The sequence below is a fragment of the Triticum aestivum genome, chromosome 2B (genome assembly GCF_018294505.1).
Source record: "Triticum aestivum cultivar Chinese Spring chromosome 2B, IWGSC CS RefSeq v2.1, whole genome shotgun sequence".
Lineage (NCBI taxonomy): Eukaryota > Viridiplantae > Streptophyta > Magnoliopsida > Poales > Poaceae > Triticum > Triticum aestivum.
Genome location: NC_057798.1, coordinates 603826696 through 603898784, shown reverse-complemented (window position 1 = coordinate 603898784; position 72089 = coordinate 603826696). Strand labels below are relative to the sequence as shown.

The following is a 72089-nucleotide window of genomic DNA, read 5'->3' as shown; positions in this document are numbered from 1 at the left end:
GTACAACATCAAACGATCATCCTATTCTTCAGAATCAGGCTCCCCTCCTCTAGATCACGCAATGCACAAAAGCGCCCACCCAGTGTGGAACACACATGATCTACAGCGCCACCCCTCACGGGCTAGGCAACTGACAGATCTCTGCATCCGCCTCCACCATTCAGTGGTGCCTTCAGTCCATTGTCGGCTCGGGCGAGAGAAATAGTAACGGATCCACTGGCTCTGGCGGAGATGGAACTCTAGTGGGCATTAATCCCAGCATGCACTCCCACCTTGCACTATGATGTGGATCTTCTGACTTCACCTCTTGTTTCACCCAAGTTATAAAGGCCACCAACGCCGCGGATGGCAGCGGTATCCTCGTCCGCACCAACTCCGTACCCACAAAGTAAAATTTGCCAACTCCTGATCTGCCTGTCTCCTGCAGATCTCTACATACCTTTCCCATCAGGAACGTGAGATCTGCCTCCATGTCCTTCCCTGCATCCTTCCACACCTTCACGCACTGAGTCCATGACATGGCGTCGTCGCGGATACTCTCTGCCCTCTGCCTCCATCTCCTCGCCCTTGTGGCCTCCAACATCTCGACGATGCAGATCCAATCGGGCGCAGCATCTCAGGGAACTCCTGGTATATGAAAGGCAGAGGCATCTGAGGCAGCTCCATGTCCTGCCGCTATTGCGTTGGCGGTGACGCTTCTGTAGATCCACGCTGGTGGGGCGTGGCTGGGGGAGGATGTGGCGATGGCTATGGGGTGCGGGCGGGGGAGGTGGGTCATGGGAGAGGACAATATTCTCTCTCCTTGTCGCGTTCATTCTCGTTGAACTCTTGAGAATCCAAGGGCCATTCCATACATTTATATCGTCACCATCACAAGTGTTTTTGTTCCTGTGACCGTGTTACGTGTGGCAGGTGATGCCACACTCTTATAACCCATGGAATGTATCAGAAATGATGGTCCCTAACTTCATAATTTAGTGTGGGGTTTGTAATCAAGAGTCTTTCAAAAAAGCCAATCTATCGCTCACCGCAACATAGTAAATTATGGAGTTAGGGACCATCACTACCGATATGTTCTGTATATAGTGGGAGTGTTATCAATAGTATCACGCAAGATTGTCAGAATCGCGATTTTGTTGTACGATTCTACGATTTTACGATCCAAGCTAACCCCTCTGATTCTACGATTTTAGTTCATAGAATCTACGTTTATATGATCTGAATAGTGAAGATTCTATGATTTGCGATCCTACCATCGAAGCTCCAATCCGATTCAGAATCACGATTCTGACAACCTTGGTATCACGCATGGCAACTAAACAATTTTGATAAGATACATAGAATTATATGTCTTCCATGACAGTAAATATGATCATTTAAGATACTAATCTGTAATACTATGCGTTGTTGAGGTAGTGTTGTAGACTAATATCGTACATATAATACACACTTACTCCCTCAATTCCATAATTTAATGCGCTCACGTTTTTCAAGATTTAAATTTCATAATAAATTTAAGAGCGACTGCGACGAGAGTAAAAAATAATCTCAAAAAGCGTGAGCACACTTCGTATGAAATGAAGGGAGTATGATGGGCAGCCTCTGAAGCTAAAGGCGATCAATAATGAGCTAGTAAAGTGGACCATAAACCCCTGAGCAACGCACATGTTTGCATCATGCCGACAGATCACAGCTGCTCTGCTGTTCTTTTTTCTTGGAACAATGACTGCGCTGCTATAGATATTTCGGTTCGCGAGAAAAAAGAGGCGGTGGACTCACGCAGGGAAAGACAGGCATCGCAAAAACCACAAGTACTAGTGTATATCACATGGAGATTCACGCACCGAGCAAGCGCCGTGGAGCCCGTTCGCTGTTCTTATCCATGGGGCAAATCACGGACGCAGAAGGAAGCATTGCCCCGTTGACGACGTCACCAGGAGCAAACCCACTGCCACTGGATAAGAAGCCAGAAGAGCATCCGATGAATAACCTTTCTCGAGTACGTGTAGCACTGCGACACACGTACGCCGCTGGTAAAGCAACGGGCGCGCAGACGGCCATCGTGGTGTCTCGGAACCCGCGCTTTGGCTTTCCGCCTTGGTGTTTACCGCGCGTGGAGCGGTGTCGTCTTAGGTCAACTCCACCGCGCGACCCAAGCGGACGTTCGTTTTGTCCGGTTTCTGTCCGTTTGAATATGGATTTGGAGTCGTGTCCGCGAGTGTCCTGGGATGTGGTGGTCGTGGGCCCAGCGCGCGGCCGCATCCATTTGCCCCATCCTATCCGCGTACACTTAAAAAACTAAAAGCAACATTTTAAAGGCAAGCCCTAGTTCAGGCCAGCGGCGGCCCCGGTTCATCACGCCGGCAACAGAGCCAGCTGCCTACACATTCATCGCCGGCATCAGCCAGCGGCCGGCAACACAGCCAGCCTTCAAAATGAATAGTTGTCCTCGCCGGCAACACAGCCGGCCTCCAAAATGAATGTTTTCTCGCCAGCACACTACCAGCGGCCGGACTGGCGGCACCCATGCCAGCCTAAAAAAGAACGGCCACGCCGATCGGACGGCCTAGTTCAGGCCTTCGGCGTCGAGCATCTCCTTCTGCCTGGCCTCGAACCAGGCCCTCGTCTTGTCGCTCATCTTCGACAAGTCCACGCTCATGATCGCAAGGGCCACCTCCTTCGCTTTGGTACGGCATTGGTGGCCTCGATGTCGAGCTGCCTCTGCCTGGCTTTGACGTTGTTGGCCTCGATGTCGAGCTGCCTTTGCCGGGCCGCCTCCTCCATGTCGAGCTGCCTTTGCCGGGCCGCCTCCTCCATGTCGATCTTCCTCCTCTTGGCCGCCTCCTCTATCTCAAGCTTCTGTCTTTGAAGGTCTAGGTATTGCTTCATTTGCTCGTCCTTGCTTTACCGCTTCTTCTCGTCCCTCACATCCTTTTGAGACATCATGCCATGCAAAGTCTCATGCAAGGCCATGGATGAGGCGTCACGTATGTCTTCCACCTTGGAGTTGGTCTTGCCCCTCGGCCTCTTCAACGCCTCGCCATCTCCACATCCGGCAAACTGGGCCGTCTTCGGTCCTCTCTTCCTTTGTAGTTCACGGTATTGGTCCTTGAACTTAGGGCACATGTTGATGAGCGTCCAACAATGCGTAAGAGTGAATGGCTTGTCATTGTGCCGGGCCTTGAATGCCCACACCACATGATCAACAACAAGAGAACATGCAAATCATTACACAGCCGAAGTCTCATGGCCGTAGCAAGGAAAGGGCTAGAAAAGAGGAGATCATACCATGTCCCCAACACCGAGACCACTCACGGGCCGTGCTTCAACGCTCTCAAATGCGGCGCAATACTTGTTGCACTCTTGTTGGATGAACAACCATCTTTTTTGAATCGAGCCGATGCCACGGTTGCTTGTAATTTGGAAGGGTTCAAACATCTTCCTTTCATGAAATGTTTTGTGGACTCTAGTCCAAAAAACAATGCCCTTTTGTTGCGCGCCGGTCCTCGGATCTTGGCTAATCTCCATCCAAGCTTGGCAAATCAACTTGTCCTCATCTTGTGTATATGAACCCGTGTGGATGCTCTTCCTCTTTTTTTGTGCCTCCGCTCTTTGGGTGAACTCGTCGATGAACAATGGCGCACCACTAATATCAACGTAATTGCTTTCTTCTTGTTCTTCATCACCTTCGACATAGATGTCATCGTCTTCATGCCACGAGTCACCATGGTCGTAGTCAGCACGGTCGTGCCCACCTTCATCGGGGACGTACTCGGCGCGGCCATCCTGACTTTGGGTCTCATCGGGGTCATAGGCACGGCCATGCCCACCGTCGAAGATCACGTCTTCCATGTAGCGGTTGTAGAAGGGGTCGTCGACCGTTGGCATTGGGGTTGGCATTTCGTCAAACAAGACGCACGGGGCCGGCATGGTGCCCATGAACGGTGCCCGTGCCTGCTTTCTTAGCATCTCGACGGACGGCTGCCCGCCGCTGCAGGACCCAGGCGTGACGTTGAGGTCGATGACGGCCGCGGGGCGCGGTGTGGACTGCGCGAACACGTCCGGCGACCCCGAGAAACGGGTCTGGCCGTCGTGCCTTGGTGGAGGGAAGCAGGGCGACATGGGTGCGGTGCGCGACGTCGGCGACTGGCAGTGCGTAGGCCGGACGACCGACGAGCCTGTGCTCGCCGGGCCGACGGCCGCTGCAGGGAACCCGGCAGGACGGCCCATGCCAAGCATGAGGATGGCGTGCACTTTGTTGACGAGGTCCTCCTTCTCGTCGGCAGCGGCCTTGCGCCGCGCGGCCTCCAGCTCCTCGCGCTGGGCGGCGAACTTGGCCGCGGCGGCATTGACCTTGACGACCGCTCTCCGTTCTCTCCTCTTCGCCGATTCCGCGTCCAACTTGGCGATCTCCTCCGGCGTGCACTCCGACCGCGGCTTCCTTGGCGCCTTCTTCCTCACCTTTGCGGGCGGGTCGACAGCCAGGCCGCCGGAACTCGGCGGGGCGTCGGTCATGGAGGGGAGAGAGAGGGGACGGCGGGAGGGACGTGGGAGGGACGTGGGAGGTTTGGGGCAAATGGCGCCAAATGGGCGTGTGTGGGGGGGGGGGTTGGTTTCTCCCACCGACAGGCGGGCCAGGGGAGGACAAGCGTGCGCGTCCCGCCCGTCCGCGCGCTGTCCATTTCACCCTAAATCGAGCGCAAGTTTGGCCGGGATGGGTCGAAAACGGACCGAATCCGGACATTTGTCCGTTTGAGGCCGTGCGCTGGGCCGCCTCTTTTGTCCCTTTTACGCCAAACGGACGGGGGCGGACAGGATAGGGTCGTGCGGTAGAGTTGGCCTTACGGGCCGAGTGAGTGGAGGACACGGCAAAAGGTGAATTCAAAGGTCGCCTCTCGCGCAGGTGCAGCACATGAAAAAAATCTGGCTGGGTCATGGTTCGGGCCATGTATGTGCGCGTTTCAGCGTGGCAGCGTCCGCTCTGAGCACTCGTGGGGGTGCGCTCTTCTCCGGCGCAGGCTGCGTCACGGTGTTGCGTTCCGCGTTTCTCACCAGTACCACGTACCCTAGCCCGTAGTACAAACGGCACGTACGATACGAGCGCCTCCTATTATCGGTTTTGGCATGTCACGGTAGTACCACACGTACCCTGGTCCGTAGTACTATGAACGGCACGTTCGCGCGCCTATTATCTTGAGAGGAAATGTGAGAGAGACGCTAAAGCGGAGTAACGCTACACGTACAAAAGAGTTACAAGGTTTTACAAAAAGGGTTAATTTGATTGATCAATAGGTGAGGAACACGGCCCACCTCCTTGAAAATCAGGGGGGGCAAGTTTATGATTGATTACTAGATGAAAAGATCCTGTAAAATCATGTAATCTTTTGTACGTCTAGCATTTTTGCGCCAAAGCGGTAAGCAAGTCGACGTGACGGCTATTCGGCTCTGCCCAAACATGCAGCAGCGGAGCAGCCCCTTTGGGTGCGTTTCTGTCTCGTATTCTGTGGGAAAGGTCCAGGCCGACTTGACGGAGACTACAGATAACTGGTGCTACTGCCACGCTGATGCTGCCTAGTGAGGCTAAATTTCGTGTTTTGACCCTTTTCTGAAACCTATTCGAAATCTGACCCTGGTTCGTAAAAATTTCGGGATCTGACCCTTTTCTTACCGCCAAAGCCCCTGGCGGTAGGGTATAACAGCCTACCGCCAAGGCCTCTGGCGGTAGGGTATAACAACCTACCGCCAAGGCCTCTGGCGGTAGGGTTGTTTTTTTTCTAAGTATGGAACACAGTGCACGCTCGCACCTACCGCCGGACACCTTGGCGGTAGGGTTGTACAGCCTACCGCCAGCCTGTTTGGCGGTAGGGGTCTTTCTTACCGTCAGTGGCCTTGGCGGTAGGCTGTTATACCCTACCGCCAAGGGCTTTGGCGGTAAGAAAGGGTCAGATCCCGAAATTTTTACGAACCGGGGTCAGATCTTGAAATGGTTTCAGAAAAGGGTCAAAACACGAAATTTAGCCGCCCGGTGACCGTTAGGTTTCACTGCGGTGCGGCGGTCCTACAGTAGTAGTAGTACTACCTCTGTAGCTTTTAGCACTTTTTTACACCGGCAGCTCACCTCGGCTCTCCATAAAGTTCACCGGTCATTTGGAAAGGAAACGTAGGCTTAACTCGGTGCACCAAGTTACGTGCGGGGAGCTTAGTTTAAGCCGTCCTAGGTCAAGGATACGCAAGTTTCAGAGCTGAAGCCATTGTTGTCTCTGTTTCTCTTGTTGTACTGCCGCACCGCCATGCCATAAATCAACAAAACATCACCGCATAGGGGCGGGGGCATCATGCATGGGCTGCGCGTCCTCATGGAGTTGATTTACCTTCTTGTTATGAAATCCCGAAGATCCAACGGTGAAACGAGACCGATTTGTGAGAGATTTGAGGGGGGGTTAGGGTGATGGAGAGGGAGTGAGGGGGGCAGCAGCTCGTGAATGTGAGTGGAGATGAATGGAATGAAAGGGCTCGTTGTGGCGAAAAGTCCATTCTGCACCCGAGCTCATATGCTCCCGCATGAACAGTAAAATCAAAAAAAAAATTAGAAAAAAATTCCAAAAATTCCAATTTTTTTGTGAGAAACATTGACAAAACTTCTAAGTGCCTGCAAAAATTCATCATGAAATCACATTCCTGTAAGGCGTGGCAAAAAAAACAAATTCAGTGCTTCAAAATGCGTTTGAAAGTAGCTTTTTCAGAGTACTATTTTTGTTTTTTTGCCACGCCTTCTAGGAATGTGATTTCATGACGAATTTTTGCAGGCACTTAGAACTTTTGTCAATGTTTCTCACAAAAAAATTGGAATTTTTTGAATTTTTTTCGATTTTACTGTTCATGCGGGAGCATATGAGCTCGGGTGCAGATTAGCCGCGTCCTCGCTGTGGGCCCAAAGCATCTTATCCACATACGCTAAGTGAAACTGGGCAGCACCCAGACACCAGGCTCCTCGACGTCTGGTTGACGTGGCCCAAACAGCCAAATGCCAGGGGCCCTGGCGTCTGGTACCCCCCAAAATCAACAGAAGCGAAATGTAACTGTGCAGCATCCAGACGCCATGGTCTCTGACGTCTGGTTAACGTGGCCCAAATAGCCAAACGCCAGGCCCCCTGGCGTCTGGTACCCCCCCCCCCCAAATCAACAAAAACGAAATGCAACTGTGCAGCACCCAGACGCCACGGTACCTGGCGTCTGGTTGACGTGGCCCAAATGGCCAAATGCCAGGGACCCTGGCGTCTGGTACCCCCCCTCCAAATCAACAGAAGCGAAATGCAACTGTGCAGCACCCAGACGCCAAGGTACCTGGCGTCTGGTTGACGTGGCTCAAATGGCCAAACGCCAGGGACCCTGGCGTTTAGTCCTGGTGCACACAGTACTTCTTTCTTCCTTTGTAATATGAAGAAAGCATACTAGTCTCAACCCAAAATATGAATAAAGCATACTAGTCTCGAATGACAAACATAGTTTGCACATAATCTCGATGACAAGTTCATCACACACGATGTCTCGAATGACATAAATAGTTCATGACCACACAAGGTCTCGAATGACAAGTTCATGACCACACAAGGTCTCGAATGACAAGTTCATACATTAAACAAAGTCTCGAAAGTCCATCATCGATGCCGGTGCCTTTTCCATTTGCCTACTGAGTAGTACGAGGCCACTTTTCCTTCTTGTCACGTGCCTCGTCCTCCTCTCGTGCATCGCGAGCCCTTGCAAGTTTTCTTGCCCTCTCTTCTTGACAAGCCTCCTTCTCTTTGCGTGCCCTCTCTTCCTCACACTTCTTGCGCTCGTTCTTCTCCTTCTCACGACGCTCATGCTCCAATCCCCCGTGCAAAGGACTCCTCGAACAGGCGCTGCCTCCGTAAGTAATCTCGACGTTGGTCCTCTTGGACATCTTTTGGTACCTCGTGATCTATCCAAGTGAAGTACTTGCAAAGTGGAGGAGGCGACTACATAAAAATCATGTTTTTGTTAATAATATGAGTTCAAACTTGTTGAGGTTTTTTGTATGTACACCTAACATACCGGTGGTAGGTCATATGCGTTAGTTGGCCTTCGACGATCATGTGCATAGTTGGGACACATGAAAAACCTTCTACCTTCTGTCCATGACTTCTTGCGGTCAGTGGACACCTTCAGCTTGCAAACATCAACACACCAACATGGCGGTGTGGGCACATCCTTCTCCTTCTCCTTGTCCAACCTGGCCTCCATCCACGTCTTCGGAATGTCCTCTTGGTCCGCGCACACCGGCCTCATCCTGGAACCGGATGAAGCCATGCCTACAAAAAGAACAATTGTTAGCACAAGACACAAAGAGAGTAAATGTGTAAATACAGTAAATCAATAAATGCTAGGAATTGTATGAACAAATAATATACCATTATTATTAGATCAACCATCTAGATTAAGCAACTAACCGAAGGCCGATCCATTATCAACCATTCCACTACGACCACCACCACCTCTACCACTTGTGCTTCCTCTACGACCACCACCACCTCTAGCACTTGTGCTTCCTTTCTGACCACCACCACCTCTAGCACTTGTGCTTGCTCGACCACCACCTCTAGCACTTGTGCTTGCTCGACCACCACCTCTAGCACTTGTACTCCCTCTACGAACACTAGCACCTCTAGCACTTGTGCTCCCTCTACGACCACCACCACCTCTAGCACTTGTGCTTCCTCGACCACCACCATCGTCACCTCTTCCACCTCGTTCACCATCGGTGCCACCTCCACGACTTGTCTTTCCTCTACGGCTAGTGCTAGGAATGCCCCCCTTCGACGTTTTCCTTTTCTTGCATGTCCACGCATTGTGTCGCCCTTCACCACAGCCCCCACAGTTGATAGTGTCAGGAGCGTCCATGAAATGACCGCTACCAAATTGTTCCATGCCAGTGTATCCAGCCAGGTCATCCATATCACCCCTGAACCTCTTAGTTCTCCTTCTACCCTTGGTCTCCACCTTCAAGAGAGGGTCTGGCTTAATATGAGGGCCGTGGTACTCAGGCCACTGTGATTGGTCCAAGAAAGGGTGAAATCGAGATGCCCATGTCAACCTAGTAGCTTCCACATGGAACTCTTGCATCCACACGGTTTTTCCATCACAAACAGGTTGTTTCTCGCCTTCGCCGCCGTTATCAAATGCGAGCATGGCCAATGATACTTACTAGGCCTCTCGCACTGGCACCATCGAGTCTTGAGCCGCACCTCATATGCAGCACTACCATATTGTTTACCGTCTCGTGTTGTGCCACCTGGCTCATCAATTTGATAGATCATTTCAATTTTGTCAAATACGATAACTTGTTGTTGTGAAGACTTGCTTGCTTGTAACTGCAGCCATTCATCAACCTTTTCCGGATAATCCATTTTTTTACCTATCCAAGATGCAGTCTCTTCAGAATGCCTTTGAAAGTACTCATTAAGCTTAAAGAAGGTGTACTCCACTATTGCAGTCACCGACAATGAACGAGCACCCTTGAGCACATTATTTGAACATTCAACCAGATTTCTTGTCATGTCGCCATATCGCCTACCACCATCGTCATGAGTGTGTGCCCACTTGTGCTTCTCGCTGAAATTCCTAGTTAAGAACTCTTTTCCCCCTTCGTTCACTGCTGCAAAGAGCTTGTTGTACCGAGCATCGAAAGCATCGGTGGTGAAGGCCACACATACATGGGTAAGGTCTTTGCTGAGCTGCTTGCTCTTACATGCCCGGTAAAAGTTTTCCACAAAATGCCTCATGCACCATCTGTGGTGAAGCTTTGGAAATCCGGGAATAACAATGTCCATTGCCTTGAGTATGCCATGGTGCTGGTCCGATATGATGCATACCTCCCTAGCCCCAATCACCTTGTGCCTAACATGACCCATGAACCACTCCCAGTTGTCTTGGTGCTCCGAAGGCACCAAAGCAAATGCCACTGGCAACACGTTGTCGTTTGATGAGTGAGCCATTGCTACCATTAGTGTGCCCTTGTATCGACCGGTCAAGAATGTGCCATCTATAGACAAGACCGGACGAGAATGCTCAAATACCTCCACACATTGTCCATAACTCTAGAAGGCACGATGGAACACTCCCTCATGATCATCGACCACATGAAACATGCCCGGGTTCCTATGTGCAATCGCGCCCAACAACCTTGGGAGCTGGTTGTATGCTTCTTCGTAACCACCATACAACATCCTAATAGCATTTGCCTTTGCCTTCCATGCCTTCCCATATTTGACTTCATAACCAAATTGTTTTTTCACCGTCCCCATGAGAAACCCCACTTTCACAGTGGGATCAAAGCCTATGTCTTTCATCCATTTGTATCTGAGATACTCATATGTGAGTTGACGGTGTGTCTTTCGAAGTCGTTTAGATGGCGGTTTGCACCTATGAGTGGCAACGCAACTTCTTAACACCCATTCTTCGGTTTCTTTAAGCTTTCTTGCACGAACCTTCCATGGGCATCTTTCTTGCTCACACTTCACGGTGTAACGCAACTTCATGTCGGAGTGCTCAACATAAAATGGCCTATGGTTCCGAATGACATAGTCAGACAACCAAAACTTCAGCATAGGCAAGCTCAGAAACTTCACTCCTTTCTTCAAATAAGCATTCTCGTCCTCCTTCTCCTCCCTTGGTTCTCCTGGATCCGAGCATGGTGTTGGCTCAATCGCCGTCATTCTCATTCCACCCAACAACAGCTTTATGGGCAAGGCTAAGATCTTTAAACAAGTGAATTCTTTTTTCTAAGCCCGTCAACTCAAAGTGGATTTGGTTTTCCTCCTTTGTGAATCCATCCTCGTTCAACTGTTCAACTGGAACCTCGTCATCCGAGTCATAGGCATATTGACGCCTAAAAGGCAACTCATGATCCATGTCCTTTTGCGCTATGTACGCATCCAAGTCACCAACATCATTACCATGAAACCCTTCCTCTTTCTCTTCGTCGTCATCATAAGCATCTTCATCCTCTTGAATTACTTCGTCACTAGCAATCACCTCAACTTCATTTGCTTGGCTAGTTGGTGGTTGGCTAGAAGCATTGGGGGCATACAACTCAACCTCATTTGCTTCAATAGATGGTACACGGAGACATGGTTGGCGATAAGCAGTGGGGGCATCAACCACAACCCTATGCTCAACAAGTGGCACCATTGTCCTCTCGCTCATGTCATCCATTAGGGAAGAGACATGCCGGTTCAAATCAAGTGTAAACCGAGGAGATTCAACCTTCGTGGCATTCAAGTGACTTGTCTTCCGACTGGGAAACTTTTTCATTGTATACATCCCAATGCAAATCCGAGGTGATAGGCATACTTTTCAAGCGAGATTTGGCTCCAACGCCAGCATCATACCTTCCTATTAACTTAATATCAACATTGGTGTCCATCCACTTTAAGACTTGTCTCACTTTTGCAACAACATCCTCATAGCTAGGGCTTGTATCAAAAACCAATGGTTCCTCACCCGTGTCGGCATTGTTACTCAAGAATGCCTCCTTGTCCATGTAATGAACATTAACAAGTCTCTCCATCTAAAAACAACATGAATGCATTTAAGGCATCAATGAGAATTGGTGTTTATCCAAAAACATCTCATTATATCCAAATCATATCAACACTAAATTATTTGTGATGTCCACAAAAGTTTCACTAATTAACACACACTAAGCAAAGTTAACCCTAAACACTAACTAACCCTAACCCCCAATCTTTCTACTCAACAAGCAAATATTCCTACTACACACCATGCATATCACTATATTATCAAAGTTAACCAAGCCATTCACACTAACATAAGGGAGAAAACATGAACTAGGGTTCCACCAACATGTAAAAAATGCAACCAAAATAACAAGATTTAACCAAAAAAATTAGGGTGATTTGAGGGAGATTACCACAAGCAACAAAGTGATGGAAAGATCCACCTAAGGGAAGCACCTTTTGGAGAGGATTTGGGGGGGGGGGGGCTTAAGGGGTGAGAGAGAGGGGGGGGGGGCAGCAACTCTTCTTCAAGTTCGGGCTGGATTGGGGAAAGTGTGTGGGGTGGGACCCACACACTCTCCCGATGGGGTTATCCACTTACCAGGGCCAGACGCCAGGGTTCCTGGCTTCTGGCCCCTTTGCCACGTCAGCAGGTCAACGAGCTGACGGGTCGTGCGGGCCAGGGGGCAGACGCCAGGATCCTTGGCGTCTACTTTGCAACCCAGACGTCAGGAATGTTGGCGTCTCCGGCACGGTTGAGACATCCATCCAACACCCACTCTTCGTTTCAAAACCAGGACTTCAACGTGAGGACCAAAAACAACACAGCCCACCGGACAAGCCTGAATGGGCTCAGCGGGACTAACAATGCCACCTGTGACCACGGTTGAGAGTGTTTTTTTAGGTTGACTACTGAACAGGCGCTTGAATTCATGTTATAGCGAATTTTGGATTTTATCTCCTACTTTGACATCTTTAACGCTAATTACTTTATTTAATAATTTTCATTCAGATAACTCAATTTAGCACTTCGCAGGGTGGGAGGCCTGGAGTTCTTCGCATTTGTGGCTGATGAGCTCATTTTTTTTCAAAACGGAGGCAAAATTTTTGCCTCATCCATTAAATAAGGAGAGAATAGAGTTTTACAAGAGCCTACAAAAACGATATGACAATTACTCGCGTACAACAATAAGCCCTAGTTTCTTGGCACCGGCGGTAACCCATAGGTTGGCCTCCTCGCCGATGTTTTTGAGGAGAACTGCGGAGGGGCGCTCTTGTGACGAAACACCCTTGCGTTTTTTGGTTGCCTGCCTTTGATCTACTCTTTCCTCGGGTTCCTTCGCCGCGCTGCTGATGCTTGCTCAGCTTTGTATCTAGTCTCTTTGGTTTCCGTTAGAAACTTGGTGACAACTATGTCGTTCCTGAATATTGTTTGGGCCTGGATGCCCTTGTCTTGCAGGATCTTTCATGATCCTTTAAAATGTTGGGCAGTGGTTCATCGTAACCCAGTCATGTAAGATAGCTCAAAAAGTTGTTGAACTCATGGTAACTTGTGAACCTTGATTTCTTAAAATGAAAACGATGAGAAGGCCTCTCTTTTGATCAATAAAGAAAACTATATTTAACAAAAGTTTTGACAGGTTTTATCCCTTTTAATATTTTGACAACGAGACTAGGTGGGTTTGACCGCCATGTACATAATTCTTACACCTATACATTATTACTTACACCCAAATTCTTTCTCTACTTTGCCACTCCTGCCTCTTTGACGACCTCGCGTCTCCCCGCCGCTCGCCGTGTTATCCCCATCTCCGGCTATGACTCTGAGTAACTCAAGTGGGAGTCAAATACTAAAAGGCCCTCCATCAAGTCTCTGCCTTGTCTTCGCCTAAGAGCATCTCCAGCTGTTGTGCCCCCCACGAGGCATTTTTTTTAGCCTCTTGGGTTGGCCCGGCGAATTATTTGGAATGGGGGTGAGAATTTTCCTAGTCGTCCCCCCAATAGGTTGTCTCTTTATTTTATTTTATTGTGCATGTCATTACAACAGACACGTTTTGGGCACTGTCGGCCGCACGAGCTCGAGCTCGCCGGCGACGACCCCAGGCCACTCCTCCCGCCCCAATGGACACCGAGCTCGACCTCCGCCACGCGAGCTCGACCCCAGGCCACCTCCGCCACGTGAGCTCGACCCCAGGCCACCTCCGCCACGCGAGCTCGACCCTAGGCCGACCCACACGGCGAGCGTGACATCGTAGGCTGGGGCGCCGTCCTCGGCGTGCCCTTCCTGAGGCGCGAGCGCGATGTCCGGCGGCGACCGTTTGGGCACTTCCTGCAGGCCAAGAAGACGAAGCCGAGGTGGGCGTAGGCTCGGGTCCGCACGGCGTGCGCGCCGATGCAGAGTACAGCGGTTGCCGCCGTCCTAGTTCTTTTTGGCATGTGGTCCACCAGGTCGTAGGACGCGCTGCCGCCACCCGAGGAGGCGATGCTCCGCTCGACGGCGGTCTGGGGGAGGATCTCGAGGTCGCCGGTGACTCCGACCGTGGCCAGCTGCATCTTGGACGGCGAGGGCAGCGGGGCCTTGGACGGAGAAGGAGGCACAGGCGGGGATGCGGGGATGCGACGAGCACGGCGGCGAGCAGGTAGTGAGGCGGCGAGCAGGGAGGCAGGCGCGCGGTGAGGATGAGAGGAGAAGGCGGCGAGCGGGGGAGGCAGACGCGTTGTGTGGAGAGAAGGAAAAGAGAGAGTGCACGTGGGTGGGGCCCGGAGAAAAAGGGTGAAGAGAGGGAGTGAGAGGCTGATTGTGGGCCAAAAAACATGCAAAGCCTTCTCTCTCCTCCCCCAAGTGACCCTCGGTGGGCTGGGTTTGGCCTGGGAGCGCCGACTCTAATTTTGGCTACATCCGACGAAAAGTAAGCCTTTGGAGTGACGAGTGGGAGCAAATTTAATCGTCGGTGCCCAAAAAATGGTCCTGAGGGGCGTCCTGGGGTCCTGGCTGGAGATGCTCTAAGGCGTCGCGGTGAGCTGGGTCATCTTCGGCTCTTGCTTGTTTCGAGCTCAGCCTGAGAGCTCCACCGCTGCTTCTGAGAATATGAGTAACGCCTGCATTTTTTTAGGTGAACGTCCAATAGTATATGTGTTTTGTTGTTTTTAACACGGTACAAACACAGGCATTTATACATACATATACACACGCACCCATATGAACACACACATGCACACGCTATCTTATGAGCATTTTCGAAAGACTGACTTGGCACAATATCTTGAGATTGACGAAGTCGCCACAGACGTTTTCCTAGTTGATGGGACGGGAACATCTCCTCCCGCCAAACGCACATCGCCGAAAGGCCTGAAATAATTCTAGAAAAATGCGAGCACCAGTCTTGTGTATAAAGAAGAAAAAAAAGTCCAATGCAGCCGCACCGTTCCAAGTTCTTCCTAAACTTATTCGAGGCCGACAACTTGTTACAATGGACCGGCCCAGTTAAATTACACTACCGAAATAATGACATATGTTGTTTGTTTATTTTGCTGGCAAGGCCCATAGGTTAACAAGCAAAGCTCTCCATGAATGTCCGTCAACGCTATATCTCAGGCGCGTATATGTCTCGCTTGACACGAGATGAATGTTTCCTTGCGTGAAGGCGAGCGCCAGACTGGCACAGGCGTGCAAGGTCGCAGCCTCATTTCCTCCCTTTTTTCATGTTTTTTTCACTGTTTGTTTCTTTTTACTTTTGTTTATACTTCTAAATATTACACACACAGATAGAGACACACAAAACACACACATATTATGATAACACCCCTTAAGATCTTATTCTGATAACACCGAAGCGTTATTCTGATAACACCCCGACACACATCGAGCCAATCAACCCACCCCCACTGCTCCCACTCCCACGATTCCTCGTGCCCACCAACCTATCTCCTCCCACCTTCTTCCCCTTCCCCACCGCAGCACCTCCCTCCCTCCACCGCACCACCTCTTTCCCGGGCCGCCGCACCACCTTCCTCCACGCGCTGCCGAGGGGCCCGAGCCACCGAGCTTCCACAACCTGCTCCGGCTTCCTCCCCGAGCCACCGGCCCACCCCTCCACCTCCTTCCTTCGAACTAGAGCATACAAGCGCCCCTCCCCGTGATGCGCGGCCGTGCAGATCCCGTGCCCGTCGACGAGCCTCTGAACCCGCGCCGCCCAGCGTCGGGCCCTGGCTACCAACGCCCGCAGCTCTGCCCCCACCTCCCTCGCTGCCTCGGCCCCGCCCCTCTGTGGCCTACGAACCGCATGCTCCTCCCCTCCCTGCTCGCCCCCGGCGCCCTCATGGCCTTCCCTTCCTCCAGTCTCTCCCATTCCTCAGCGCAGATTCAACCGCCGGAGATGGGGCGCGCGACGGCTGCCGGATCCACACACACCCGCCCCGGCGACCTCCTTCGCGGGACCGACCTCATCCCCCGGGCTCCTCCCGTCGGCGTCCACCGCAGCACCGACCTCCTCCGCGTCCCCCTGCTGCAGTTCACTTGAGACTAAATCAGCCCCTTCTCCACTTGCAGCCCAGACGCCCCGGACTTGCAATGCGCGGGGCACGCGATGCGGTTCAGCGCGCCTGGCTGTGCACTTGATGGCTCCGACGACATTGTGCAGTACGGAAGGGCATCGCGTGGAGTTTTGGTTGTGCTCCGCTGTGCAGATGGGAACGCAAATCCGGGGCGCTTCTGCAGTTTGGGCTGTGCTCCGATGTGCAGATGGAACGAGCAGAGGAGGAGCCACGCGTGCTAGATGTTGATGGTGGTGGTGGGAACTCGCGTGGATCTCATCGGCGAACGGCGGCCACACGTGCACGGCGGCGGTGAGCAAAGGAAGAGGACTGGAGGCAGGGAGGAAGAAGGTCCTCTCGCGGGTCTGCAGCCAACGTCCATCCTTGCGAGGATCCCGTCTCCTCCCACCAGCATGCAGCCCGACGCCACGGGCTTCCCCGTGCATCCCTCGCGGCAGTCCTCCTCTCTTCTCGCCTTTACTGCGAGCAGTGCAGTGCAGTCCTCGGCGTCGGAAGAACGACGGCCTACTCCGGCGACATGGGATGCAATACTTGGGCACGCAATGTGCCGTCCGCAGTGTGAGCCAGTTCAGTCCGTCGGTGCTGCGTGTGTAGTGCCCTTTGGGCGTGTAGTGATTCCATTGCAGTGCCGATGACTCAACTTTGCTGTTGATTTTGGTGAATTTAGTGCAGTATAAAATCTCTAACGCAGTTTGATTAACTCCCAGTGCGGTTCGTCGGACGTTTGTGTGTGGCTCGCACTAACCAGCACGGTGATGAAGACTACCCTGGGTCAATGCTATTCTGCCTCTATCGCGTGCAGTTTGCCGCCTGCTGCACCGTCGGAGATTGCCTCGCAGTCCATATTTCAAGCCCGTGCAGCTTACAGACTACCTATGTGCGGTGCGGCTATGTGTGCTTGACTGCTTGCACATCAGTCTCTCTCTTATTTCTCCGACGCCCGTCCACTTTGTTGGTATGTAGGTGGTACAAAGGCCAGCGAGAAAAGCTCCAACGATGGACATAAATGCAATGGCCAGAGTATACCTGGCCAAACGGGCCGGCCCGGCACGGCACGGCCCGGCCCGCCGTAAATGTGCCTGGCACGGCACGGCCCGTCTCGGCACGAATAATAACCGGGCCGTGCTGTGCCGGCCCACGGGCGGGAGCTAGCAGCCCAGGCACGGCACGTAGTCTACATGGGCCGGCACGCCCAGGCACGCCGGCCCGTTGGAGGACGCTGGGCCGTCTGGCGCGATTTTTTTCTTTTTCTTCGCAATACCTCTGAAAACTGCAAAAAAAAGGCCAAAAAAATTAGAAAATTGCAAAATCTGGTAGACTATTATGTGAGATAAATCTAGAGTTTTATTAGCACATATACATCATTAAAACTCCCATCTAAAAGAATAAAAGAATACAAGACATACTCTATAATTACAAAAGGATAAAAAATACAAAGACTACACTATAACACTACTACTACTTAGATTCAAGCACTAATAAAATACGCATGCACTATGAAAATATTAAACATATTAGGGTATTCGGTATTTATATAGGACATATATATTTATATTTTTTTTAAAAACATAAACGGGCCGTGCCGTGCCGGCCCGCGTGCCTAGCCTCCAGGCCCAGGCACGGCCCATGGCGTGCCGCGTGCCGGGCCTGGCCCGTTTAGCCTGGGTTGTGCCGGGCCTGCGTGCTACCGGGCCGGCCCAGTTAGCACGGCCCGTTTGGCCAGCTATAGGCCAGAGCCACCTCGCAGTGACTTGAATCAATTTAGAAAACAAGCTGCGGTCAACTGTTTTGTCTTCTTTTAAAAAAATCTAAGTGCACTGTAGTCATTGTCTTGTGTCTCAGTTGAAAAGAAACCGTAACACATCAGCATGCGCTTTGGTGTTTTTTCTACACTACTCTCATTCGTGTCACTTTGGACTCTGTTTCTTTTTTGCTTTTTTGGATGGGAATCTTCGGTGCACTGAAGTTTCCTATCTGTTGTTCTTGCGGTCAGTTTACCAGGTTTTGCAGGAGATAGGGGATAACAAAAAGAGAGAAAAATGAATGTGACTCCGGGATGCCTCTGCTCGGACGGTATAATGCGGATGAATGTGGAATCAGCTACAGTACACTACATTCGACCAAATGGTCCAGATGCATTTATAAGAAGTTAAAACAATTAATGGAGTTCACTAAACTCGCCATGTAGTCTTGATGCATTTATAAAAAAAAGTTAGAAAAAGACAAAAATTATGAAATTCAAATTAACGGGGACAAAATATATTTTTTGGATTTTGGATGTGCAGTGCACCCAGATCCTGCGAGCAATGCGTTGCACGCCCAGGTGTGGTTCATCCACGGCCATTGCCGACAAATAAACTCATGAAGTACGCTTGGCCATCGGATGCAGTGCGGTTTTTCGTCTGAAGTAGTGCGGTTTTCTGTCTGATGTAGTTCACTCGTCGATTTTGATGTCGTAAAAAACAAAATGTGCGTGTTTCAATACTTTCAAAACTGCTCTTAAACCATGAAGACTCAAAATGAAGCTCGCTTATATATTAGATGTAGTTCATTCGCTCAGCCCATGTGGTCCACTCGCTTGGTCAACGCGCGTAAAAGAATAATAAGTATGAAAAAGACAACAAAAACTCGTGAGGTTCACTTTTGGTAGTGTTGCAATTCACTTTCGGGAGTGTTGCGGTCCACTCTCGTTAAAAAAAGTTGAAAAAAAGACAACAAAAACTTGTGCGAGAAAGTTTACGTCCGACAAAAAGAAATGATGCAGTGCACTTGACTGTCTGTTGCAGTGCAGTTTTCAGTTTGAAGCAGTGCGTTCTTCTGTCCAACGACGATTTTGATGTCGCGAAAAAACAAAGTGTCCGCTTTTCGCTAATTTTAAAACTGCTCTTAAACCGTAAGGAATTAGAGAGTGTGTTCTACATGAAAAAGTTCCGTCTCGTCGATATCTTTCCTACGGCATATTATTTGAATCATTTCGACAAGCGGTTTGTAAAAAATTCACGAAAAACGACCGCTGCCTCTCGTCATCCGCCGCACCATTTTCAAAATTAACTTAAACCCGTAAGAAATCTCAAAACCATTTCTACATATGAAAGTTGCGCCTTGTCCATAACTTTCCAACGACGTATTACACGCCTCTTTTCAACAAACGGTTCAAAAACTAGAGCGAAAACAATACAAAAAATTGCAAAAATTTCGAAAAAACGTAATTCCGCGATTTACTAAATTTGAAACTGCTCTTAAACCGTAAGGAATTAGAGAAAGTAATAAATACAGAAAAGATGCGCATCGACGATATCTTTCCAACGGCGTATCATTTGCTTTATTCCGATGAGCGGTTTAGAAAAAATCATGAAAATATGCTCGCTGCCACTCGTCATCTGCTGCACCGTTTTTAAAACTGCTCTTAAACCACGAGGAATCTCGAAAAGTGTTCAACATGGCGAAGTTGCGCCTAATCCATAGCTTTCTAACGATATATTATACGCGTTGTTCCGATAAGCGGTTAAAAAACTAGAGCCAAAACAATATCAAAAAACAACGCGTGCAGTTTTTTTCGACACAAAGTTCACTCGCTTGAGTTATGTAGCACACTTGGTTCAAAAAATGACGTGCACTTGCGTTGAGCGTGCAGTGCGGAAGTGTTATCAGAATAGTTTTTATACTAATATTAGCAGAATAGACGGGCTATATATATATATTAGCAGAATATATATATAACAACTTACATAAATACATTAAAAAATGTTGAGTCCGGTGGCTCTGCGTCCGGCCGGCCATTGGTGGATCTGGCATCTAGTATTGAGTTTAGCTGTCGGTGGTCTCCGCGAGGTGTGGCTGGCTAAGGCGGTTCGTCGTGCTTCTTCATCATTGGAGGATTCGACGGCGGTGGTGGTCGACTGCCGTATTGCTGTAGGGATGTGCTCAAACTCTGGGTGAGAACCCTGCATCGGCTGTGCTGATGTCGGGGGCAGCGGCTCTACGGACGTCGTTTTTCTCGTAGGAGGTGCCGTCGTGGAGCTACAGCACCTACAGTTCTTTGTTTGTGGTCTTCGGGTAAAAATTCAAGATCGGGCTTGCCGGATCGGATGACGGTGTTGTGTGCTCGACAACACTACCTTCTTGGGGGCATCGTCTTGGAGACCCAAACAACGACGTCTGTTGTTGTGTCTGGTTGTGGGTGGTGCGTTTGGTGGTGGTGATGCGGCCTGCTCAGGACCGAGGGTGGTGTTTCTTCTTCAGGTGTTTCTCTTCGACTGTCCTACGTGTGGTCTCCGGCCTGCTTCTATGCATGCTCATGACCTTGTTCCGTTGAGGCGAGCCTCGGGCTCTTGGTCTCGTCTTGGTTCACCTTTGCTCAATGACGAAGCAATGACGCCTCCCCGCCTTGCTAATCGTCTTGAACTTCTGTGGCGGAGCACTCAGTCAAGGTTCATGTAGCTTTGGCACAAGGTTCGTGTTAAGTTTTGGTACTCGTTGATTGTGGATGCTCCTCTGTTGTGCTGTGGGGTTTGATACGCACGCGGATGCGGCGCGTTAAGCTGTTTGTAGAGTCTTGGTATCGTGATCCCTCGACGCACCCCTCATCTACCTAGTGTGGTTAGTATGCCAGCTAGGTCTTGCCTTATGTTGGGCGTCTTGTTCCTCTCATTTCCTTGTAACACTTGTTAATTGTCTGGTTTTCGGCTCGGTTTTCCTCATAAACGGGGTCAATTTGTTAAGGTTTTCGATCTGATTTTCCTTATAAACTGGATCACTCTCCTGGCATTATGGCCACTTTGAGTAACAGGTGGAGGGACTCCTCCCCCGGTGATTCTAAAAAAACATTAAAAAATGTTGATCAAGTATTTGAAAAATATTAAATTTGTGTAGAAAAAGATGTTTTTCATGTGTATGAAAATTTATACAAAATAATATACAATGTGCGTGAAATTTTTTTTATCATGTATTTAAAAAAATGTTAATCGAGCATTTGAAAAATGATAAATATGCATATGAATGTTTTCCCATGTATACGAAAAATGTATACAAAAAATACACAATGTTTATAAAATAATGTTAACTGTGTATTTTAAAAATGTTAAGCGTGTATAAAAATGATGGCCATGTATTTAAAAAGTGTTAATCATGTATAAAAAATGTTGATCATGTGTTGAACAATTTGTTAATGGCAACAAACATTTTATCACACATAATGCATGTTTTTAAATACATCAAAAACATTTTTATATGCTTGTTTAACTCTTTTAATACAGAGTGTTTTTTTAATATATGGGTTTTGGTGTATACTTTTATTTAATGTATGCTGTATCTTTTTATATATATTATTATCATTGTTTTATACACATTTAACATTTAGAAAAATATCATCACTATTTTCTCGTATAAACAAAAGAAAAAGAAATGAAACTAATGAAAACCAAAAAAGAAACAATGAAAATCGAAAGAGAAAAATAGAAAAATAAAAATTACACCACAAAAAGAATGGAAACATCAAAAACCTGAGAAAGAAAGAAAGAAAAAAAACAAGAAAGATACCAAAAGTAACCCGAAGAAGAAAAGAAAGAAAAGAGAAAGTTTAAAGAAAACAGTGAAGAAACAAAGAAAAGTGAAGTATGCCGAAAAAACAAAGAAACTGGTGAAGAAGCAAAGAAAATGGAATTACAAAAAAATCGAAGGAAACTGGTGAAGAAACAAAGAAAATTGAAGTGCAACAAAGAAAAAGGGGAAACTGAAAAAGAGAGGGAAAAACAAAAAAAAATCTAGATAATACAGAAACAACCCCCCCCCCCCCACACACACACAAAATGAAAAACAGTGAACCAAACCATCTATGTGAGCGAGGGAACTAACAATAGAAAAGAGAGCAACTACCTCAGTGAGCGCTCATTCCCAGCCTCCTCAAGAGTCATTTGGGGTGGGCTGAGAGCACGTGGCACGCTTTGGACACTTCCTCCTTTTTTTCTTCGCACGTGTTTTCTGCTTTTTAGATAGTTCTTTTCTCGGATTTTTTCATGTTTTTGGTTTCTCACCGGTCTTCCTTAGCTTTTGGACCCAAAACAATGAAACAAGAAAATTGCACAGAAAAACATGGCTTCCGCGAGTGGCATGGCCGTGCCTCTTAAAAACGAAAAAACGCATTTTCTCTTTTTTTTTCTTTTGTGAGAGGCACATTTTTGCTTCCTCGAGAGGCACGACTATGCCTCTCGGAAACGGAAAATAAATGCATTTTTTCCTTCCGTGAGAGGAAGGGTTTTGCTTCCCCGAGAGGCACGGCTGTGCCTCTCGAAAACGAAAAAAACGAGTTTTTTTTCGTGAGAGACACGGTTTTGCTTCCGCGAGAGGCACGGCTGTGCCTCTCGGAAAAGAAAAAGAACACGTTTTCTCTTTTTCCCCTTCCATGAAAGGCATGGATTTACTTCCGCGAGAGGTATGACTGTGCCTCTTGGAAAACGGCTTTCGAAAAGGGGGGGAAACGTGCTCTCGATCCGGTTTTTTTGTCCAATTTTTTCGTGAAAAATGTTCATAAAAATCTATCAACATGGAATCTAGTTTTGAAGATCTCGACACGAGGAATCCAACAGTGAAGACAGTTTAAGATTTGAATGGACGGTTTAAAAGATAAATCGGTTTGAATAAACGAATCTACGAAAAAAAAGAAAAACTCCGAAGTTGCGAGAAATGCTGCACATGAAGCACGCCACTTGTGATAACCTCAGAAGAGGGAAGTGATCAGGAGTACCCTCAATTAGTAATTACAGTCCATTACTCTAGCGATCATGGAAAAGTTTCAGGCAAGGAAAACTTATATCTCACTATAATCAAGATATACTTCCTGCGCTATTTCTCAATAGTGACGAGATGTATCTCTGGGCGTGAGGGAGTGGGCTGTCAGTGCAGTATGCCTCTGTTTTAGTTTGTTTTTCTATTTTTTTTGTTTTTTACCGGTTTCCTTTTGTTTTCGTTGGTTTATATGTGTTTCTTTACTATTTTCTTTGTGTTTTTTCTTATTTCCTTTTTCTTTAATACATGTCTTTTTTTTTACATGTGTATAAATATTTTCGATGTGAATAACAACTTTTCCGAAATGAGCAGACATTTTCTGATTGTCATGATTTTTTTGAATGCAACCAATACTTTTTAAAACTTGTGTGGGCATTTATTTTACACTGGATGGACATCTTTTAATAAGTAATTACTTATTTTTAAATATTTGGATATAATATGTATCCATTTCATAAATTTGAGTAAAGCAATAAACAAAAAAAAAAGTAGAAGAACGTGCACTAGGAGCGAACCCTCCACCCGCGATGGGCCGGCCTATCTAGGGCAAAGACGGGGGTTTCCTTTATCTCGCTATAAGCAAGACAACGCCGCTTCGACGAATGTAAAAAAAAGACACAAAAGAAGCATATCTCTTATGTGGGTTGTTGATAATCCTATTCAATGAAAATCTGAAATTCCTACATGGGCCATCAGATTTATAGTGGATGCCACGGACCAAACAGTGGGAACCCTAAGCATCCACTTAAACACAATTAGCAAATAACCTCCTAACTTATCCATCATCAAGCAGTAAAAATCCTTTCGTGAGTATTCCTGGGATCTGTTCACACGTTCCAATCTACTCTCTCCTTTTCGGTTTACATGGCTCAAATCTGAAATGTCATCGACCAAGGCACATAGTGAGTGGAGGAATGTATTCCGTGCTTTACAAAAATACCCAAATTAAACTGATGCATTTATTTGGATTAATTACAGTGCATGCATGCTTGGCCATGATGAGTAGGAACGTTACATGCATTGCTGGGTTACTTTTTAATTCTTTCACGCAAAGATTTTAACGCGCCTCGGAATTTCAATTGAAGATGGAGATGAGCCCTTTAAATTGGAATATAAAAAATTGACATAAGCCCTCTGAACCAGAAAGGAAGGAGTATGTCGCAGTGGAGAACTGTGTTCCCGCGACCATTAGTCCTTGCCCTTTGCCGGCAGTAATAGGCCCTCCGTCGGCAGCGTCAGGTCCTCCTCCGATGGCGACTATCGAGCCATGTCGTTCCCTCTGCCGGCAGCAACTGGCCCTTCATCGGTGGTGACTCGAGCTATGCCCTTCCCTCCGTCGTCCGTGACGGGGCCTCTGCTGCTGCTCACCCTCCTCCGGGTGCGTCTCAACCTTCAAATTACTCAACACCAGCACTCATTCGCTTTATCTTTATAGAGACATGGCTAGTTGCTTATTTGGAACTGCAAGTTCATGGGGTCCGTGATTTATGAATGAACAGTGTGCCAATACTTTATTGAGCTGAAATTGTCCAAAACTTACAAAGATGTTAATTTATGGGCTTTGTGCCAACATTTAATCAAGCTGAAACTGCACAAGGATTTCGAAGTTGCGTATTCAGATTCTATGTCCTCCTACAAACACATATTTTTGCAACGATTCCACCACTAGATACATGTATTGAGAAACATGAGCCCAGTTTACAGTCTTTACGAGCAAGGTTACAAATGAACGGAGGGACAAGACCCAGCCAAACATTACAAAGCCCTGATGATCGAGCTAGCGCAGCTAACTCGTGCTTCAGGTTTTTCAATTTGTTCATCAGCACCAAACAATCATTGTGCTACAGCAAAATGCTTCAGGGTTTTCAATGTGTTCATCACCACCGAACAATCATTTTCAAAAACTACAGGAGACTTGCTCAGGTCTAGAACTAACAGATTAGCAAATATCAGTGTACAAGCTTAAGCATTTTCATGTTACAATTCTTCAGAGAACAGAGGCTGCCCTGAACGTTTCGTCGGAGAAATTGGAAAACTGGGGTATAATTATTCAGAAAAATATGTAGCATGGGGGCAGCCCGCGGCCGCCGTGTTTGGCCAACTCCACGCACGACCCCAAACGGACGTCCATTTTGTCTGGATTTTGTTCATTTGGATAGGGCAATCAGGCGGCTGGCCGGTTTGTCTGGATCATGCGTCCAATCGCGGACGCATATGGTCCGGTCGCCTTAAACTTTTTGCAAATGAACTTTTGTCACCAGCGGCCATAGTTCATGCCGGCAACAAAGCCAGCGGCCGGCAAACATATGCCAGCCTACAAAATGGCCGACCCCCAAGTTTTCATGCTGACGACAAAGCGAGCGACTGGCACACTAGCTAGCTTTCAAAATGAACAAGTTTTCTCACTAGCAACAAAGCGAGCGGCCGACACACTTGCCAGCCTTCAAAAAGAATGACCATAGTCCCCGGCCGAGGCCTCCCTAATTCATGCCGTCTTGGTCGAACATCTCGTTTTGTCGGTTCACGAACCAACTTTTTCTCTTCGGGGACATGTTGGTCAAGTTTATGCTCATGATTGCTAGCGCCACTTCTTTTACTTTGGTGTCGGCATTGGTGGCCTCGATCGCGAGCTTCTTTGATTGGGCGGCCTTCTCCTTGTCGAGCTTCCTCCTCTTGGCGGCCTCCTCCATGTCAAGCTTCCTCGTTTGGAGATCCAAGTATATCTTCATTTGCTCCTCCTTTTCTTGGCGCTTCCTCTCCTCCCTCACTTCATTTTGAGTTATCATGCCGTGCAAAGTTTCTTGCAAAGTGGTAGATGCCGCGTCACGCTTCTCTCAAGCTTCGAGTTGGTCTTGCCCCTCGGCCTCTTGAGCATATCTCCATTCCCAGCCACAGGCGCCAGCCCTCCTTTCTTCTTTAGAGCGGCAAATTGATCTTTGAACTTCGGACAATCTTTGATGAGCGACCAATAATGGGTGAGAGTGAATGGCTTGTTCTTATGTCGGGCTTTGAGGGCTTCCAAAGATTGGAATGCCTACACAATCAAAGAGATGGCCACAAATGTAATAGCAAATTATACAAGATGCAACAAACATGAACATGACATATCAATGAATAAAAGAGGTCATACCAAGTCACCCACGCCTAGGCCACTCACGGGACATGCTTCAACACTCTCAACCGCAGCATAATACTTGTTGCATTCTTGTCGAATGAACCCCCATCTCTCGAGTTGATGCCATGATTGCTCGCAAACTTATAGGGCGCAAACTTCCTCCGTTCATGAAAGGTTGTATGAACTCTCGTCCGAAAGACGAATCCTTTTTGCTCGACATCGGTCTTGGGATCTTGGCCTATTTCTATCCAACCCTCGCAAATCAACATGTCCTCTTCTTTGTTGTATGATCCCGTGCAAATGCTTTGCTTCCTCCTTTGTGCCTAGGCTCTTTGGGTGGGCTCATCGATAAACAATAGCTCCTCCGCAATGTCGACCTCTTCTTCCTCATCTCCACAATACATGTCCTCATCTTCATGCCATGACTTGCCATGGTCGTCGGCCTCTTCTTCTTCGTGGGCACTGTAGTGGTCGACACCATCTTGGCCGTGACTGTCTTGGCTTTGGGTCTTGTCTGGATCGAAGCCTTAGCCTTGGCCATCGGGGTGGAAGGCCTAGCCATGACCCTCCTAGATGATGTTCTCCATGAACACGGTGTAGTTAGGGTCGTCGACCACCGGCGTCGGGATGGGCATTTCGTGGAACAGGTTGCGGGCGTCGGGAAGGTTGGCCGTAGGAATCGACGGGGCTGCTTCCTTTGCATACCGCCGGACGACTAGCCAGCGCCACTGTACCCAGGCGTGGCATTGAGGTCGATGGAGGCCAGGTTGGCGAGGGTGGCCGACGTGATTAGGCTGCCGTCTGACGATGTGGAGAACCGGGTCTGGCCATGCAATAGCGGCGGATGAAAACCGAGCGTCTCCGGTGTTATGTAGGAGCTCGGCGATTGGTACTACGGAGGGCGAACGGGCGACGAGTCTATGCTCACCGCGGCCATGGCGACGACAGAGAGAATGGTCGGCCCGGGTCGGCACAACCCTAGCATGACGAGGGCCTACGTCGTCGCTGCCTATGTGGCCTTGGCGAGGATGTCTCGTTCTGGTCCAAAGCGGCCTTGTGGTATGTGGGCGCGGCCTTGGCGGCGAAGTCGGTAGCGAGATCTTCTCCGCCGCAACAGGTCCGCCAGGCCCTCCTCTTGGCTGATTCAATGTCTAGATGCACGACCTCCTCCAGCGTGAGCTCCAACCGCTCTTTATTCCTCTTCTTCGTCGTGGGGTGGGAGGTGGTGGCGGCCTCGTAGCCGGGTTTCTTCGCAGCACCGACCATGGAAGGAGGGAGGGAAGGGGAGCACGGGAGGGTTTTGGGAAATGGAGGGAAAGTGGGCACATTGTGTCTTCAACGGGAGAGCCAGGGGAGGACAAGGGCGCATGTCCCGCCCATCCATGCATTGTCCTTTTCGACGCAAATGCGGCCCAAATTTGGGCTGGGAATGGGTCACTGGTGGAAAAAAACGGACATTTGTTCGTTTGCTCCCACGCGTTGGGTCGCGATTTGTGTCAGTTAACCTCCAAATGGACGCGGCTGGACAATTTGGGGTCGCGCATTGGAGTTGGCCTTACCGCTCGAGGTCGATGCATCCGAACACTAATGTGATGGACGCGGCTACTCGTAGGTCACACCCGCCATCACTGGGCGCAACAACTTGGTGGAGCTGATAGCATGGCACCACTTTACTTCACCCCACGGCTGGTGCGGTCGGCGTGTGCGTAACCTATGCAATTCCACTCCCCTGCCACACGGTCTACGTCGCCGGTCAAGCTGCATGTTCGGCCGCCACGGATATCCTCGTCTTCCTCCCGACGATGTCTTCGCCCCGGCTTCTCGTGAGCCCTCCCCGCTGATGAGAGCGAACTCTGACGCGGTGCGCGCCCCCGTCTCCGCCGGTTGTGGCCGTCGCGCCTTGCGTCTCGCCACTGCGGGAAGTCTCGGCCTCGGAGTTGGGGAAGGAAATCCCCAAATGATTTGGCTAATCATTGCGTGAATAGGGATGCTTACGGATCCCGCCTTTAATTCGTGGCGTCTATTATAGATCTGATGGCTCGCGTGGGAATTTTCAAATTTTCATTGAAAAGTCATTTTTACTAGATACTTCACCTATTGTTTTATGTGGGCTTCTTTCTACAAAGTTTGCTGGGCGTATCATGTACTCTGTTTTATTGATTAACTAGCTAAATACGCATGCGTTGTAATAGGATGAAACAATACTTCAAGCATGGTTGTGTGTGACCGATTGTCCTTAGTTATAGCCCTCGACTTTCGGCGCGCGAGCGTCGTCGACTGTGGTCCTCACACACGAACGTTTTCGCAATCTCAGCATGTGGATATTGTGTAGATCACGGTTGTCATCCATCTTGGCCAACGCTTGGTCACACATGTCATGAGCGCATGGTGACCGTTGTTTATGTTAACAAAGGTTGGTCGACCATATAGTTATGAGCCTGCTAGCCATCGCCAACGTCAACGAGAGCCTGAGCGCATTCAAATTGATTTGATCATATTAAATATCTTTCTAATTAATTGATTGATTAATTACATGCATAAGTAATTGGTTGTCTAATTACTCACGAGCTTAATTAAGTGGTTGTCTAATTAATTAATTCCATGCCTAATTGAGAAAAAAATCTCTACATCACTCTAATTATATGCATTCTAAATTAACTGCATGCCTAATCAATTAATTGCATTAATGACTCGGTTTTCCATTAATTCGGCACCAAAAAATCTCTAGGTGGACCAAATTAATTGCACACGTAGTTAATTTTGCTAATTAATTACATTCATGTCTTGATTTTCAAATTAATCCGATGCTTGATTTTCAAATTGTTTTCTCAATGGAAGACGCTTGTGTTCGGCGCGCTGGCTACAACGAATCAAATCGCAAGGGGCCCACCATGTTATATCTTTCCCCACCCCGGCGTCCTTCTCCTTCCCTTTCCTGAGTCTTCTTTCTTTTTCCCGACCTCCCCAGTTGCCATGGAAGTTCGATCCGGCAATCTCCTCCAGCGAACCCCCCTCCTCTTCTCCGACGAGCACTCCCGAAGCCGACCCCCAAGCCAGTGTCCTCCCCTCAATTTTCCCTCTCTCAACTGCATCTCTTACTGCTCCGTGGCGACCGACAAAGGTAGATGTTGGAACAGCCAGGGAGAATTGCTACGGCGACATTGCAACCTGCCATGGAGTTTTGCTGGAACCGACTGCTTGGCGTGCTGGAAACAGCCATGCGGCGAGCTGCAACCGGCAATCACAAAAGCTACAACTGGTGTTCGATTTTGCTACAACCAGTGATCGATTTTGCTACAATAGCGATGGGGTTGGGGCACCGACGAGCTATTTTTGCTGGAACCGGCAGTCTTAGAAGCTGGAACCGGCAGAATTTTATGTTGCAACCGGAATGGGTGTGGTTCTATGACGACGACTGATTTTGCTACAACTGGCACTGCGAAGCTTCCACCCGCGTTGAGAAAAGCTTCTTTTGGCGAAGTAAAAAGCTGGAACCGGTGAATCAAGTGGCTGGGACGAAGGAAATTTGCTGGAACCGGCGACACAAAATCTGGAATCGACGTTGAGAAAAGCTGCAAGGGCGTGTGACGGCGACGGTGACTGGCCACGCACGAACGACGTGCATCGAGCTGCAACCGGCGGCCAACGATGTTGCGTGCGGCGGTCGGCCATGCTGACGAACCAGTTTGCGGCAAGGGCGGCCGACCATGCCGGCGAACCAGTTTGCGGCAAGGGCGGCCGGCCATGCCAGCGAACCAGTTTGTGGCAAGGGCGGCCGACGGGGTGAGTTGCAGTCACCAATGTCAGAAGCATGGGGCGGTCGGGGGATAAGCGTGGTCGACACGAGTGGCCGGCGAGTAGGAGCGGCGAAACGGCGGGCAATGGAGGGTTGGGGTCGCTACCGACGAGCATGGGCGGGAAGGGGGATGAACGCGATGGCCGGCGAACACCGAGGGGGGGGGGTGTTGTTTCCAGATCACGTGCCTTGATAGAAGGGAGGAAGGAGAAGGACCAGTATGTGACGGCCGTAACAGGGCGAATCGAACAGTAGGGCAGCGACTGGCCTAAATTTGGGCTGACGCACCGACGCCTATCATCGTCCTTTCTCAATAATCGCTCGTATGAAACGAAGACGCACATTGATTAATATTATGTGTGGGTGCAAAGGAAGAAAAAAAAAGGCAAAAAGGATATCTCCACGGGCTCTCGTTTTTTTTTTTTTGAGGGAGGGCTCTCGTTTTTTTCTCTAACAATGAGATTACTCGGAAGTGGAAGCAGACGAAACGAAGCGATGACCTATTCAGATCTGACTTCTGCCTATTTTAAGCACCCAATTGGCTTGTCCTGAATCATGATGTGGGGTTTACAATTTACAACGCAACTGTTGGATTTTTCTGAGGTTTTGGCTATTCCTTTTCGTTCCAAACTTTCTTACTGTATTATATGTGTTCGTTGTCGTCATTATAGTTAACTCAAACGGCACGTCGACTCAACGATCTGGTTTGCGTCTTCTTCACGTGTATTGAAAACGAGAAGACGAACACAAGGCGCACACCCGGCACCAAATTGCCCGTTCATGTGCACCGCACTCGCATCCAAGCCTTCATTCTCCACAATCCACACTGCACACGCCAGCACGCCCGGCGACGCACCCGGCGTCCTCCGCACCGTGACCGAGCGGCGCTTCACGGCCATGGATCCACCGCTGAGCCAGCAGCCCACGCTGCTGGCGCTCTCGCTGCTCCTCCTGGCCCTGTACCTGGCGCGCCACGCCCTGCTCGGCAAGCGACGGAACTACCCGCCAGTGGCCGGCACCATGCTCCACCAGCTCTTCAACTTCGGCCGCCTGGCCGAGTACCAGACGGAGCTCTCCCAGAGGTACCGCACCTTCCGCATGCTCACCCCGACCTGCAACTACGTGTACACCGTCGAGCCCGCCAACGTCGAGTACATCCTCCGCACCAACTTCGCCAACTACGGCAAGGGCACCATGACCCACGACGTGCTGGAGGACCTCCTCGGCGACGGCATCTTCAACGTGGACGGCGCCATGTGGCGGCACCAGCGCAAGGTCGCGAGCTTCGAGTTCTCCACCCGGGTGCTCCGCGAGTACAGCAGCGGCGTGTTCCGGGACCACGGCCGCCGAGCTCGCGGGCATCGTGGCCGCCGCCGCCGCCGCCGGGGAGAGGGTGGACATGCACGATCTGTTCATGCGGTCGACGCTGGACTCGATCTCTTCACGATTGGGTTCGGAGTCAACCTGGGCGGGCTGTCCCAGTCCAGCCAGGAGAGCGCGGCGTTCGCCCGGGCGTTCGACGACGCCAACGAGCAGGTGCTGTACCGGTTCTTCGACCCGCTCTGGAAGGCCAAGAGGCTCCTCAACGTCTCGTCGGAGGCGGCCATGAAGCGGTCGGTGCGCACCATCAACGACTTCGTGTACGCCGTCATCGACAAGAAGGTCGAGCAGATGGGCAGAGATGAACACGAATTCGTAAGCTCTTTTCCTCTTGCGAACATCGCATCGCCGCCTGGCAGTACCAAATCTGGCCTGGCGTCGTGACATTTACTGACTTGGCAGGCCAAGAAAGAGGACATACTGTCGAGATTCCTGCTGGAGAGGGAGAAAGACCCCGGCTGCTTCGACAACAAGTACCTCCGGGACATCATACTGAACTTCGTGATCGCCGGCCGCGACACGTCGGCGGGGACGCTGTCGTGGTTCCTCTACGTGCTGTGCAGCAACCAGCGCATCCAGGACAAAATCGCGAGGGAGGTGCGCGAGGCCACCAGCGGCGACCGGGACGTCGGCGTCCAAGAACTCACGGCGTGCCTGACAGAAGACGCCATCAGCAACATGCCGTACCTCCACGCCGCGCTGACGGAGACCCTCCGGCTGTACCCGGCGGTGCCCATCGTGAGTTGACCCGATCCCTGGCGCATTAATTTCCTTGTGTGCTATGTGGCCCGGACGTCACGATTAGTATGGTTTTGTTGGTGTAGGATGTCAAGTACTGCTTTTCTGATGACACGCTGCCGGACGGCCACGCCGTGAGGAAAGGGGACATGGTGAACTACCAGCCGTACCCGATGGGCAGGATGAAGTTCCTGTGGGGCGACGACGCCGAGGAGTTCAGGCCGGATCGGTGGCTCGACGGCGACGGCGTGTTCGTCCCGGAGAGCCCCTACAAGTTCACGGCATTCCAGGTGGGACACATAACTAAATCATCACAGGACTACACGACGACCTGGCTCAGATAGAGTTATCCATATTCACGTGACGTGTATGCTTGTGCTGTTGTTTGACATAGGCGGGGCCTCGGATCTGCCTGGGGAAGGAGTTTGCGTACAGGCAGATGAAGATATTTGCGGCTGTTCTTCTCTGCCTCTACAGATTTGAGATGTGGGAGCGCGACTCGATGATGGGGTACCGCCCGATGCTCACGCTTAAAATGGATGGCCCGCTCCGTGTTCGTGTGTCGCCCCGGCGAGCAAGCGGGTAGCGTGCTTGGTATAAGACTAGAAGCAGACGCGCGCTTTGCTGCACCGTTTTACTTGTAAATGGGGACACAATGTTGACTATTACATGCAACCAAGATGTCTTTAACTTTCAACAACAAAATATTCTACCTGAACAATTCTACAATAACTCACTTCAAGCCAGTAACATCTCTAGATATTAGAGGTTTATTTGAAAATGAAGGTGCAAACACCAAAGTTTGTCATTACGGAAGAACATAGTAAAAATTCGTACAAAAACTATTTAACTCTTGGATGAAATATCTACTCGGGAAAAGATGACAAAGTTTGTAGAGTGAAGGTATTTGTATGATTTGCTTGCCATCCCACCATGATGATTTGTATAACAAATGCATACAAATAGTCTAACTAAAAATATACAACCTTCACTATATCTAAGATGACTTTTTTTTGCGAGAAATATCTAAGATGACATTGGCAGGCCTCACCTATTATTCCCTGGAACTAATGAATAAGTATGTCTGCATCAAAAGCTTCAACATTTTCACTCCAAATAGCTATTGTAGCCACCTCCCTGGAAATGAGAAAACACAATTAGAAGCGAAGCTTTTTTTTTTTGCGAATACTCCCGGCATGAGAAATTCAGGTCATGCATAAGAAAAATCTCGAAGCCGTGGTTATCACAGAGTAAAGCAAGCGAGACATTGTATTAGTCGCAAGGTTCTCTTCAATGTTGGACGTCCTTTCACATTGATGGTGATAGCTGGTGATACCGCCGTTGCTATACAATCACATCTACAGAAATATGAAAGGGACACCATGAAAAAACAGTTAGGCATCATTGCAGATGTGAAAAGAATAGAGTACTTGAGCCTACAAACCAGAAACCACATGCACAAAAATGAAAATCAAACCAACCATGTCCAGTTCAAAAGCCAAGCTCACTATAATCATCGACCCCTTCATCCACCATGAGTCCATGACAAAGTGGCATTGAAGCAACTCGTTGTTCTTCACACAATGTATGCCAATAGAAATAAATACAATAGCCATAGCATTGGCAAGAGACACGAATAATGGACTGACCAACAAATGAGAAAAACACGTCACACTGAATTAAAATAGAACAGATTGCAAAGACAATGGGCCTGGTAATGATAATTCATTGGAGTCAAAAGGATAATTCAGAATGATTAATCTCACCGCAAAGCCAATGGTGCTAATATTTGCATTATAAACCTTACATGTACATCGATTTCTCTGTACAAGGAGCATTTAGATATGTGCATACAAATCCATGAACGATGCAGTAAAAACAACAAAAGGACCTTGCCGGTGATTTACGCTAGAAGAAATACAGCTGTATACTTAAGTGTGAGAAGAAACTACCCTGCACTTGTACTGAACTGAATATCATACATGGTTATAGGAATATTTTGTTTTTGCCACTAGTTTTTGCCCACTTTGCTTATGCCACTCTAGAATTTGACATCTCACTTTTGGTACTCTTAATTTTTGACAATACATCGCAAATGCCATTACATGGCAAAATCAACAATTTTTATTTCACTTTTGCCATTCTAAGCTTTATATAATGTATCACAATTGCCACTCTGAAAATTTTGCTTTTGCCACGGAATGTCAATTGTGATATATTGTCAAAAGCTAAGGGTGGCAAAAGCGAAATGTCAAATTCTAGAGTGGCATAAGTAAAGTGGGCAAAAACTAGAGCGGCAAAAACAAAGTTTTCCCCACGATTATTGGATTTGCTAGATGAAAATATCCTACATGCTGAAGCAATGTTATCTCATATCTCCCAAAAATCACTGAATTACTACATTTGCAAGCCAAACATTTTTTTAGTTTTTTATTTATGGTATCTTATCACATCACGAATTATGAGGAAGTATAAATTAAGATGGTCAAGTAGAGTGTGCTCTTACTTGAACAGGATGTTCTGCGACGGCAAGAGAAACATAGAAGTGATTGCTAACAAATGTGTTGTCGGTGAAAACGCTGGAGCAACTCGGCCAATGGATTTTTTTAGAAGGAGGATCACCCGGCCTTTGCATCAGATAGATGCATACGACCATATTAAAATGTTCCAATGGAGTACAAAGTCTGAAAATAGTCCAGCTCACTAGCGGAGTGAAATAAAACAAAAGTCTGAATTAAAAAATCCACAACCGGCATAAAAACATGATAAGATGACTAGACACCTATCCTATTAATGGGCGCCATCCAAACCGGTTGAAAATACCCCGTGCTACCATCTCCTAACGGTTGCACCCAGTAACCAAAGGCTCACTGAAGGCCGTAGGAGTGAGTAACGACCACGTACGGATCCATGCCGTAGCTCTGAAGATGACCTGCAAGAAATTTAAAATATTGTCTGTTAAAGATCATATCATTCCTGCAGTTCCATATAGCCCACAATAAAGCACATATTCCTATCCGAAGTTGTGCCACAATAGCTGAGTCTACTCCAGTTAACCACGTCTCAAATAACGTTTCAATGCTGTCTGGATGAGTAATATTGATGGCTATATGAGTGGTACGCCAAAGCAACTTAGCGAGATGGTAGTCAATGAAAAGGTGATGTATCGTTTTATCTCGATCACAGAAGCAACAACGTGCACTTCCTACCCATCTTCGCCTAACCAAATTGTCTTTGGTAAGGATCACTTGCTTGTGGACAAACCACGTGAAAATTTAATTCGCAAGGGAACCTTGATCTTCCAAATATGAATCGATCTTGGGATTGGGCCAGAGTTGATTAGATCCAAGTATAAAGATTTTACCGTAAACACCCTATTTGCAGTTAACTTCTACTCGAAAAGCGTCGGGCTGGTCGGAGAGTTGAACATCCATCAATCTTCTCAAAAGGTGCAGCCAGGAGTTCGAACGCTCCCCAACTAAGGACCTCCTGAACTGGATATTTAACGGTACCGCTTGTAATATTGTAGCCACGTAGTCACCTCTACGTTGCGCAATATTATACAAGGTTGGATATTGTAAGGCTAGCGGCATTCCCCTAACCATGTGTCCTCCCAAAATCTTGTTGTGGTACCAGCACCAACAACAAATTTTGCTCTATGAAAGAAGATATCTTTTATCTTCATTAGCCCCTTCCACAATAGAGAGTCATTAGGTCTCACGGTAACCTGGGCCGGAGATTTAGAGTGTAAATTTTTTTTTTAGAAAAGTTGTGCCACATTCCTTTAGTCTCTACTGATAACATATACAACCATTTGCTCAGTAGGCATTTGTTTTAAACCTCCGGGTTTTCTATCCCAAGCCCCCCTGGTCCTTGGGTCTGCAAATGATATCCCATCTTTCCAAGTAGTACTATGATTTAACCTCATCAGACTGCTAGAAGAATCGAGACATATAAAAATCTAACCTTTTCCGTACCGATTTGGGTACTTCAAAGAAAGATAATAGAAACATCGGCATACTGGTAAGTACCGAGTTAATTAGCACCATCCGACCTCCATAGGACATAAGATTACCCTTCCAGTAGCTTAGTTTTTTTTTCTCAAATTGATCTTCGATGCATTTCTATTCTTTATTAGTAAGTCTGCGGTGGTGAATCGGATCCCTACATAGCTAAACGGTAGTGATCCCATTTCACACCCAAACAAGTGCCTATATGCATCTTGCTCCTCTTTGGCCCTACCAAAGCAGAACAGTTTGTTCTTGTTAAAATTAATCTTAAGCCCTGACATTTGTTTGAAAATACAAAGTACTAGTTTCATATTCCTAGCTTTTGCAATATCATGTTCCATAAAAATAATAGTGTCGTCAGCATATTGTAAGATGAAAACCCCACCATCAACCAGATGGGGTACTAGTCCACCTACATGGCCATTCTCCTCGGCCCTGCATATGAGCACGACCAACATATCAGCCACAATATTGAATAGAATAGGAGACATAGGATCCCCTTGTCTTAAGCCTTTGCGAGTTTGGAAATAATTACCCACGTCGTCGTTCACCTTAATCCCAACACTACCCTTTTGGATGAAGGAGTCCACCTGCCTCCTCCATTTTTCATCAAACCCTTTCATGCGCATTGCCTGTTGTAAGAAAGGCCATTTGACCTTGTCATATGCCTTCTCAAAATCCACCTTGAAGATTACCCCATATAGTTTCTTCGAGTGAATTTCATGAAGAGTTTCATGTAAGGCAACCACCACTTCTAGGACGTGTCTCCCAGGCATTAAAGTCGCCTGACTCGGTTGCACCATCGAGTGGGCAATATGAGTTAATCTATTAGTTGCAACTTTCATGAATATTTTGAAAATCACATTGAGAAGACATATCGGTCTAAACTGTTCTACGTACTGCTCCGTCCTTCTTTGGCAACAAAGCTATCATTCCAAAGTTAAGATGGAATAATTGCAAGTGACCATTGAAAAAGTCCTGGAACATGGGTAATAGGTCTCCTTTTATAGTATGCCAACATTTCTTATAGAATTCGGCAGGGAACCCATTTGGTCCTGGTTCCTTATTCGGGTTCATTTGTGAAATCGCCTCAAACACCTCTTTGTCTCAAAATGGTGTAGTCAAATCTCATTTTCATCTGACCGAAGTTGAGGAATGTCCTCAACCACGAGCTCGTCGAGGGACACATCGTTTTCCACAGGAGGCCCAAAGAGTTGTTTATAATAGTTGGAGATATAAAGCTTAAGGTTCTCATGCCCCACGACCGTCCCTTCATCCCGCTCTAGTTAGATGATTTTCTTTTTCCTATGCTTGCCATTTGAAATCATGTGGACAAATTGAGTATTGTCATCCCCTTGCATGACTTTGAGAACCTTCGCACGCATAGCCCACTTCGTTTCTTCTTCTCTAAGAAGAACATGGAGTTGGTGCTCAGCCTCAGCCTTAGTGGCTTTCTCAAACCTATTGAGAAGGTTAGATTGTGCTTTGAGATCTAAAGTGTCGATCAGTTGGATTAGTATGTCTTTCTTGCTTATAAAACCCACGTTCATTTCTGGCCCAACCCCTTAAAAATTGTCGAAGATGTCGGATCTTATTTTGCCACCATTCAATAGGGTACTTACCACTAACAGGCTTAGCACATTCCCTTGCAATGATATCCAAGAACCCCCTTTTCGAACCAACTTAGTTCAAAAGAGAAGAGATTCTTGTTTCCTATATGAGTCGCTTCACTCAAGTCCAGCAACAAGGGTGTGTGGTCAGAGATTGCACGTTGCATATCATGCACCGATACCAAAGGGTATTTTTGTTCCCATTCCACACTAGTCAGCATTCTGTCCAACTTCTCATAAGTCGAAATAGGTAAAGAGTTTGCCCACGTGAATTATCTACCCGTAAGCTCGATCTCTCGCGGGTTGAGACTTTCAATAATCACATTAAACATAAATGATCACTGGCCATCGTAATTATCATTGTTCTTCTCTTCTCTCCTTCTGATGATGTTAAAATCACCTCCAACTAAAATTGGCAACCTTTCCTCCGCACATATCCTAACTAGATCAGCTAGGAAGTTAGGTTTGAATTCAGGTTGGGCTATGCCATGCACGGCCACTAGAGCCCACCTAAAACCATCCAATTTGGATCTCACCCAAAATTTAACAGCGTAATCTCCTTGCACCACATTGATGACCTCTAGAGTTTCACACTTCACCCCCAATAAGATCCCACCGGATCATCCTCTAAGAGGCAAACAATGCCAGTCGAAATCAATTCCACTTGATAAGGTCCCTAGGAATTGTGAGGTGAAGTTATCTCTACCAATTTCGGTGAGGGCAATAAAATCTAATTTGTGCTCAACTGACGCATATGCAAGGAACTTTTTTTAGCCAAGTCAGCAAGACCTCTGCTATTCCAAAAAATTCCTTTCATTGGTCATCATGATTTTTTTGTATGCTTGACCCTCACACTTCTCCATACTGCTGATGTCGGATAAACCTTCCTCTTCCGGGAACGTTTTGGTTTATCCGCCATCATGTTCACGTCCGCGAGACTGGTAGCAGCTTGTGTTATACTCTCTAGTGGGACATGGACTCTATCTCCCTTGGGCCTACTCCTTATAACTGTTCAGCCTCCGAAGAAGGAGCTAGGTCTGCACACAAGCCCTCTAGGCATGAAAGTCCCAAACTATTGATCTCACTCTCATTCATAGGTTTGACTACCGCAATATTGCAAATAATCTCAGTTGCTCTCTCAGCCTCCAAGTCTAATAAATGATTAATAGATTTTGCATCTGCTTTCCCATTTGACCCAAGTGAAACTCCTAAGTAGGTTGCATTACTAAGGATCTCATGCTCAGAAAAATACAAAATAGAACAACTGGTATTGACAAACAAACATGTAGTCGCCTTGAGATCTCGAAGCTTGGCGGCACTCATAGCACGCCCTAACTACAGACCATCAACGTCCGGCTGGGCCTGAACTCAGTTACTGACATGCCTGTCAACCGAAACTGGGTTCATGATCCCACCAAACGCAATCACGTCGTCCATAGTCGTAGCCTTCGGCGCCAGGTCCTTGGCCATGCCCTCGTCCATCCCAAAGGTAGACGTAGGGCCTGACCATGCAAGCTCAGGCTGATGAAGAACCAAGGGAGGGGAGTGTGTAACACCCCGAGAATCATGTTACAGTAAGCTCTTGCCTAATGATGCTGTGTCACCACAATTAAGAGTCTAATCCTCTCTTTGTTTCAAAACAAACTCAGATTCAAGTTAAATTTTAAGTCAAAATTTACGTCGTCAATAATACAAACAAAATAGTTCATAATTTATCAAATAATTCCTAAGTAATTAGGTTGAGGAAAACAACATCACCTAAATTCCCAAAAATGCCCCTAGGTTTTAAAACAGTGCCCAAAACAGCCCATTAATCTATTTTCAATTGTATAAAGTTTAAATAAATTATCTTGCCGCAAAACCTTTTTATGGCGGTGCCAAATATTGCGAAGTATTTATGCGGTACAATTTCATGTTTTACAAAAGACTTTTGTGACCTAACATTTTTGCAAATCAGAAAAGATTAAAGAAATCAGAAAAGGAGAAAGAGAAAAGGCCTAAACCTCACGGCCCAGCCCACTTAGCACTCTTCTTCTTTCTTCTGTTCATTTAGACGTTGTGGACAGAGCGCGTGTGTCGACGCCACCAATGTCCATGCGTTGGCCATCCAACCCTGCTTGACGCCTACAAGGCCTTCCCCGCGCCCCTCCATGAAACACTAGCGCCCACTTCCCCCTTCCCCTCACTCCCCTCTTGTTCGGAAGCTCACCTGAGCGAATCCATCGCCAAGCCATCATCGTCTTCGTGCGCCGTGGTTCCCCTGAGCCACCAGCTGATGTCCAGGAGGTTCTGTTACCTAGGTTCGTCGAGAGCTGCACATCATCACCGCAATCGAGCGTCTTCATCAACGGCGGCCACTGCGCATCATCGGCCGATCTGCACTACTCCGACCAACCGCGGCCTCCTCGAGCTCGTTATCAGCCTCGCTGTGAGCTCCGCCTCACATCCCCTCCTCCCTTTACCTAGATCTCGCGTTGTAGCTAGCTAGGACCAAGGCCAAGCATTGACCATGGCCATGTCTGCACCGTCGAACCTCGTCGTGGTCATGCTTGTGCTCCGGTGCGCGTCTGCTCCGGCTCCTGGCCGCCCCTGGGTGCCACCTCCCACTGCCGCTGCTCGCCCGTGCCGGCAGCCCTCCTCCTCGCCCCAGCACGTCTCCGGCGGCTGCACCTCGATCCCCGCCTCTTCCCACACCTCCCTCTGCCCCGCTCCCTACCCTGCTGCTGTGGTCCCCCTGCTTCCCCTTGTCGCACCGCGGCCACCGAGTCCCCCACTACGCGCCCCCACGGGCGTCCGCCTCTGCCCGTGACCGCGCCTCCGCTCTGCCCCCGGGCCTCGCCGCAGCCCCGCATGCGTCGCCTCCTCTCGCTCCAACCGCCGCTCCTGCTGCTCGCTACTTGCCGCAGCTCGCCCGCTCGCGCGCCGCCCACCACTTGCTGACGCCGCCGACACAGCCCACCACCGGCTCCCCCACAGCCACCATTCGACTCGCCTGCGAGCGATCATTCGAATGCCACCACCTACGCGAGCTCCCATGGCCGGAGTCGGCCTGCTGGCGATCGCCGGAGCCGCCGGATTAGCGCCGGTGGTTACGCTGACATGGCATCATCAGATTAGGTTAATCACACGCTTAATTTCCTGCCCTATCTATGACAATGGGACCCGCTGCTTAATTAGAACCATTTAATTAAAGGAAATAAACTGTTAGTTATAAACCGAGTCACTGACACGCGGGTCCCGCCGAGCCAGCTGACTGGTCAACCATGGACCAGTCAACTGCTGAGTCAACAGTTGACTGGGCCCATTGTCAGCCCCTGGTGCACCTATGGGTGCACTGCACCGGGTGCACCCAGTGTTTAACTGGTATATTTTAGAATTAATATTAAATCCAGAAATTTCAGAAAATGCTTTAAACTTTGATAAATCATAGAAAACAATTTGTAACTCGGATAAAAATGTTTCCTACGTGAAAGTTTCTCAGAAAAATCCAGCGAATCCAAATACTTGGCCCGCTTATGTGTCACATGCCCCTAGCATGCTGAACATGGAACCGTCCCCTCTCTTTCACTTGTCCAGAATGTGCCTAACGCCGGGAATTCATCCTCGGATGTTTTTCCCCTCCCATTGCAACGTGTAGCACTACGTTAGGTCAACGCTAGCTCTGCATATTGACATGTCATGCTTAGTGATGCATTTGTTTGCACTGTAGTTACTGTTTCTTCCCCCTCTTCTTTCCGATAGACCCCGAGACCAATGATGCCCCTGTGATCGACTACGCCGCCGGCGACACTTCTTCCTTTGCACCAGAGCTTCTAGTCATGCAAAACCCCCTTGTTCATTCCGATATCGCCCATTTCTTTCCCTCTCTTGCTTGCATTAGAACTGCTACCACTTTTGTATGATCCTATTCTGATGCATAGCCTGTTTTCGTTACCTGCTTTCATACCTTACCTACTTATTCTAAAATGCTTAGTATAGGTTGGTTAGAGATCCATCAGTGACCCCCACCTTGTCCCATTTGCTCTGATTTATGTTCAGTGACTCGATCATCATGATCGACGTCCATGTTGGAAATATGCCCTAGAGGCAATAATAAAAGCATTATTATATTTCTTTGTTCATGATAATTGTCTTTATTCATGCTATAATTGTATTATCCGAAAATCGTAATACATGTGTGAATAACAGACACCAACATGTCCCTAGTAAGCCTCTAGTTGACTAGCTCGTTGATCAATAGATAGTCATGGTTTCCTGGCTATGGACATTGGATGTCATTGATAACGGGATCACATCATTAGGATAATGATGTGATGGACAAGACCCAATCCTAAGCATAGCGTGAGATCGTGTAGTTCGTTTGCTAGAGCTTTTCTAATGTCAAGTATCTTTTCCTTTGACCATGAGATCGTGTAACTCCCGGATACCGTAGGAGTGCTTTGGGTGTATCAAACGTCACAACGTAACTGGGTGACTATAAAGGTGCATTACAGGTATCTCCGAAAGTGTCTGTTGGGTTGACACGGATCGAGACTGGGATTTGTCACTCCGTATGACGGAGAGATATCACTGGGCCCACTCGGTAATGCATCATCATAATGAGCTCAAAGTGACCAAGTGTCTGGTCACGGGATCATGCATTACGGTACGAGTAAAGTGACTTGCCAGTAACGAGATTGAACGAGGTATTGGGATACCGACGATCGGATCTCGGGCAAGTAACATATCGATTGACAAAGGGAATTGCATACGGGGTTGATTAAATCCTCGACATGGGTATCGTGGAGCATGTGGGAGCCAACATGGGTATCCAGATCCCGCTGTTGGTTATTGACCGGAGAGCGATCTCGGTCATGTCTACATGTCTCCCGAACCCGCAGGGTCTACACACTTAAGGTTCAGTGACGCTAGGGTTGTAGGGATATGTATATGCAGTAACCCGAATGTTGTTCGAAGTCCCGGATGAGATCCCGGACGTCACGAGGAGTTCCGGAATGGTCCGGAGGTAAAGATTTATATATGGGAAGTCCTGTTTCGGGCATCGGGACAAGTTTCGGGGTTATCGGTATTGTACCGGGACCACCGGAAGGGTCCTGGGGGTCCACCGGGTGGGTCACCTGTCCCGGGGGGCCACATGGGCTGTAGGGGGTGCGCCTTGGCCTACATGGGCCAAGGGCACCAGCCCCACATAGGCCCATGCGCCTAGGGTTTGAGGGGGGAAGAGTCCTAGGAGGGGAAGGCACCTCCTAGGTGCCTTGGGGGGGAGGGAAACCCCCCTTGGCCGCTGCCCCCCTAGGAGATTGGATCTCCTAGGGCCGGCCACCCCCCCTTGGCCCTCCTATATATAGTGGGGGAAAGGAGGGACTTCATACCTTGGCCTTTGGTTGCCTCCTTCTCCCTCTCCAACACCTCCTCCTCCTCCATAGTGCTTGGCGTAGCCCTGCCGGAGTACCGCAGCTCCATCAACACCACGCCGTCGTGCTGCTGCTGGTGCCATCTCCCTCAACCTCTCCTCCCCCCTTGCTGGATCAAGAAGGAGGAGACGTGGCTGTTCCGTACGTGTGTTGAACGCGGAGGTGCCGTCCGTTCGGTGCTAGGATCTCCGGTGATTTGGATCACGTCGTGTTCGACTACATCATCCCCGTTCTTTGAACGCTTCCGCTCGCGATCTACAAGGTATGTAGATGCATCTAATCACTCGTTGCTAGATGAACTCATAAATGGATCTTGGTGAAACCGTAGGAAATTTTTTGTTTTCTGCAACGTTCCCCAGCAGTGGCATCATGAGCTAGGTCTATGCGTAGTTCTTCTTGCACGAGTAGAACACAATTTGTTGTGGGCGTAGATTTGTCAACTTTCTTGCCGCTACTAGTCTTATCTTGCTTCAGCGGTATTGTGGGATGAAGCGGCCCTGGACCAACCTTACACGTACGCTTACGTGAGACCGGTTCCACCGACTAACATGCACTAGTTGCATAAGGTGGCTGGCGGGTGTCTGTCTCTCCTACTTTAGTTGAAGCGGATTCGATGAAAAGGGTCCTTATGAAGGGTAAATAGAAGTTGACAAATCACGTTGTGGCTTTCACGTAGGTAAGAAAACGTTCTTGCTAGAACCCTACTTCAGCCACGTAAAACTTGCAACAACAATTAGAGACGTCTAACTTGTTTTTGCAGCAAGTGCTTTGTGATATGATATGGCCAAAGTTGTGATGAATGATGAATGATCTATATGTCATGTATGAGATGTTCATGCTATTGTAATAGGAATCACGACTTGCATGTCGATGAGTATGACAACCGCCAGGAGCCATAGGAGTTGTCTTTATTTTTTGTATGACCTGCGTGTCATTGAAGAACGCCATGTAAACTACTTTACTTTATTACTAAACGCGTTAGTCATAGAAGTAGAAGTAGTCGTTGGCGTGACAACTTCATGAAGACACAATGATGGAGATCATGATGATGGAGATCATGGTTTCATGCCGGTGACAAGATGATCATGGAGCCCCGAAGATGAAGATCAAAGGAGCTATATGATATTGGCCATATCATGTCACTACTTTATATAATTGCATGTGATGTTTATTATGTTTTATGCATCTTGTTTACTTAGGACGACGGTAGTAAATAAGATGATCCCTTACAAAATTTCAAGAAGTGTTCTCCCCTAACTGTGCACCGTTGCTACAGTTCGTCGTTTCGAAGCACCACGTGATGATCGGGTGTGATAGATTCTTACGTTCACATACAACGGGTGTAAGACAGTTTTACACAGCGAAAACACTTAGGGTTAACTTGACGAGCCTAGCATGTACAGACATGGCCTCGGAACACGGAGACCGAAAGGTCGAACACCAGTCGTATGGAAGATACGATCAACATGAGAATGTTCACCGACGATGACTAGTCCGTCTCACGTGATGATCGGACACGGCCTAGTCGACTCGGATCATGTAACACTTAGATGACCAAAGGGATGTCAAATCTGAGTGGGAGTTCATTATAATTTGATTAGATGAACTTAATTATCATGAACTTAGTCTAAATATTTTACAATATGTCTTGTAGATCAAATGGCCAACGTAGTCCTCAACTTCAACGCGTTCCTAGAGAAAACCAAGCTGAAAGATGATGGCAGCAACTATACGGACTGGGTCCGGAACCTAAGGATCATCCTCATAGCTGCCAAGAAAGATTATGTCCTACAAGCACCGCTGGGGGACGCACCTGTCCTCCCTGCAGAACAAGACGTTATGAACGCTTGGCAGGCACGTTCCGATGACTACTCCCTCGTTCAGTGCGGCATGCTTTACAGCTTAGAGCCGGGGCTCCAAAAGTGTTTTGAGAGACATGGAGCATATGAGATGTTCGAAGAGCTGAAAATGGTTTTCCAAGCTCATGCCCGGGTCGAGAGATATGAAGTCTCCGACAAATTCTTCAGCTGTAAGATGGAGGAAAATAGTTCTGTCAGTGAGCACATACTCACTATGTCTGGGTTACATAACCGCTTGACTCAGCTGGGAGTTAATCTCCCGGATGATGCGGTCATTGACAGAATCCTCCAGTCGCTTCCACCAAGCTACAAGAGCTTTGTGATGAACTTCAATATGCAGGGGATGGAAAAGACCATTCCTGAAGTATTTGCTATGCTGAAATCAGCAGAGGTAGAAGTCAAGAAGGAACATCAAGTGTTGATGGTCAATAAAACCACTAAGTTCAAGAAGGGCAAGGGTAAAAAGAACTTCAAGAAGGACGGCAAGGTAGTTGCCGCGCCCAGCAAGCAAGCTGCCGGGAAGAAGCCAAAGAATGGACCCAAGCCCGAGACTGAGTGCTTTTATTGCAAGGAAAGTGGTCACTGGAAGCGGAACTGCCCCAAATACTTAGCGGACAAGAAGGCCGGCAAAACCAAAGGTATATTTGATATACATGTAATTGATGTGTACCTTACCAGTAATCGTAGTGACTCCTGGGTATTTGATACCGGTGCCGTTGCTCATATTTGTAACACACAGCAGGAGCTGCGGAATAAACGGAGACTGGCGAAGGACGAGGTGACGATGCGCGTCGGGAATGGTTCCAAGGTCGATGTGATCGCCGTCGGCACGCTACCTCTACATTTACCTACGGGATTAGTTTTGAACCTCAATAATTGTTATTTTGTGCCAAGTTTGAGCATGAACGTTGTATCAGGATCTCGTTTAATTCGAGATGGCTACTCATTTAAATCCGAGAATAATGGTTGTTCTATTTATATGAGAGATATGTTTTATGGTCATGCTCCGATGGTGAATGGTTTATTCTTTATGAATCTCGAGCGTAATGCTACACATATTCATAGTGTAAGTACCAAAAGATGTAAGATTGATAGTGATAGTCCCACATACTTGTGGCACTGCCGCCTTTGTCACATAGGTGTCAAACGCATGAAGAAGCTCCATGCTGATGGACTTTTAGAGTCTCTTGATTACAAATCATTTGACACGTGCGAACCATGCCTCATGGGTAAAATGACCAAGACTCCATTCTCAGGAACAATGGAGCGAGCAACCAACTTATTGGAAATCATACATACTGATGTGTGCGGTCCAATGAGTGTTGAGGCTCGCGGTGGCTATCGTTATGTTCTCACCCTCACTGATGACTTGAGTAGATATGGGTATGTCTACTTAATGAAACACAAGTCTGAGACCTTTGAAAAGTTCAAGGAATTTCAGAGTGAAGTTGAGAATCAACGTGACAGGAAAATCAAGTTTCTACGATCAGATCATGGAGGAGAATACTTGAGTCACGAGTTTGGTACACACTTAAGAAAATGTGGAATAGTTTCACAACTCACGCCGCCTGGAACACCTCAGTGTAATGGTGTGTCCGAACGTCGTAATCGCACTCTATTAGATATGGTACGATCTATGATGTCTCTTGCCGATTTACCACTATCTTTTTGGGGCTATGCTTTAGAGACTGCCGCATTCACTTTAAATAGGGCACCGTCGAAATCCGTTGAGACGACACCGTATGAATTGTGGTTTGGGTAGAAACCTAAGCTGTCGTTTCTAAAAGTTTGGGGATGCGATGCTTATGTCAGGAAACTTCAACCTGAAAAGCTCGAACCCAAATCGGAAAAATGCGTCTTCATAGGATACCCTAAAGAAACTGTTGGGTATATCTTCTACCTCAGATCCAAAGGCAAGATCTTTGTTGCCAAGAATGGGTCCTTTCTGGAGAAAGAGTTTCTCTCGAAAGAAGTAAGTGGGAGGAAAGTAGAGCTTGATGAAGTATTACCTCCTGAACCGGAAAATGGCGCAACTCAAGAAAATGTTCCTGAGGTGCCTGCACCGGCTAGAGAGGAAGTTAATGATAATGATCAAGATACTTCTGATCAAGCTCCTACTGAAATTCGAAGGTCCACAAGGACACGTTCCACACCAGAGTGGTATGGCAACCCTGTCTTGGAAATCATGTTGTTAGACAACAGTGAACCTTCGAACTATGAAGAAGCGATGGCGGGCCCGGATTCCGACAAATGGCTAGAAGCCATGAAATCTGAGATAGGATCCATGTATGAAAATGAAGTATGGACTTTGACTGACTTGCCCGTAGAACGGCGAGCCATAGAAAATAAATGGATCTTTAAGAAGAAGACAGACGCGGATGGTAATGTGACCATCTATAAAGCTCGGCTTGTCGCTAAGGGTTATCGACAAGTTCAAGGGGTTGACTACGATGAGACTTTCTCACCGGTAGCGAAGCTGAAGTCCATCCGAATCATGTTAGCAATTGCCGCATTTTATGATTATGAAATTTGGCAAATGAACGTCAAAACGGCATTCCTTAATGGTTTCCTTAAGGAAGAATAGTATATGATGCAGCCGGAAGGTTTTGTCGATCCTAAAAATGCTGACAAGGTGTGCAGGCTCCAACGCTCGATTTATGGGCTGGTGCAAGCATCTTGGAGTTGGAACATTCGTTTTGATGAGATGATCAAAGCGTTTGGGTTTACACAGACTTATGGAGAAGCCTGTGTTTACAAGAAAGTGAGTGGGAGCTCTATAGCATTTCTCATACTATATGTAGATGACATACTTTTGATGGGAAATGATATAGAACTTTTGGACAGCATTAAGGCCTACTTGAATAAGAGTTTTTCAATGAAGGACCTTGGAGAAGCTGCTTATATATTAGGAATCAAGATCTATAGGGATAGATCGAGATGCCTCATAGGTCTTTCACAAAGCACATATCTTGATAAGATTTTGAAGAAGTTCAAAATGGATCAGTCCAAGAAAGGGTTCTTGCCTGTTTTGCAAGGTGTGAAACTGAGCTCAGCTCAATGTCCGACCACGGCAGAAGATATAGAAGAGATGAGTGTCATCCCCTATGCCTCAGCCATAGGTTCTATTATGTATGCCATGCTGTGTACCAGACCTGATGTAAACCTTGCCGTAAGTTTGGTAGGAAGGTACCAAAGTAATCCCGGCAAGGAACACTGGACAGCGGTCAAGAATATCCTGAAGTACCTGAAAAGGACTAAGGAAATGTTTCTCGTTTATGGAGGTGACGAAGAGCTCGTCGTAAAGGGTTACGTCGACGCTAGCTTCGACACAGATCTGGATGACTCTAAGTCACAAACCGGATACGTGTATATTTTGAATGGTGGGGCAGTAAGCTGGTTCAGTTGCAAGCAGAGCGTCGTGGTGGGATCTACATGTGAAGCGGAGTACATGGCAGCCTCGGAGGCAGCACATGAAGCAATTTGGATGAACGAGTTCATCACCGACCTAGGAGTCATACCCAATGCGTCGGGGCCGATCAAGCTCTTCTGTGACAACACTGGAGCTATTGCACTTGCCAAGGAGCCCAGGTTTCACAAGAAGACAAGGCACATCAAGCGTCGCTTCAACTCCATTCGTGAAAATGTTCAAGATGGAGACATAGAGATTTGTAAAGTACATACGGACCTGAATGTAGCGGATCCGTTGACTAAACCTCTCCCTAGAGCAAAACATGATCAACACCAGAATTCCATGGGTGTTCGATTCATCACAATGTAACTAGATTATTGACTCTAGTGCAAGTGGGAGACTGTTGGAAATATGCCCTAGAGGCAATAATAAAAGCATTATTATATTTCTTTGTTCATGATAATTGTCTTTATTCATGCTATAATTGTATTATCCGGAAATCGTAATACATGTGTGAATAACAGACACCAACATGTCCCTAGTAAGCCTCTAGTTGACTAGCTCGTTGATCAATAGATAGTCATGGTTTCCTGGCTATGGACATTGGATGTCATTGATAACGGGATCACATCATTAGGATAATGATGTGATGGACAAGACCCAATCCTAAGCATAGCGTGAGATCGTGTAGTTCGTTTGCTAGAGCTTTTCTAATGTCAAGTATCTTTTCCTTTGACCATGAGATCGTGTAACTCCCGGATACCGTAGGAGTGCTTTGGGTGTATCAAACGTCACAACGTAACTGGGTGACTATAAAGGTGCATTACAGGTATCTCCGAAAGTGTCTGCTGGGTTGACACGGATCGAGACTAGGATTTGTCACTCCGTATGACGGAGAGATATCACTGGGCCCACTCGGTAATGCATCATCATAATGAGCTCAAAGTGACCAAGTGTCTGGTCACGGGATCATGCATTACGGTACGAGTAAAGTGACTTGCCGGTAACGAGATTGAACGAGGTATTGGGATACCGACGATCAGATCTCGGGCAAGTAACATATCGATTGACAAAGGGAATTGCATACGGGGTTGATTAAATCCTCGACATCGTGGTTCATCTGATGAGATCATCGTGGAGCATGTGGGAGCCAACATGGGTATCCAGATCCCGCTGTTGGTTATTGACCGGAGAGCGATCTCGGTCATGTCTACATGTCTCCCGAACCCGTAGGGTCTACACACTTAAGGTTCAGTGACGCTAGGGTTGTAGGGATATGTATATGCAGTAACCCGAATGTTGTTCGAAGTCCCGGATGAGATCCTGGACGTCAGGAGGAGTTCCGGAATGGTCCGGAGGTAAAGATTTATATATGGGAAGTCCTGTTTCGGGCATCGGGACAAGTTTCGGGGTTATCGGTATTGTACCGGGACCACCGGAAGGGTCCCGGGGGTCCACCGGGTGGGTCCACCTGTCCCGGGGGGCCACATGGGCTGTAGGGGGTGCGCCTTGTCCTACATGGGCCAAGGGCACCAGCCCCACATAGGCCCATGCGCCTAGGGTTTGAGGGGGGAAGAGTCCTAGGAGGGGAAGGCACCTCCTAGGTGCCTTGGGGGGGGGGGGGGAGGGAAACCCCCCTTGGCCGCCGCCCCCCTAGGAGATTGGATCTCCTAGGGCCGGCCACCCCCCTTGGCCCTCCTATATATAGTGGGGGAAAGGAGGGACTTCATACCTTGGCCTTTGGTTGCCTCCTTCTCCCTCTCCAACACCTCCTCCTCCTCCATAGTGCTTGGCGTAGCCCTGCCGGAGTACTGCAGCTCCATCAACACCACGCCGTCGTGCTGCTGCTGGTGCCATCTCCCTCAACCTCTCCTCCCCCCTTGCTGGATCAAGAAGGAGGAGACGTGGCTGTTTCGTACGTGTGTTGAACGCGGAGGTGCCGTCCGTTCGGTGCTAGGATCTCCGGTGATTTGGATCACGTCGTGTTCGACTACATCATCCCCGTTCTTTGAACGCTTCCGCTCACGATCTACAAGGTATGTAGATGCATCTAATCACTCGTTGCTAGATGAAATCATAAATGGATCTTGGTGAAACCGTAGGAAATTTTTTGTTTTCTGCAATGTTCCCCAACAGTCCAGGCCCTGAAACTGCACATCACCCCACTTTGTTGTATGACACTACTGGGTTACTATCAAGTGCCGAGGGTGATAGCTCGTCAGCACTTCTAATGTTAACCTTGTAGGTTAGTTCATCGGTTGTGGTCATCGAGTGTGATTCCTCCTTCACCACTCCCGATAACGACGCTGTCGTGCAACTCCTCAAGAGTGGACCTCGAGGGTGATTCCTCCTAGGTTCACCTTGACGATGATATCAGGTGGAATTCCATTGAGGGTGATTCCTCAGGGTTCCCCTTGGTGTTTTGGACACACGGTTACTATGGCTTTACCACATAGCCATGATATTAAAGTCGGGTCGGCCCTGAGGGGTACCCGCGCGAGCATATTTGCGAGTGATGTGGAGTCGGGTTGACCTGGAAGGTGCCCGCGAGATAACTATGTGGCGTAGCCGAGCAATCTTAGCCCTTGCCACAAGTCCACGACACGGGGCGATGGGGTCACATCAATTGTGAGTCTCTGCCCGTTACCACGCGCTCCTAATTCACTAACGGTTTGGATATTCGATCCAAGTAGGCCTCTGGCCTTTTTCGCACTAACCACTGATACATCTCCAACGTATCTATAATTTTTGTTTGTTCCATGCTATTATATTATCTGTTTTGCATGTTTAATGGGCTTTAATATGCTCTTTTATATTATTTTTGGGACTAACCTATTAACCAAGGGCCCAATGCCAGTTTCTGTTTTTTTCCTACTTTAGAGTTTTGCAGAAAAGGAATACCAAACAAAATGAAACCTTCACGATGATCTTTCATGGACCGAAAGCAAACCAGAAGACTTGGAGATGAAGTTGGAGACGCAATGAGGAAGCCACGAGGCAGGAGGGCGCGCCCAGGGGGTAGGCGTGCCCCCACCATCGTGGGCCCCTCGTGGCTCCCCTGACCTAGTTCCATTGCCTATATATACTCTTATATCCTAAAAACATCCACGAGAGCCACTAAACCACTTCTCCACCGCCGCAACCTTCTGTACCGGTGAGATCCCATCTTGGGGCCTTTTCCGGTGATCTGCCGGAGGGGGATTTGATCATGGAGGGCTTCTACATCAACACCATTACCTCTCCAATGAAGCATGAGTAGTTTAACATAGACCTTCGGATCCATAGTTATTAGCTAGATGGCTTCTTCTCTCTCTTTGATTCTCCATACCAAGTTCTCCTCGATGTTCTTGGAGATCTATTCAATGTAATATTCTTTTGTGGTGTGTCTGTCGAGATCCGATGAATTGTGGATTTATGATCAAGATTATCTATGAATATTATTTGGTTCTTCTCTAAATTCTTATATGCATGATTTGATATCTTTTCAAGTCTCTTCGAATTATCAGTTTAGTTTGGCCTACTAGATTGATCTTTCTTGCAATGGGGAGAAGTGCTTAGCTTTGGGTTCAATCTTGAGGTGTCCTTTCCCAGTGACAGTAGGGGCAGCAAGGCACGTATTGTATTGTTGCCATTGAGGATAACAAGATGGGGTTTTCATCATACTGCTTTCGTTAATTCCTCTACATCATGTCATCTTGCTTAATGCGTTACTCCATCCTTTATGAACTTAATACTCTAGATGCATGCTGGATAGAGGTTGATGTGTGGAGTAATAGTAGTAGATGCAAGCAGGAGTCGGTCTACTTGACACGGACATGAGGCCTATGTTCATGATCATTTCCTTAGATGTCATCATAATTATGCGCTTTTCTATCAATTGCTTGGCAGTAATTTGTTCACCCACCGTAATGTATGCTATCTCGAGAGAAGCCAGTAGTAAAACCTATGGCCCCCGGGTCTCTTTTCCATATATTGAATCTCGTTTACATCTTGCTAGTTTTCGATCTACTATTTTGCAATCTTTACTTTCCAATCTATACACCCAAAAATACCAAAAATATTTACTTTACCGTGTATCTATCTCTATCAGATCTCACTTTTGTGAGTGACCTAAAGGGATTGACAACCTCTTTATCGCGTTGGTTGCTAGTTCTTGATTGTTTGTGTAGGTATTCGGTGACTTGTGCGTCGTCTCCTACTAGATTGATACCTTGGTTCTCAAAACTGAGGGAAATACTTACGCTACTTTGCTGCATCACCCTTTCCTCTTCAAGGGAAAACCAACGCAAGCTCAAGAGGTAGCAACTACCTCGCGGGAATAACTATGGGCACTCTGCATCATACATATCAGCCGAAAGCTCAACGGACGTCAGCGATGGAGCGGCGCGCGCCGGGTTGGACTGGAATGCCTCACCTTGTATAAGGGAGGCTAGGTCCACTCACTGGACGCGTACGCAACATGCAGGAGTGCAAAGGGCGATTGACCCAAGACCCCTGCATGCTTAGGATGTAGACCGGCGTGTTGGCCTCTCTGATGAGCCTAGGTAGGACTGCGGTGTGTTGAGCAGCCGAGGGCGGTCATGACCTGATGGTGTGTCCGGCCGGAGTTGATCGAGCGTGTTGGGTAAGTTGGTGCACCCCTGCAGGGAAGTATTATCTATTCAAATAGCTGGGTCCACGGTAATGGACGCTCGGAGTTGTATCCCGATCGATACAACTAGAATTAGATACTGAATGCTGAGGCATGTGATGGATATGTGGCTCCGAGATTGCTTTCCCGCAGGGAGTCGGGGAAGGATCTCTGGGCGTTATTTCTACAATATGTTTGCCAAATATATAATGCTAGTCTATATTCTTCTGATTGTTGCAAAATGCTTGGAGCTACTTGAAGATGCTAGTCTTCGATAGGCTAGGCTTTCCCCTTCTCTTCTGGCATTCTATAGTTCAGTCCACATATACTACCCATTTCTTTGATACCGATGAATATGTAGTGTAGATCCTTGCTTGCGAGTACTTTGGATGAGTACTCACGGTTGCTTTGCTCCTCTTTTTCCACCTCTTTCCATTCTTCTCTGATGCTGCAACTAGATGGTGGAGCCCAAGATCCAGACGCCACCGCCGCCGACTACTACTACCCCGAGGGTGCCTACTACTATGTGACGGACGCCAACGACCAGGAGTAATTAGGAGGTTCCCAGGCAGGAGGCCTTGCCTTTTCGATCGTAGATGCTTTTGTGCTAGCCTTCTTAAGGCAAACTTGTTAACTCATGTCTGTACTCAGATAATGTTGCTTCCGCTGAATCATTTGTATTCAAGATGATGTATTCGAGCCCTCGAGGCCCCTGGCTTGTAATATAAAGCTTGTATTATTTTAATTTGTGTATAGAGTTGTGTTGTGATTTCTTCCCGTGAGTACCCGATCTTGATCGTACACATTTGCGTGTATGATTAGTGTACGATTGACTCAGGGGCGTCACAAGTTGGTATCAGAGTCGACTGCCTATAGGAATCTCCTTTACAACTCCTTGGCCGAAGTTGAGTCTAGTCTATGAAAAACTGATTTACTAACATGGCTGTGTGGCTTACGGGCCCACGTCACCATTGGGTGGTATTAGGATCTGTTTCTCCTCGTCTATACCCTCGGACTCTGATCTCTATTCTATTTAGGTTAAAATGAATTTACTAACTCTAACATTAGGTTCTTGTGATCACACCCACCCGGAGGGCCTCTTATTATAGATGATCGCCTGCTGCACCAGACGTTTCTGAAGATACTCTACGTTGTTCTCTCAAGGCTTTGTGCTATCGCTTTTGAGATTCAATTCCATCGATAAATCCCCCTATTGATAACCACGTACACTGGCCATTCATACAATCATTCCCCATTGATGTTGTTATTACAAGATACCATGTAATACTTTTAGTTATTTCAAGAATCCATTGTGCCTGCTGCGTTGCAGCTCCTTTTCTGCATGAATATGTGTACGAATAATTCCTCACAATTACCGAGGATTCGTTCATCCCCAGTTGTTCATGTGTTTCACGAAAGTCTTTGAAATACCATTCGATCTTCCGAGAATTCTAGCCAACATATTGTTGTTGAAATTGTTGCTTGCTTGCATTATGGTTAATCCCATAAGTCTAGTAATCTTATTGGCATCCTTTGTCACTATCATTTTGAGTCCATTGATTCAATATGTTGCAGATGCTCGCAATCCTCAGTCAGAACTAGAATTCATCCTTTTGGCTCAGACGTCACTCCAGATATGAGCTGGTTCTCGGCAAATCAAACCTTTATTGATTGTCGATATATGTCTATTCAACTTACTTATCTTTTGGTGAGAGCCTCTGCTTCTGATCCCCTCGATATGGAAATCATAATTCCTTTGTATTTAGGCTTTGAAATTATTCAGATGTCCCTATAATCTGATGCCTTTGTGTTATTTCTTCTTCTCGTTGAACATTTACACTCACATCGGATTCCTTACGGTCCGCCAAATCCTTTGTTGGATAATTCGACACTGTCCTTCATATTCAAAGATCTTGTGAATTCTTCCCCTGATACATAATGCCTTTGGTAAACGACATCCTCTACTTTCTCAACCATGCTCTACTATCGAGCTTGTGTTATTTACTCTTGAAGTTTATGGCATATGTTCCTAAGATTCCCCAATGGGTTGAACCAACGCATTCCCTAACCTGTGTGAACCCTAAAGATTTCATGGGTCATACTCATCTGGTATTTCACCAGGAAAAACATCCAACACTAATGCCATTTCCAAAATGAGAAGTTAATGTAAGGTTGTGCTTTAGAGAAGTGGGAGTCGACCTTGAACTTTGTGTTCATGCCCATGGACCCGATGTGGAACTTGTCTTGGAAGCTTCTTGTAAAATAATAGTAATCCCCTTATTATGCGTTCATCTTGTATCTATGCTTGGTCCTTTAAAATCATGGTTCCGACCATATTGTACTTCTTTGATCCCATTTCTCGGACAAGTTCAAGTACTTGTCTTCTGCAGATGAATACACCTGTCCAACCTCTATTCTGCCCTATCTTTGAGTATTACCCTCTGGTATCTCGAGAATATCAAAGAAATGTGTTACTTCCTATGAGTCTTCTTCTAGTATTTCTTCTCACCCATTTTCAGATTTCCCCCGGGTTCTGAGTTGTTAGTCACTCAAGAAAACCGATAGGTGAATCGATCCCGCACTCTAATGAAGGAAATATGCCCTAGAGGAAATAATAAATTTATTATTTATTTCCTTATATCATGATAAATGTTTATTATTCATGCTAGAATTGTATTAACCGGAAACTTAGTACATGTGTGAATACATAGAGAAAACATAGTGTCCCTAGTATGCCTCTACTAGACTAGCTCGTTAATAAAAGATGGTTATGTTTCCTAACCGTAGACATGTGTTGTCATTTGATGAATGAGATCACATCATTAGGAGAATGATGTGATGGACATGACCCATCCGTTAGCTTAGCATTATGATTGTTATAGTTTCATTGCTACTGCTTTCTTCATGACTTATACATGTTCCTCGGACTATGAGATTATGCAACTCCCGAATACCAGAGGAACACCTTGTGTGCTATCAAACGTCACAGCGTAAGTGTGTGATTATAAAGATGCTCTATAGGTGTCTCCGAAGGTGTTTGTTGGGTTGGCATAGATCAAGATTAGGATTTGTCACTCCGTGTTTTGGAGAGGTTTCTTTGGGCCCTCGCGGTAATGCTCATCACTATAAGCCTTGAAAGCAATGTGATAATGAGTTAGTTGCAGGATGAAGTATTATGGAACGAGTAAAGAGACTTGTCGGTAACGAGATTGAACTAGGTATGATGATACCGATGATCGAATCTCGGGCAAGTAACATACCGATGACAAAGGGAACAACGTATGTTGTTATGCGGTTTGACCGATAAATATCTTCATAGAATATGTAGAAGCCAATATGAGCATCCAGGTTCCGCTATTGTTTATTGATTGTAGATGTTTCTAGATCATGTCTACATAGTTCTCGAACCCATAGGGTCCGCACGCTTAACGTTCAATGACGATTTGTATTATGAGTTATGTGTTTTGATGATCGAAGTTTGTTCAGAGTCCCGGATGAGATCACATATGTGACGAGGTGCCTCGAAATGGTCAAGACATAAAGATTGATATATTGGAAGGCTATATTCGGACATCAGAATGGTTCCGGAGAAGTTCGGGTACTTTCCGGAGTACCAGGAGGTTACCGGAACCCCCCGGAGAGTTGATGGGCCTTAGTGGGCCTTAATGGGAAGGAGAGGCAGCGGTGAGGAGGTGGCGCCCGCCCCAAGGCCAATCCGAATTGGACAAGGGGTTGGGGGGGGGGGTGGCCCCCCTCTCCCTTCCTCCCCCCTTCTCCTTGAGGCGGAATCCTACTAGGACTTGGAGTCCTAGTAGGACTCCCCTCTCCCGGTGCGCCTAGCTAGGGCCAGCCGGCTTCCCCTCCCTCCTTTATATACGGGGGTAGGGGGGCACCCTAGAACACACCAAGTTTGCCTTATCCATGTGTGGTGCCCTCCTCCACAGTTACACACCTCGACCATATCGCCGTAGTGCTTAGGCGAAGCCCTGCGACGGTAACATCATCATCACCGTTGCCACGCCATCATGCTGACGGAACTCACCCTTGTGTATCAAGAGCACGAGGGACATCATCAAGCTGAACGTGTGCTGAAAGCGGAGGTGCCGTACGTTTGGTACTTGGATCGGTTGGATCACGAAGACGTTCGACTACATCAACTGTGTTACTAAATGCTTCCGCTTTCGGTCTACGAGGGTACATGGACACACTCTACCCTCTCGTTGCTATGCATCTCCTAGATAGATCTTGCGTAATCGTAGGAAACTTTTGAAATTACTACATTCCCCAACAGTGGCATCCGAGTCAGGTCTATGCGTAGATGTTTTATGCACGAGTAGAACACAAAGAGTTGTGGGCGATAATAGTCATACTGCTTACCACCAACGTGTTACTTTGATTCAGTGGTATTGTTGGATGAAACGACCTAGACTGACATTACATGACCGCGTTCATGAGACTGGTTCTACCAACGTGCTTTTGCACATAGGTGGCTGGCGGGTGTTTGTTTCTCCAACTATTGTTGAATCGAGTTTGACTATGGTCGGTCCTTGTTGAAGGTTAAAACAGCATACTTGACAAGAAATCATTGTGGTTTTGATGCGTAGGTAAGAACGGTTCTTGCTAGAAGTCTGTAGCAGCCACGTAAAATTTGCAACAACAAAGTAGAGGGCGTCTAACTTGTCTTTGCAGGGCTTGCTGTGATGTGATATGGTCAAGACATGATGTGATATAAATTTTTGTATGAGATGACCATGTTTTGTAACAGAGTAATCAAAACTGGCAGGAGCCATATGGTTGTCGCTTTATTGTATGCAATCCGATCGCCATGTAATTGCTTTACTTTATCACTAAGCGGTAGCGATAGTCATAGAAGCAATAGTTGGCGACACGACAACGATGCTACGATGGAGATCAAGGTGTCGTGCCGGTGACGATGGAGATCATGACGATGCTTCGGTGATGGAGATCATAAGCACAAGATGATGATGGCCATATCATGTCACATATTTTGATTGCATGTGATGTTTATCTTTTATGCATCTTATTTTGCTTAGTACGGCTGTAGCACTACAAGATGTTCCCTTACTAAATTTCAAGGTATAAGTGTTCTCCCTGAGTATGCACCGTTGCTAAAGTTCGTCGTGCCGAGACACCACGTGATGATCAGGTGTGATAAGCTCTACATTCACATACAACGGGTGCAAGCCAGTTTTGCACACGCAGAATACTCGGGTTAAACTTGACGAGCCTAGCATATGCAGATATGGCCTCGGAACACTGAGACCGAAAGGTCGAACGTGAATCATATAGTAGATATGATAAACATAGTGACGTTTACCATTGAAAACTACTCCATCTCATGTGATGATTGGACATGGTTTAGTTGATTTGTGTCGGCGTTCTGGGACGGGGGTCCCCAGACTTGCCTGCCCGCGGCCTGTGGCGTGGCTCGAGCCGAGGCCCAGTGCGGCCCACCTTCATCAACTCAAGCTCAAGACCCTCGCGAGGGGCCAAGCCTCGTGGGGAGGATGATGGGAAGCTTCCTCAGGAGCAGCCTCGTCAGGCAGGCTCGCGAGGGGGTGGAGAGATCAAGGCAGGGGGTACCTCGCGAGGTGCCCGTGACGCAAGCCATGACGATCGAGGCCAGGCGGGCGCCAGGCGAGCGCCGGCCTGTGCAGTGTCCTTGTTTCCCCTTTGGTGCAAGGGGAGCAAGCACAGGCCAAGGCATCACGCAAAGGCTACCATTTCAGTGCAACAAGACCAAGACCAGCAGAGCGGCAGGATGGAGGTCACCGTGGAGCCCCGGACGGCGTCATCGTCAGAGTCTTTGGCAGCTGAAGACCAACTTTAGTCAGGATAAGCGTACTAGATGTTCCCCTTCAAAATGGCCAATTGTTGGCGCCCTTCGCGCTCAATATTTGGGAAGAGGACCAGGGCCTCTCACTCTATATATAGGGCTAGCCACCATAGTATAGGGGCATCGGGAATCAACCCCTCCAAAGGGACAACAACACCACAAGAACATCCCTCGCGAGGCTGTTCTTCCCCTGTACTGTTCATCATCAGCCTCTGAGGAAATCCACCACACCACACACTGGAGTAGGGTATTACACCACAATGGTGGCCTAAACCAGTATAAATCTTGTGTCCCTTGTGTGTTCATCTTGCTAGCCTAGATTCTTTGCGAGGCTTCGAGACGTAAGTTGGTAGAGGAGAGATCTTCACGCGCACCCCAGAGTTCGAACCTCAAGGGTCTGCCGGAACCCGAAATCCGACATTTGGCGCGCCAGGTAGGGGTGCGCCGAAATCCTTCTTCCACCGCCTCGCGCTCCATCACTTCATCGTCTTCATGTCCAGCGACCCGACGGCCAACGCCGATCGCTGGGTGGCGTGGCCCGCACATGCCGTGCCGCCTGCCCAGGGCGACCTCAACCTCGTGCCCCAGGCAGCCCACGCTCCACAGGGTGCTGCGGGGTGCGGGCGACGCGACCAAGCGCCGCCTGTCCTCACACCGCGGCAAGTACGGTCAGCAGTAAGGGCCTCAAGCCACGCCGCGGCCACGGCGCCGCACACCCGTCGGGAGTAGGCAAACTCAAGGGCCGTGCTCACGGTAGCCCAAGAGCTGCTGCGGTGCAGACTGCTGGAGAGCGGCCACGACGTGCTGTTAGAGCGAGTGGCCGAACTCCTGGACGCCGCTGCATCGGGAGCACCTCCTTTCTGCGTGCAGCTGCCACCCCAGATCCAGGGTGTGCCGTACAACGGCCCCATACGCACCCATGCAACTCTGAGCGTTCTCCAAGGCCTCCTCAATGCCAGCCTGGCCATCAGCGCTGGGCGACAAGCCGTGCCGGCTCTACCTCCGACCGGCGAGGGAGCGCACACTGCAGCCTACGGCCTCGGCGGGCCACTGCGCCACCATCCCCAAGACAGCACTTCAAGCCGTACTTCCTGGCGTCTGGGGCACTACGGCGAGGCCCTCGGGGCGGCGGCCCGAGAAGCCTATGTGCACCACATGGTGGATCAAGAGTGCACGCTGGAAGAAGACCACGATTCGTTCCTCGGGCCAGGCTAGGGGGAGGAAACGCCAAAAGCTGAGGTCTTTCAGGAACCCCATGAGAGCCTCAACAACCGCGCTGGTGGCGGCAACTATCGGGTACCACTGATTCCTCAGGAGTAAGCTTATGCTAACCATGGGTCGGAGGAGGTACAGGTCGCGGCAGCAGATGGCTGCCCCAATGCTGCAGCCTCCTACCCCTCAGGAGGAGGGCACCGGGGGCTGCAAGAGAGGGGCCGAGATCCGGGCTCACCCCCGCGGCGCTCGGAGCAAGGCGTTCTTAGGAGGTAGGCCCTCTGCCGGGGAGGTGCCTCAGGGCCTGCCCTCGGCAGAGGACCCGTGGTCGTCGGGGGAACCGCTGGCGACCACTCTACCCCATTGGCGTCGTCCTTGGTTTCCGGTCACCGTCGATGGTGGTAGAGTGTGGCGCAAGGCGGGGCCCTCGTCTGGCGATATGAAGCAAGGCCGGTACCTGTGAAGAAGGCCCAGTGCCTGTGAAGCTCGCCGCCCATGACACTCTCACGTAATAATGAGTTGGGGCCGTACACGCCCCAGAGTCTCTAGAGAGCCGCCCTCGGGCCTCAGGGGCTCCCGCCCACGCCCAGTGGCAGCACTTTGCTCCGCGCTGGTGAGAAGACGTCGAAGACTAGACTAGGTGCCGGATGCGGCTTTTTACTTTTTGCCTTTTCCTGTGTTGTCAAGCTTCTTTGATTTGAATTTAAGTTGGATTTGAGCTTGAGACTTGCGTGTGTTTGGGGAGGGGTGTTTAGTCTCGTTCGAGCAATCTCTCGTGTTCTGGTTTCGGCTTTGCGTCCAAAGTTAGCGTCAACTGCCTCCCCTCGCGAGCCCCTCGCAAGCCGGGCCGGGCCAAGCACGTCTACAATCCGGACCGCTGTCGCCGCACCCTCTCAGGAGGTTCTCATCATAGGATCAATGGTTTCACCTAGAAGACACTCAAGGCACCGCAACACCCGCAGGCTCACTCAGGACCCGTCCGGGTTAAAAGGTAAACAAGTCAGCTGACCCATCGCGGGGCCAGTAGCCCACGCGCGGCGCTATGTTCACAAGGATACCGGTTGCAAACCTTTACACGAGGGGCTCCCCCTCACAAAATGCTCTTACGACCTTCAAGGCCGAGCCCGAACTCTTTTTCACACAGGGTAAACAGCGGAGGCGACATGCGGTCAATCGGACATATCACTCACTGCGTCTTCTAGGGCACCTCCGGAGGCGTCGCTGGCGTCGCTGGCATCATCACCGCCACCGTCATCACCCCCATCAGTGCCAGGCTCGTTCACAACACCACCTTCATCGGCGGCCACGATCACACCGTTGTCATCAGATGCGAAGGCCCTAATGAGGGCGTCCATGTTGTCCTCCACCCATTGCGCCAGATCGCCCCGAATGGCTACGTGCACCGGTGCGATGGCGGCGTCGAAATCAAAGTGGAGATCTCTGTCCTGAAGATGGCTGAAGACACGAGAGAAGGCACGCCCAAGCAAGGCTCGGCTCCTCTCCTCGACAAGCCAGCGGGCCCTATTAGAACGGGTCTCCAGCTGTGTTACCACGTCTGTGAAGAACCGGAGGTTGCCAGCATAGTTGATCACACGAGGCTCAGCGACAGCCGCCTCGCAGATGTTGCCCAGGGCCGCTTTGGCCCTTTCCCTGAGCTTTTGGAGCATGGGGGCATGCTCATGTTCCAGAGTCTGCCGCTGATGGATCTCGTCCTCATTCCGCCGTGCAACGGCCTCTGCGCCATCAACCCTCTGTTGAAGAAGAAGCAGCTCGGCGCGGGAAGAGGCCAGCTCCGCCCGCGCTGTGCCAAGGGCGGATGCGGAGGAATCCGTACGCCATGTCACTTCAGCCAGCTTGGCCCTGAGGGCAGCGGTCCGGCCCTCAGCTTCGACCCTGATCAGCTCAAACCTTCCTTCGTACTCGCGCTCAAGATTCGAGCGAGCTTCCGCCACGCGGCGGTCGACCTCTTCTTCGACTCGGGCTTCCCGCGCGCTGATGTCATCCTTTGCCTGGGTCACTAGGCGCTCCCTCATCTCCAACCGCTCAAGGTCAAGGTTGCGCTCAGCGGCCCCCAGCGCCAGCGCCTCCTCACGCCTCAGGAGCTCCGCCTGGTCGACGGGAGCCCCCTTCAGTGACACAAGGGCCGCCTGGTGCAGCTCCACCCGCTGCTCCAGAGAGTTGCTCCAGGCTTGGAGCTCCCACGCGCGCTCCTCTGCAGCCTTGCACCGTCGGTCTGCTTCCCGGGCCTCCTCGATGGCTTGGGAGCAGGCCTCCCGCGAGGCCACCAATGACGCTTCAGCCTTTGCATTTTCCAGGTCACGCTGGTGACGCGCGAGGGCGACGGTCACCTTCAGCTTGCGCCTCTCCTCAGCAAGGCATAGGCCTTCGGCCTCAAGGCGTGCATCCTCGCCAGCAAGCTCCGCACCGAGCTGGCTCACCGCATCCGCCGCCTTCTGAAGGAACTCTTGACGAAGGGCGCGGCGCTCCCGAGCGCGCCTGAGCACGTCTTCCGTGTCATCCTCTACCGCTGGCGCATGTGGAGGGCCCTGAGGCGGCATGACCCCTCCCGGTGTGGGGCTGGGGGCTGGTGCCCCAGCGATCGCCGAGCGGACCTCGCCAGGGACCCGGCCTGGCGCCAGTCCGTCCTCAGAGGAGGAGCTTAAGACCGACCTCAGCCAGTCACCATCCACGAAAGGGGAAGAGAGCGGGGCAAGCTAGCTGTACCCCAGGAGAGCTCGTGAAGGAAAGACTGCAGGCGCGCGGGCTCGAGGTACCCAGCGGGACGGACCACTTCTCCGACCGGCCCAGCGTCGGGGGCACTGCTCGAGCTTGGCGCATCCGAGGTCAGCAGCGAAGACAAAGCTTGGGGGGATGGCTCCTTGGCCGTCTCCGCGAACTCGGCAGGAAGGGCCCTGAAAGGCTGCAATCAGCTGCAGAAACAGTAAGGTAAAGGAGCAGGGAGAGAAGAGGACTTACTCGTCGATGGCAAAGTACTTCCTGCACTTCAACAGGCGGCAAGAGCGACCATCGCCACCCGAGGCCTCCTTCCTCTCGCGGAGGGCCTCGAAGTCTACGCGGAACCGGCCTAAGCGCCTGGCACAAGGGTTGGTCTGTGGAATGGAGGAGGCGTCAAGGTGCTCGATGCCGAGGGAACCAGCCTCGGGGATGCCGCCAGGCGTCACCTCATGAGGGACGACCGGGGCCTCGGGAGCCCCGGCCTTAGGAGCCGTAGGTCAAAACTCCTCGCCTGCCACCGCTCTAGAACGGGCTTCGGGGGATGCCACCTCCGGGGCTCCGCACAGCGTCAGCATCCTAGCATCGGCCCCCTCGGCTCCTGACGGTTCTTGTGTCCCCGCTCCATCACCTGAGGCAGGGCCGCCGGGGGCGACCGAAAGAGCAACCACAACAACTGGGTTCTCGCGGTGTCCCGTGAGGCCAACCGGACGGAGCCCCCACTCGTCAACACTGGGCATCTGCCTCACAAAATCGGCCCTGCCCGAGCAAAGATACAAGAGGGAAGCCCCTTGTCGAAGGCTGCCTGGGGAAGGATCGCCAGTCAAGACCCTGAGCACCGTACTTAGCGCTTCGGGCGCCAGATCCTCCTCCTGGAGCCGCATGCGATCTTCGTGCCCCGCAAAGGCCCACATTTGACGGGAGTGGCGCTGGAGAGGAGCAATGCGACATTGAAGGAACTCCTTCACCACCTTGGGCGCCGTCATATTGAGCGCCCTCAAATTCCGGAAGCGGCGCCAGACAAAGAAGAGCTGGGGGCTCGTGAGCATCTCATGATCCCAGCCTGAGTTGGGAACAATGGGAGAGGTCGGGTGCGAGAGCAGGGGGCTGGGCACTCCGACATCCACGTACAGCCATCGCTCTCGGAACCTGGACGAAGGAGGAGGAAGGCTGAAGTCGATCCCCGAAGCAGCCATCTCTGGCACGGCGAGAAAGCTCACACACCCCGAGCATTGAGAGGGGTCACTCAGGCGCAAAGAGAAGAAGTGGCGCAGGAGGGCAACGGAAGGAGGAATGCCCACCATTGCCTCGCAAACAAAGGCGAAAACAGCAAGGGGAGTGATGGACTTAGGACACAAATGCATCATGTGGATCTGATAATGGGAGAGCACCACATTGAAGAAAGCAGAAAAGGGGGGAACCAAACCTGCCCATAGGGCATCAGCGAAGAATCATACCTCCATGACAACCCTGTCAAAGTAGGCATGAGACGCGGGCCAGACCGTCGTCCTCCCGCACTCGTTGAAGATGGAGGCAAGAGCAGAGCGGACCTTGTCCAAAGCTTCGGGGTTGAGTATGATTGACCGATCGACAGCGGGAGCCACCGTCGAAGGCGAGCGGGGTGAAGACACGGGCTTCTTCCCCTTTCCCTTCCTCGCTGACGCCATGGTGATGGGAAGAGGGGGAGAGTTCGAGTTGGATTGGAGGCGCAGGTTGGAGCTCGAGGAAGAAGGAAGGACGGGGAGCGCGCGGATGGCGAAAAGGGAATGACTGTGTGCAACCACGGGTCCGCCTAGCCGGGCGCTTAATGAGGGGCGTGGGGAAACGGAGGCACCCACGTCCAATCAACCGCCACACGGTGCCCAAGGCCGCAGGCTGTTGGGGCCCGCAGCGCTTCGCACTTGCCCCTTCGCTTCTCTACTAAGCCAAGTATAGGCGCGCCTTGGGCCGGGGGGCTACTATCGGCGTTCTGGGAATGGGGGTCCCCAGACTTGCCTGCCTGCGGTCTATGGCGTGGCTCGAGCCGAGGCCCAGTGCGTACCACCTTCATCAACTCAAGCTCAAGACCCTCGCGAGGGGCCAAGCCTCGCGGGGAGGACGATGGGAAGCTTCCTTAGGAGCAGCCTCGTCAAGCAGGCTCGCGAGGAGGCAGAGAGATCAAGGCAGGGGGTACCTCGCGAGGTGCCCGTGACGCAAGCCGTGATGATCGAGGCCAGGCAGGCGCCGGCCTCTGCAGTGTTCTTGTTTCCCCTTTGGTGCAAGGGAAGCAATCACATGCCAAGGCATCAGGCAAAGGCTACCATTTCGGTGCAACAAGACCAAGACCAGCAGAGTGGCAGCATGGAGGTCACCGTGGAGCCCCAGACGGCGTCATCGTCAGAGTCTTTGGCAGCCAAAGACCAACTTTAGTCAGGATAAGCGTACTAGATGTTCCCCTTCAAAATGGCCAATTGTTGGCACCCTTCCCGCTCAATATTTGGGAAGAGGACCAGGGCCTCTCACTCTATATATAGGGCTAGCCACCATAGTATAGGGGCATCGGGAATCGACCCCTCCAAAGGGACAACACCACCACAAGAACATCCCTCGCGAGGATGTTCTTCCCCTGTACTGTTCGTCATCAGCCACTGAGGCAATCCACCACACCACACACTGGAGTAGGGTACTACACCACAATGGTGGCCTGAACCAGTATAAATCTCGTGTCCCTTGTGTGTTCATCTTGCTAGCCTAGATTCTTTGCGAGGCTTCGAGACGTGAGTTGGTAGAGGAGAGATCTTCGCGTGCACCCTAGAGTTCAAACCTCAAGGGTCTGCCGGAACCCGAAATCCGACAATTTGGATCACGTGATCATTTAGATGACTAGAAGGATGTTTGTCTAAGTGTGAGTCCTTGAGTAATATGATTAATTGTACTTTAATTTATCATGAACTTAGTCCTAATAGTTATTTTGCATGTCTATGTTATTGTAGATCAATGGCCCGTGCTACCGTTCCTTTAAATTTTACTGCGTTCCTAGAGAAAGCTAAGTTGAAAGATGATGGTAGCAATTACACGGACTAGGTCCATAACTTGAGGATTATCCTCATTGCTGCACAGAAGAATTATGTCCTGGAAGCAGCGCTAGGTGCTAGGCCTACTGTAGACGCTACTGATGACATTAAGAACATATGACAGAGCAAAGCTGATGACTACTCAATAGTTTAGTGTGCCATGCTTTATGGCTTAGAATCAGGACTTCAAAGACGTTTTGAACATCATGCAACATATGAGATGTTCCAAGAGTTGAAGTTATTATTTCAAGCAAATGCCCGAGTTGGGAGATATGAAGTCTCCAACAAGTTCTATAGCTACAAAATGGAGGAGAATAGGTCTGTCAGTGAACACATACTCAGAATGTCTGGGTACCATAACCACTTGACTCAGCTAGGAGTTAATCTCCCTGATGATAGTGTCATTGACAGAGTTCTTCAATCACTGGCACCAAACTATAAAGGCTTCGAGATGAACTATAATATGCAAGGAATGAACAAGACAGTTCCCGAGATCTTCGCGATGCTAAAGGCCGCCGAGGAAGAAATCAGAAAGGAGCATCTAGTGTTGATGGTCAACAAGACCACTAGTTTCAAGAAAAAGGTAAATGGAAGAAGGGGAACTTCAAGAGGAACGACAAGAAAGTTGCTGCTCAGGTGAAGAAACCCATGTCTGGACCTAAGCCTGCAACTGAGTGCTTCTACTGCAAAGGGACTGGTCACTGGAAGTGGAACTGCCCCAAGTATTTAGCGGATAAGAAGGATGGCAAAGTGAAATGTATATTTGATATACATGTTATTGATGTGTATCTTACTAATGCTCGTAGTAGTGCCTGGGTATTTGGTACTGGTTCTGTTGCTCATATTTGCAACTCGAAACGGGGGCTCTGGATTAAATGAATATTGGCTAAGGACAAGGTGACGATGCCCATTGGAAATGGTGCCAAGGTCGATGTGATCGCCGTCGGCACACTACCTCTACATCTACCTTCGGGGTTAGTTCTAGACCTGAATAATTGTTATTTGGTGCCAGCGTTGAGCATGAAGATTATATATGGATCTTGTTTGATGCGAGACGGTTATTCATTTAAATCAGAGAATAATGGTTTTTCTATTTATATGAGTAATATCTTTTATGGTCATGCACCCTTGTTGAGTGGTCTATTTTTATTGAATCTCGATCGTGGAGATACACATGTTCATAATATTGAAGCCAAAAGATGCAAAGTTGATAATGATAGTGCAACTTATTTGTGGCACTACCATTTAGGTCATATTGGTGTAAAGGGCATGAAGAAACTCCATGCAGATGGGCTTTTGGAATCACTTGATTATGAATCACTTGGTGCTTGTGAACCATGCCTCATGGGCAAGATGACTAAAACTCCATTCTCCGGAACAATGGAATGAGCTACTGACTTACTGGGAATAATACATACTAATGTATGCGGTCCAATGATTGTTCAGGCTCGTGGCGGGTATCATTATTTTATTACCTTCACAGATGATTTGCGCAGATATGGGTATATCTACATAATGAAGCATAAGTCTGAAATGTTTGAAAATTTCAAAGAGTTTCAGAGTGAAGTGGAAAATCATCGTAACAAGAAAATAAAGTTTCTACGATCTGATTGTGGAGGCGAATATTTGAGTTACGAGTTTGGTCTTCATTTGAAACAATGTGGAATAGTTTCACAACTTACGCCACCTGGAACACCACAGCGAAATGGTGTGTCCGAACATCATAACCGTACTTTATTGGATATGATGCGATCTATGATGTGTCTTACTGATTTACCGCTATCATTTTGGGGTTATGCTTTACAGACAATTGCATTCACTTTAAATAGGGCACCATCAAAATCCGTTGAGACGACACCTTATGAACTATGGTTTGGCAAGAAACCAAAGTTTACGTTTCTTAAAGTTTGGGGCTACGATGCTTATGTGAAAAATCTTCATCCTAATAAGATCGAATCCAAATCGGAGAAGTGCGTCTTCTTAGGACACCCAAAGGAAACTGTTGGGTACACCTTCTATCACAAATCCGAAGGAAAAATCTTTGCTACTAAGAATGAATCCTCTCTAGAGAAGGAGTTTCTCTCGTAAGAAGTGAGTGGGAGGAAAGTAGAACTTGATGAGGTAATTGTACCTTCTCCCCAATTGGAAAGTAGTTCATCAAAAAAATTAGTTCCAGTGATTCGTACACCAATTAGTGAGGAAGATAATGATGATGATCATGAAACTTCAGATCAAGTTACAATAGAACCTCGTAGGTCTTCCAGAGTATGGTCCACACCAGAGTGGTACGGTAATCCTGTTCTGGAAGTCATGTTACTAGACCGTGATGAACCTACAAACTATGAGGAAGCGATGATGAGCCCAGATTCTGCGAAATGTCTTGAGGCCATGAAATCTGAGATGGGATCCATGTATGAGAACAAAGTGTGGACTTTGGTGGATTTGCCCGATGATCGACAAGCCATAGAAAATAAATGGATCTTCAAGAGGAAGAGTGACGCTGATGGTAATGTTACTTTCTACAAAGCTCGACTTGTTGCAAAAGGTTTTCGACAAGTTCAAGGAGTTGACCACAATGAGACTTTCTTGCCCGTAGCGATGCTGAAGTCTGTCCGAATCATGTTAGCAATTGCCGCATTTTATAATTATGAAATTTGGCAGATGGATGTCAAAGCTGCATTCCTGAATGAATTTCTGGAAGAAGAGTTGTATATGATGCAACCAGAAGGTTTTGTCGATCCAAAGGGTGCTACCAAAGTGTGCAAGCTCCAGCGATCCATTTATGGACTGGTGCAAGCCTCTTGGAGTTGGAATAAACGCTTTGATAGTGTGATGAAAGCATATGGTTTTATACAGACTTTTGGAGAAGCCTGTATTTACAAGAAAGTGAGTGGGAGCTCTGTAGAATTTCTAATATTATATGTGGATGACATATTGTTCATTGGAAATGATATAGAATTTTTGGATAGCATAAAGGGATACTTGAATAAGAGTTTTTCAATGAAAGACCTCGATGAAGCTGCTTACATATTAGGCATCAAGATCTATAGAGATAGATCAAGACGCTTAATTGGAATTTCACAAAGCACATACCTTGATAAAGTTTTGAAGAAGTTCAAAATGGATCAGTAAAATAAAGGGTTCTTGCCTGTGTTACAAGATGTGAAGTTGAGTCAGACTCAATGCTCGACCACCGCAGAAATAGAGAGAAAATGAAAGTCATTCCCTATGCTCTAGCCATAGGTTCTATCATGTATGCAATGTTGTGTACCAGAACTGATGTGTGCCTTGCTATAAGTATAACAGGGAAGTACCAAAGTAATCCCGGAGTGGAGCACTAGATAGCGGTCAAGAACTATAACACCCACGATGCGGCTATATCTCCCACGTGTCGAAGCACGACTTAGAGCCATAACCGCATGGTGGTTTTGTCGCAAGAAGGGTCATCTTCACACAATCCCATGTAATGAACAAGAATGGGATAAAGAGTTGGCTTACAATCGCCACTTCACACGATGAACATAAATAAATCATACATCATTCAGAGTACACACATATAGTCCGACTATGGACGAAGCCAAAAGAAAAGAAGATAACCCAACTGCTAGATCCCCGATCGTCCCAACTGGGCTCCACTACTGATCAACATGAAGCGATACATAGCAACAACCAAGGTCTTCGTTGAGCTCCCATCTGAGCTCGGTTGCATCACCTGTACTGGTATCATCGGCACTTGCAACTGTTGTGATAGTATCTGGTGAGTCACGAGGACTCAGCAATCTCAAAGCCCATGAGATCAAGACTATTTAAGCTTATGGGTAGGAAGTAGTAATGTGGTGAGGTTGCAGCAGCGACTAAGCATATATGGTGGCTAACATGCGCAAATAAGAGCGAGAAGAGAGCAAATGGAACGGTCGTGAACTAGCAATGATCAAGAAGTGATCCTGAACTCCTACTTACGTCAAACATAACCCAAAACCGTGTTCACTTCCCGGACTCCGCCGAAAAGAGACCATCACGGCTACACACGCGGCTGATGCATTTTAAATCAGATCTAGTGTCAAGTTATCTACAACCGGACATTAAAAAATTCCCATCTGCCTATAACCGCAGGCACAACTTTCGAAAGTTTATACCCTGCAGGGGTGTCCCAACTTAGCGCATCATAAGCTCTCACAGCCAACGAAGGATATTCCTTCTCCCAGGAAGACCCGATCAGACTCAGAATCCCGGTTTACAAGACATTTCGACAATGGTAAAACAAGACCAGCAAGACCACCCGACTGTGCCGACAAATCCCGATAGGAGCTACACATATCTCGTTCTCAGGGCACACCGGATAAGCGAAGCGTACAGGTACCGACGTAATCCAAGTTGCCAAGGAATGGTCCCGCACGGTGCTCTAGTTTGGACCAACACTCGGAGGAGCACTGGCCCGGGGGGGGGGGGTAAAATAAAGATGACCCTTGAGTCTGCAGAACCCAAGGGAAAAAGGCTTAGGTGGCAAATGTTAAAACCAATGTTGGGCCTTGCTGGAGGAGTTTTATTCAAAGCGAACTGTCAAGGGGGTCCCATAAATCACCCAACCGTGTAAGGAACGCAAAATCAAGGAACATAACACCGGTATGACGGAAACTAGGGCGGCAAGAGTGGAACAAAACACCAGGCATAAGGCCGAGTCTTCCACCCTTTACCAAGTATATAGATGCATTAATTAAATAAGAGATATTGTGATATCCCAACAAAATCCTGTCCGTCATGGAGCAATCTTCAACTTCACCTGCAACTAGCAATGCTATAAGAGGGCTGAGCAAAGCGGTAACATAGCCAAGCAATGGTTTGCTAGGAACAGTGAAAAGTTTAGAGGCTGACATGGCAATTTGGGAGGCATGGTAAACAAGTGATAGGTAGCGCAGCATAGCGATAGAACGGAACAACTAGCAAGCAAAGATAGAAGTGATATCAAGGGTAATGGTCATCTTGCCTGAGATCCCGATAGGAAGAAGAACGAGTCCATGAAGAAGACAAACGGACGTAGTCAAACGAATCCTCACAACTCCAGAACGAAACCGAAGCTAACGAGAGAAGCAAACCGGAAAGAAGCAAACAACATGGTAAACAACCATCACATAATCATGGCATGATGCACAACCAAATATGATGCATGTCCGGTTTAATGAGGCATGGCATGGTAAGGTAAAGCAAACAACACTACAATTTAAGTGGAGCTCAATATGCAACGAGTCGCATATTGACGGAACACCACAAAAACTATTTAGTTCCCTCTCGTTTATGTACCCAACAATATTAAATGTTGTTAACCATGGCAAGAGGTGAAACATAATTAAACTACATATCTAGGCAAGTTTAAATGAGGCCGGAAACAACAAACAACAATTTCGGAAATCCCCATATGTCATTTAGCAATTTAATGCAAACACAATTTTAACCATTTTAAATGTTGTTAACATGATGCGGATGACATATACAAGTTTTATGCAATTTTTATGAAAATGGTGACATGAGCATGTTATGAAGCATTTGGTCACCATGGCGGAACAAAAGGGGTGCCACGGCAACGACAACGAAAATGGTGCCATGGCAACATTCCGATGATCCGATAACTCACTGAGATATCGATGCAAAAGGAAGTGAGCGTGAGCGAGCCATGCAAGGATGGTGGGGTGCTCCCGAATTCTGGGTTCCCACGGGACGGCGGCATGGAAAACGAGGAATGTGCAAAGACCTCTCTCGGACACGATGCAAACATGAGCATCTCATACAACAAAGCATTCGTTCACGGGCGTCGTCTCGGCGGTTATACCTTCGAAGCGTGCGTTTTCGGGGCAGAACAAGTTCAAAGCGGTGTAGATGGAAGTAGACGTTCACGGGTCATCGTGGGAAGTAGTTGTTCACGTGTCGACGGTAGTTGTACACGTTTTCGTAGATGTCCAGGTCGATGGTAGTGGTACATGCGACATCGGGGTACTTGTCGGTCCGGTCTTGGTGGTGTAGATGTACACATTGTCGGGGTACTTGTCACATCACCGGGTGTAGTCGTACACGGGTCCTCATCTTCATGGTTCTTGGCGTCCTCTCGGCCTTGACAGTGAAGAAACGGAACGCGATGGTCGTGGTACTTAGCGGCGACAAAACGAGCAGGGGATGGCCACAACGGGGTGAGGCAGCAGAGGGCCACGGCTGCTGGTCAAAGAAAGTTGCCGGAAGAGGAAGCAAACAAGGCGGCGCGATCTCTGGCGAATGGCAACGCGGCGGCCTGAAGGGTCACCAGCACGAGCGAAATGGCAGCGGGCAACACTGCTGTCGAGAGATGGAGGTCGGGGCCGGAGCTGAGCAACGCCAGCAGGGGCGGATGGGCGCGAGGAGGCCGGGAGGAGC

At 48.6% G+C, this 72089-nt stretch overlaps 1 pseudogene; it reads left to right on the top strand.

Moving 5' to 3' along the window:
- Nucleotides 1–30530: 30530 nt before the first annotated feature.
- On the top strand, nucleotides 30531–32632 carry LOC123041758 (cytochrome P450 704C1-like; annotated as a pseudogene).
- Nucleotides 32633–72089: the final 39457 nt, after the last annotated feature.